At 40.1% G+C, this 72,089-nt stretch overlaps 1 protein-coding gene across 1 annotated transcript; it reads right to left on the bottom strand.

Moving 5' to 3' along the window:
• Positions 1 to 13,951: 13,951 nt before the first annotated feature.
• Positions 13,952 to 55,894, bottom strand: LOC109425147 (protein sister of odd and bowel). The gene is made up of 2 exons (XM_029868945.2): positions 53,172 to 55,894; positions 13,952 to 15,975 (listed from the first exon to the last, which is right to left on the bottom strand). Exons 1-2 carry the CDS (start codon positions 54,128 to 54,130, stop codon positions 15,576 to 15,578), a joined length of 1,359 nt encoding a protein of 452 aa, XP_029724805.2. The 5' UTR covers positions 54,131 to 55,894; the 3' UTR covers positions 13,952 to 15,575.
• Positions 55,895 to 72,089: the final 16,195 nt, after the last annotated feature.

A 72,089-nucleotide genomic window follows, 5' to 3' on the forward strand; every position in this document is an offset into this window, starting at 1 on the left:
AATTCCAAAATTTTCGTTTGAATAAGGAATGTACAATTTGTATAAGGTTTGACATTGGTGTAGTAGTTCGATAATTTACGCAGCACCTGATTCCATTAATGGAAACAAGTCAACCGATTTCAGATTAGCCAACCAAGTAGAATGTGACTCGAAGTTCGATAATTTTCCGAAACAAGGCGCAAACGGATGGTCATCGAAGAAATGAATAAAAACAGGAACTGATACGGTCATTCATTTAATTCACTTACGCATGTATTAGCATCGCCATGACTCGCGACAGCCAGCAGCAACAGCCACCACCACGAAGAGTCAACGACGATGCTGAGGGCACCCAGTTCAATGTGTGTTTATTGAGTTTTCTTGTAAGTGCATCTTCCTTCGTTGGGAAAGGGGGGGGTGAGTGTGTTTTATAGGACGAATTTAATCCGGCTCAGTCCGGGATCGCACGGGAAACAGAGCAGAAAGGGTAAGGGTCTAATGAGGAGTGACTGGTTTTATTGAGTTGTTTATTGCCTACCACCTTGGGATGGTTCCATGTGAGCGCATCTTCAGTGATGGCGATAATGACGACGTTGAGAAGCTGAGATTCACCCGCGGGGGTTAGAGTACCAACGTACCAATGTCCTGTGATTCACGGTTTGACGTACATATCGTAGTTCAGTTCGCCATGCGTTGAATGGGAACTACTCAGCTGCTTGGATTAGCAGCTGACATGATCAGCAATCGCTGATGTCGTTAATTATGCCCAACGCGACTCAGATGACATTTCAGCAGGATGAGATAAAGATTAGTGGAAATGCAGGTAACTGTTTTTTTCGGAATGGTTCGGCCTATAGTGATCACTTGAGTAACTAACCATGCAACTTTGAATCTCTCCACGAGAAGAGAATAACTTATCTTCGCGAATATCTGCCATGCTTCTCTCAACTACATAACCTGCCATTAAACAAACAAGTGCAAACTGATATCGTTCCTCGAAGACACAGGCTGAAATGCGAGTTTCGCTTCACTGTACTAGAACCAGATTAAGTGAGAAATAGCTACACCAGCGAATGGAATCAGGTCATCCGAAATGAGATGGGATTTGTCACTCGTGCTTGCTTTTTGCCTTGATAAGGGAGCTAACTGAGCGGCTCAGTTCTGGGGACAGGATTTTTTTTGCATCTCTACTTACCAGATCTGTCGCAACTCCGTAAACCGCAAAAGCCGTTAAACGAAAGGTCGGTTCTCAACTAAATGAATCAACAAAGTCCGAGATAATTTACAGCTTTAAATTAAGGTTTTCTCATGAGAGCTTTATTGCATTTTTATTAAAAGAAAAAAAAAAATCAACCAAAAACACAGTTGTTTTCAAGTATGTTGTACATGTTTTACACTAATGCTTACTGTTGTGCTTTTTTGTCATCTCACTACTTCACATTCCTTCAGTTCCCACCTACTTCTTGATCTAATCTACTTTATACAGGTGCTGTGATGGACTCGCCTTAACATTTTAGCGTCGGACATCTGGCTAAAATTCAAACTGGTTTAACCTTAACTTTAACTACCTTTCTATTCAATATTCGTTTCGATGAAACCTTCTAAATGCTCTAATAATACCTTTCTAAGAGTTCCAGTACTGACATCGCTCCCCACCTTCAAGGAATAGGAACAATGATAACGTTATTAGTCGTACATTTTATATGTTTATTTGCTGTATGGCTACTTATCGTCTACACATGGATGGAAGAATGATGGGATTCTTTTATCACTATTATCATACATTTTATGTTCAGTGTACTACTAATAACTGCATTTTTATAACATTTGGATTTTTATCATTATCAGCTAGTTCATTTGTGGTATGTTTCAATTTCAACCAAATCAATCCCATAAAATATCGGTGCTGGTTGAGGAAACGCAAAGTACTCTCAGTCTCTAGTAGCAACAACCATCACACTCTAACATTCCTTTCCCTTCCCAACTGACTGTAAGGACTTGGCCGGTTTCGGTACTATTCCGAAAAAAAATGTATGAGCTGCTAAAATTACATTTTGAGAATAAGTGAAGTTTCCCAGCCCCTTAATCAGTTAGATCTCAAAGGCGGGCTTGGTGGTCTAGTGGCTACCGCTTCTGATTCGTTTGCAGAAAGTCCTGGGTTCAATCCCTGGCCTGTCCCTTTCCTCCTACATTGTATCTTTCTATCTGCTTTCACTCTCTCTCTCTCTTCTCTACACATACAACTTATGTATGTTTCTCGCGTTTAGTATACAGGCGTATCTACAATGATCGATTTATCTTCATTGGTTTTCTCAATGATTGATTCCGGGAAATATGATCGGTGTTCAGATAATCTCTTGAGGTTTTTCGATGCAGGACGACTAGGACTAGCATCTAGAACAATAAAAATAACTGAAAAAGATTTGCCGGCTCAGTTATTGACCAAAGAGAAAATCAATGAAGAGAAATCGATCATTGTAAATACGCCCGTGTGATACTAAGCGCGAGATTTATATGTTTATAGCCATCGCTAAAACAAGAAACAAACAGAAAAAAGTCGTTTCTCTTCCTTTCAACTTCCACAGCGCACACACACACACTTCCCAACTGTCTTATCAAGTTCTATCTTGATACTTGATCGGCGCTGGTATTGATTAAAAATGTATGAGCTGCTTAAATTACTCTTTGGTCCCAGCGTCCCAGCCCTTATTCATTTGGATCTCAGTGCAATTAGTACCAGCTCAGATCAATCACGGAGGAGCAACCATTGACATGTATAAGTCAGATTTGATCGTTTTTGATCGTTTATTCAGTCAGATTTCAGCGCAATTCATACCATCGCAGATCACTCACAGAGGAGCAACCACAGAGAAACAGACGTAACACTTAGAACATTGTCACGAAAACGTTGACTCTGTATAATGAAAGCAGTTACTGCTACACCCGTAGACTAGGTATAGGATCTCAGCTGAAGAACAGTTTGGATGACCTAGGATATCCAGAAAAAAATATTCTGCATCATCTACCCTTTTTATACGGTTCAGCACAAAAGTCGGCCACTTATGAAAGAGGTTACGTTAAATAAATTGAGTTTGATTGTATTCAAACAGTTGGAATACTTAAGATTAGGGATTAGGTTGGGTTTAGTGCTGTCATGGTAGAATTAAAGCAGGTTTCCAAATTTCAGGTGCTTCTTATACTGGTAAGCCCTCATGAAAATTACTTCAATATTACGCCAAATTGAAATTTATTCGGGGGAAACCACTCCCCGATTTTTTGTCTGTTGATAAATGTGAAAAGAGATGGATTTGTGCAAAAGGAGTGTTCATGGTATGGGCTCAGAGTCAGTTTGGTTTTCTGTCCCGCAGTCCTGTTTTCTGTGGCTTAGTTGGTTGTAGTGCCGATCTATCGAATACGAAGTCATGGGTTCGAATCCCACCAGAATGCAACATTTTTCACAAATTCATCTCTTAATTTTTTAATTACTAACGTGTTGTTGCCATCATTTTCCAGTATAAATCTCTTCAATATTTGTATAAATGATTCTTCTAAGAGGTATCTCCAGGAGTTCTCCAAAGGATTTCTTAGGGATCCAGGAATGTCAGAAATTTCTTGAGGGATTTCTTCACCAATTGCGCCAGTACCTTTGTCTGCAATTTCTTCAGGGGTTTAGGCAGAGATTTTTAAGAGGCTCTTTCAGCAATTCTTTCACGAATTTCTTCAGCAATCCCGCAACAAATTTCACGAACATTTTTTCATGGAATTACTTTCACAGTTCTTTCATGAGTTTTCTTTATTCGATCGTAGAGTTCTGCGGAGTCCAAAGTAAGCACGATTTCCTGCCACAATGCGCCTCTGAATATCTCTGCTGGTGTCGTTGTCGGCGGTCACCAGTGAGCCCAAGTACACGAATTGTTCAACTGCCCCGATTTCATCACCGTCGATATAAATTCGGAGTGGCGGGCGCGGTGATTCCTCCCTGGAGCCCTTGGCCATCATGTACTTTGTCTTCGACACATTAATGACTAATCCGATTCGTCTGGCTTCCCTCTTTAGTCGGATGTACGTTTCCGCCATCGTCTCAAATTTGCGAGCGATCATCAGTGAAACCAAGCAGCTAAACGGACTTCGTGAAAATTGTTCCACTCGTTTGAAGGAAGTCATTGCCTAAATTCCCGAAAGAATCCCTAAAATTCAAAAACAAGTCTCTTGAGATATTTTTGAAAGAATCCATGAAAGGATTTCAAAACAATTCTTGGAGAAATCTTTAATAAAGTTCTCGGAAAATATTCTAAAAGTATTCCTGTAGCAACCTTTGGACGTATTTTTGAAGGAATTCCTGTTGTTATACTCGGAGAAATGCCTGGATAAGCCTTCTGTAAAAATCTATAGAAAGTTAGATATTTTTAAATAAATTCCGTTAGATTTCCTTTCAGAAATAAAATTTTTCCAAAAATTTATGAAGAATTCATGAAGTGTTGTTCTTAAAGGCAAAGTTAGAGATATTGCTGAGGAATTGTATACAGGAACAACTTGAGAGAATACTGACAAAAATTCAGTATGAACCCTTGCAGGAATCTCTGGAAAAAATCTTGCCTGAACCACTGGAAGAGATAATCTAATCTCTAATCTAATCTAATCTCACACTAACGCAGCCATTACTTGAATGCATCCTGGAAAATGAAGACTTTTCAAGTCTATCATTTTTCTTGTCTAACGGCCAGGCCAACTGCGCAGCATGTACCGCAGAGAGGATTTCAAGGAATAGAAAGATTTCAACATAGTCAAAATTTGAAAACATTCTACACCTTGAAATCGAGGGGAAAGAAGGATGCGTGGACCTCCCGTACCAAACGCTTCCAGATAACGATATAGATAATTAAACATGTTCGCATGTATGGTGATGTATACGGTGATTTGTTAAAAAAATATTGATTAGTGCGCCAGGAATGGTGGTAAGGTTCTTCACTGAAAAGAGAATAAAGGATTAAGTAATATATACTGAATAAGGCATAAGTGATACGCTCGTTACAGTTACTATTTTTTTAAAACATGGTATTATTATACAATAAAATTACCTGAATTCTCCTGAAACATAAAGGTTTATTAGCAGTTAAAAACAAAACATAAATAAAAAAAAATAACCATTACAAAAATACATCAAATTTTAATCTGGTATGCTACACCTTTAGGCAAAGAAATAGCAAGATTAAAATTTGATGGAATGTGGTAGATCTTACACCGTAACGCACCATTCTAAGGTGATCTACCCACGTTACGGGAACCTGAACCACTGGAAGAGATAATCCAAAAATCTCTGGCGGAATTCCTACATGTTATTATTTCCTGGTGGAATTAAAAAAAAGGATCCCATTAAAAGATTTTCTGAAGGAACCATTGAAGAAATTTCTGGTGGAATTCAGGAAATTGGATTTTTAGAATCTATATCCATGGGTGATGTCCGTTCAGAACTATCTTACGAATTCCTGAAAAAAAAATCTATGAAGGAATTTCTGAGGAAACCCATGGAAACTTTTCTAGAAGAGTATTGAAGAATCTCTGAAAGAAATAATCGATTAATTTCTGAAGGAACCCATGGAAGATGATCTAAAAGAACTTTCAAAAGAAGTTCCCAGAATACTTTTTAAAAAGGATTGTTGAAGGATTTCCTAAAAGAATTACTGGAGAAATATCGGAAGCAATCCGAAAGAGGTTTTACAAATAAGTTCTAAATTTATTTTTTACGGTAATCTCAAGAGAATGTGGGGAAAGCTTCCATGGAAACTAAGAATTTTCTTGAAAAAAACCTTGGAAGAATTCCTTAAAAATTTTCCGAAGGCATCTTCGAAAGAATTTGTTTCCAAGGAAAATTTTCTAAAGAAATCGCGGATGGATTTTTTGTAGAAATACCTGGAGGATGTTTTACAGGAATTAGTATTGAGGTGAATGCAACTCTCAAAGAATTTCCGAAGCAATTTGTATATGATTTCTTCAGCAATTCATGCAAAATTTCCGGGAGTTATAATTTTCAATATTAAAAATGAGACTTCATATTTACAATAGGATTTTTTCTTAAATTTGTAAGGGCGAAAAAAAATTAAAATTGCATATACAATTTCCTGCATTTGCATTGCAACAGAGCATAAGAAATATTTCCAATAGCACACCAGAGCTTTTTTGCAGCAAGTAGAGTGAAAATAATTAGAAAGCTATGCATTTTTTTTTCCTTCGCCTTTTCGAACTCAGGGCATGATTCTACGCCAAAAATGATCATCAGCTTACCGAATTCAAAAATGCTGTAAACTAGTGTTACTTAGTGTATTTATATTTCCCCTTACAACTTTTTTGAATGAAACTCATACTTGCACAGCCTCATGCAACTATGTGCTGTGTAGTGATGAGTTCAATATCTGTTTGATTACCTTTGAATAACGGTCATCGGATCCAAAAGCGTAATCAGTCTGAAACGTCTAGAAACCATTTTGAAACACTTCGAAATGCCAGCCCTCCCCCCTTCCAAAGACCCTCTGAAACCTCCTTAACCACCCTGCAACGCTATGAAACGCATTGAAATGAATGAAATGATTTATACGCTTTGAAGCGCTATGAAAGGCAACTGCAAACGCTAGAAGTCCCATAGTACTTTGTAGCTCCCTAAAACCACTCAAAACACCTTCCGAGTCGACCTAAACGCATTGAAACGCTTATGATATCCCCTCAAAGCCCCCATGGAACTATCCTGAAAGTCCTTAAGATAATTAAACTTCCCAGAAAACTCCTATAAAACTTCTGAAACGCATTGAAGCGTTTCTGAAACCCCCTAAGAACCCATGGATCTGAATCGATAGCCTGCGCAGCCCTCTGACGCCTCTTAAAACCTTCTGAAACGTCTTAAACGCATTGAATGCTTTAAAACGGCCTGAAAGGCCGTGAAGTGCTTTCGAAAACACCTATAAACCCTAAAGAATCACCCTGAGATCCTGACACCTTGAAACGCTTTTGAAACCTCCCCCCCCCCTAAAACTCCTAAGGAACAGATCCCGTGCAGCCCCCTAAAACGCCTCTGAAACTTCCCGAAACCACCCTAAAATGCCTTGAAACACTTTGATACACCTTGAAACGTTTCTTAAAACCCCAAAACCAGAATAGAACTGACGTGAGTGCCCTTGTAGCTCCCTTAAATCTTTCTAAAACGCCCTAAAATGGCTTGAAACGTCTTTAACCCTCAAGAGGATACCTTAAATGAAGGTCCGTTTTGGGACCCTAGGGTCCATTGGACCCCAACATATATTCTCGCGTATCTCGTGATCCTTACTTTTTGAAAGGGTGATGTTTTCAGCAAAGATGTTAGGAAAGTCAAGGCCTATCTAGTGATGAACAATTTAGTTCGGGAAGTTTCCGCTAGGTGGGGCTAGTGAGCATTGAAAAATGCCCCCAATCTACAGGACATAACGTACCTAAACAAGCGGACAAGGACAAGACGTACCGAAACAATAGGGTAAATCGCACTGCTGTAGACGAGTAGACATATATGTCCAGCGGGTCAAAAGAGGTTATTCAAATATTACGTAACGCAAAGGAGTGGGAGGTGGTCTAGCGCTGTGTTACGTTTCATTCAAAATTTTCCATACAAAAGTTGTTACACGGAGAAGGGAGGAGCCCTTAAGTTGTCAAATTTTGCGTTTCGTAATATTTGAATAAACCCAATAGGAATCAGAGACAAACAGATGTAAAACTATTAAAATTTAAATCTCATATATCTCAGGATCCTGATTACTTATATAGTTGATGTCTTCGGCAAAGTTGTTTGGTTGGTCAAGAACTTATAGATTATGGACTGTTTGATGCGATATTCCACCACTAGGCAGTGCTAGATAGCATGCAAATTTTTTATCTCAGGATCCTGATTTCTTAGAAAAATGGTGTCTTAGTTGTTGGGTAGGTCAAAAATGTTCAGTTGATGAGCCATTTGATACGAACTCTCCTATTGGGAGACGCTGGTGCGGGATGCTTATTATTTATAGAGATGGTGTCTACAGCTGTTATTTGGCAGGACATGGACCTACCGAATATAGACACTATAGAATCTACAGACTTGAGGAGAAATAGTTGAATTACGCAATTTTAGAGTGTTTTATAGTGAATTTAGTATGTACTAATAGAAAATGACGTCACACAACCCACAGTCGTTATCGTTCCGTAAATCTCGTTTGGCTAAACGAATTGACAGATCGCTTGGTTAGGGGCCATCCATAAATGGCGGAGCATTTTTTTTACGATTTTTGACACCCCCCTTCTCCCCCTATTTTCCCATACCTAATACATGGCTCGTAGCATAATCAGAGACTCTCCCCACCACCCTAAAATGCCACTTCATCTATGGACGGCCCCTTACAGTTGTCTGACCTTGGAAAGCATATGGAATCTATAGTGTCTATATTACAGATTATGGGATATATACAATTATACTTTGATCACAATCTACACCATTTTCCATTGCTTTCTGAAAATACAGGATGACTTAATTATGAGGCTTGCATAGAACGTTCCATACAAGCACAGAGTTCAGACATCCAAGCTCAGTTTAAAAACTGTGTAAGGAATTAAACGTTCATTTGAAATGGCAACACAAGTGGCAACATCGTGGTGGCGCTGCTATCCCAATGTTCCCACGCTGTTGTCGGTGGTGAATATAATACTTATGTAGATATGCGTACTCACCACTAATTGTAGCAACTTGCCGCATAGGTGACACTAGTGTTGTCAACGCTAAAAAAATTGAATCCTTGCACAGCTTTCGAGACAATTTTCTATAGGCTTGGATGTCTGTTCTCTGTGATTGTTACGGTAGTAAAGAGGCGTTTTCGCCGAATTCTCGGTAGCAGGACGCAAACTCCGGGATGTGGGTGCGAGCAAGCTTTAAGCTATAAGTTTTATTGAAATTAGATTGGCATTTTTACATATGATTGTTTTACTTACAATTTTCGGTCTGAAGCATGTTTTAGGAGCTTTTTTTGCCTCGTTGTTCTCGTAACTTGTGTATGTCTGTTTTACAATAAATGTTAATTTTAAGGTTAGATAAGGTACACTAAATTCTAGTCAAAACTTACTGTGATAACTTGTGATAACTATTAGTTTAAGTTCGTTTGTAATTCATTGTGTTTGTTAACATTTTAACGGAAATATAGATATAAGAAAACTAGATAAATCAGATCATGGTTACTATTTAAGACTGAAACACTTCACTTCATATTACTTCTGCTTTTCTCCCGGTGTGACATTTCAGATCGAATTGACATTACTATTGTCAGTTGCATACGAACACAAAGTGGGCAGTGCTGGCAGCAACATTCTCCCCCCCGTATAACTGGCCACCGGTTCCAGTTCTACTATTGCTCATCACTGCTGACTGCACGACGTCGTATTGTGTTTGGATATCCACGAGGCGCTTCCATAGTGAATTCCTTGGTTCGCAGGTCTTTCGCTCCCAGACTTCGAAGTCGGGGTGGATAATTGTAATGAAGACATCGCTGTACTCGGTAGTTTCTCGGTGTGTTGATTCTCGTGCCTTTATCCAAACTTTCATTTGTCCCAACACAATGTTGAAGCGTTTTTCGGGTGCTTCTATTAACGAAGACGTCGAAATGGTCTTCAACTCATCGAGACCAGTAGAAAGTTTGAAAGAGCCCCCGCAATAGGAATCGGCCAAAGATATGCTATTTATTGAAAAGCTGGAAACCGCTGCTAATTCTGGCAATTTTTTCGAAGTACTTCCCCAAGCGTCCACTTCTCGCCAGAGTAATCTGATGCAATCGGTTCTCGATCCGGAGGTTCGGCTGCGACTCGCTGCTGCAACAGTCGCCCGATGACTGCTGTCAGGCAAAATACTTCTACCCCATGACTTATTGCACGATGTGGAGATCCACTTGGTGCTGGCAGTATAGATTCTTTGCACCAAAACTGTCCTTTTGTCAGCTATCGGTGTTTTACTACCGTGCCAGGTACAATTCCGTATGAATCCAACATCTACGTGACACATGTTATTACACAACGACTTTGCTCTTGACCAGATCCTTTTGAAAGCCAAAACACTCGTAGCCCACTGCGGCGTTGCGGCATCGATCGTTTTGTAATTTTGCGCATTTCGGTGGTGTATCCATCTCTTCTGACCACCACAGTTATTTGGTTCGTTGCACCTTCTATCAAATCTTTCCTTCTGTTTAATCACTACCCTCGGATATGAAAACATTCCACTACAATCATTAACAATCTTCACTGCGATTGGAAATAGGCTACAGTTTGCATCGCCAATCTCACTCCAGTCCTCATTCATTTGAGCAGCATGAGTCGGTACGCGGTATCGATAGGATGGACCAGTACCCATTCGGGATCTTGACTGAGATCGTCGACATCGACGGTCTTGAGCATAACGATCACACAGCAAAGCAAAACTTTTCTGTCGGATTGAACACAACGGCGATTTGTACCCAATCAATTCATCAATGATAAGGCAATTGCTCGAACAACTGACACTACTACCGCGATTGTTTCTTCTTGTGTTCAAGTGACTATGATAAACCACAGAATTCCCTTCTTCACTGCGAGACGCGATCGCCACCGGTTTGGACTCATTCAGCATCTGATGTTTGCAGTTATAGTGATGACGAAGTTGCAGCTCGTGTATCAGAGGATCACTTGATATGAAGGCGAGAATTAGTTTTATTTTGCCGTATCCATCCTTATGCAGAATAGGATTGTTTTCACAGTGTGCCACTACACTCGCAATATTATTAGAGTCCACTACAAGCATTTGGTCACATTGATATGCAACTGTTTCGAGTACTGTTGCCGGCATCGACGAAAACTGTCGGCTATCCAACGCTGAAGGTGGAGGAGCAGGGTCCGGAACGTTTGGAGCGACGAAATTTGGAGGAACGCTCGATGGTATGTTGTCTATGCATTTGACCCCTACTACATCCAAGTGAGTGCCAATAGTATCGTGAGTTTGTAATGAGTTCTGGAGAGGTGAAGACTCACGGAGTGAGCTTAATTTGTGAGACTGACACTTTTTAGCAACATCGTTCGGCTCTACGATCGGTTGCTCATCAATTGTTGATCTTCGATGAGGTGATGAAGATGCGAGGAAAGAAAAATTGTTTTTGATTACTTTTGTGCTATCTTTGACAATCGAATTTTGTCCGTTCGGAAGAACTTTTGGAAACGCGCGGATTCGCTGCTGAATCCCATCTGAGGAATTTATTTGTGTCGATTGTACCGACACATTCACGTTATGATTGTTTGTGACTTGCTTATCATAATCATTTCTGTGGACTTCAATATCGAAGCCGTCGTAATTTGGCTGTACTACGACCGTTCCACTAATGACGTCCCGTCTACGTTTAATTAATTTTCGTCGCAGGGATATTTGCTCTTCAAGCAATGCATATTTCCTCTGCAAGGCGATCTTCTCCCGCGCTATTGCCCTTGCTTCTGCCTCCCTTTCTCGCCGCTGGATTGCGCGTTCTTCTTCGAGGTATTTGAGCCGGAGGGCAATGCGGTTAGCGATATTGTTGGATGCTGTAATAATCACTGGTGTGCAACTGCTGCTGTTAAACTGCATGTCATCGTTCGAGTCGAGGTGCGAATAGATGCCGCAGTCTCTCGCTCGCGATAGGTTATGTAAACCCGAAAAATCGTCCTTCGGTTTACCGTTCATCGGGTCGAAAATTCTTAAAGAATGTTACGGTAGTAAAGAGGCGTTTTCGCCGAATTCTCGGTAGCAGGACGCAAACTCCGGGATGTGGGTGCGAGCAAGCTTTAAGCTATAAGTTTTATTGAAATTAGATTGGCATTTTTACATATGATTGTTTTACTTACAATTTTCGGTCTGAAGCATGTTTTAGGAGCTTTTTTTGCCTCGTTGTTCTCGTAACTTGTGTATGTCTGTTTTACAATAAATGTTAATTTTAAGGTTAGATAAGGTACACTAAATTCTAGTCAAAACTTACTGTGATAACTTGTGATAACTATTAGTTTAAGTTCGTTTGTAATTCATTGTGTTTGTTAACATTTTAACGGAAATATAGATATAAGAAAACTAGATAAATCAGATCATGGTTACTATTTAAGACTGAAACACTTCACTTCATATTACTTCTGCTTTTCTCCCGGTGTGACATTTCAGATCGAATTGACATTACTATTGTCAGTTGCATACGAACACAAAGTGGGCAGTGCTGGCAGCAACAGTGATACAAAATATATTTTCATGAAAAATCTAATAAAATGGAATGTAAATTTCAACGTTTCCTTCCCGTAACCGGGAGGAACTCCTGGAGATAAATTCCTGGAGGAATCCCGTGAGGAGTTCCTGGAGAAATCCTGGAAGAAATTCCTAGAGAAATCTCGAGAACAACTCCTAGAGGAATCCCGGGAGAAATTTCTGGAGAATCCCGGAAGAAATTCCTGAAAGAATCCCGAGAGGAATTCCTGGAGGAATGCCAGAAAGAATTCTTGGAGGAATCCCGGGAGAAATTCGTTGAGAAATACCGGTAAGAATTCTTGGAGAAATCCCAGGAGGAATTCCTGAAGCAGCCCTCGGAGGAATTCCTGAAGAAATCCCAGGAGGAATTTCAAGTGGATTTCCTAGAAAAACTCATGCAGGAAACCCGGGAGCAATTCGGAGACAAATACCTGAAGAAATTCTAGGAGGAATTCGTGGAGGAATCTCGGAAAGCATTTGTGGAAGAATCCTTTTACGAATTCCTAGTTGAATCCCTGGTGGAATTCCTGAAGTAGTTTTGGGAATCATTTCCGGAGGGCTTTAAAGTGGATTTCCCAGATGAAATCGTAGAGGAACCTCGGGAGGAATTACGGAAAGAATCCCTGTATTAATTTCTGGAAGAATCCTGGTAGGAGTTCCTTCAGAAATTTTGGGAGGAATTCCTGGAGGTATCCGGGTGAGTCAATTCTGAAGTAAACTATCCACCAAATTGGAAGTATTGGTATTGTGAACAGAATGTAATTATATTGTGTTATTTTCAAGATATTTACTTCAAAAGAAGCGTACTTATTTGAGGACGCTTGCCACTCGGTAATCTAGGATGCTGGACATATACGAACTAATTAGCGCCATTTTGCAGAAAAACTTTAAAATAATTTTCATTACCAAATAATCCTTGATGTATTGAACCAATATTGAACACTTTTGCCGAAGACACAAACTTTCTATACATTCCGAATCTCAAGATATTCAAGCTAAATTTAACTTTCAATCCATAATTTGAATAAACAATAGCGCCACCTACTGGGCTAATTCCAATTCAATTTGTTCGTCACAAGATTGCCCTTGGTCTATTGAACAATTTTGTCGAAGACAGCATTATTCTAGGAAGTGACGATCACAAGATACAATCATTCGTGTCGTGGGGTCCAATGGACCCCAGGGGACCAAAATCGCCCGGTTCAACTTTGACATAAAAAATAATCTATAGTACGCCATGAAATATTTGTTATTTTTGCACAAATAACTCATCGTGGTGTAGTTTGAAGGTACTGTGAAAACGGGACCGATGTGTCAATCCAAACTTTTTTGCGACCACTTCAAAGTGGCTCTGGGGTCCAATGGACCCCAGGTATCCATTAGGATTAGAGGGTTAATTGCCCTGAAACGCTTCTAAGACTGCTCCTAAAACTCACTGAAATGCTTTTAAACGCCAGTGAAACCCCCTTCCTCTGAAACCCTGGAACGCCATGGAATGCTTTGAAATGTCTTAAAATGCCTCTGAAATCAATGTTTTGTTTTTTTTGTACATTACTCGCTTCGCAAAGCTGTTGCCCAACTTTTGCATCAACGCATAACCATTTTTCCTTACCTATCTTTTGTAAAGGGCATGTGAAAAGGAAAATCAAATTTATTTCTTCAAAAAATTGGTAACTCGAAAAAGGTGTAGAATTAGCATTATTTAAAATACAAAAAAAAAATAACTCGAAAACAGTTACTTGAATTAAAATGATGTCTTCGAAGATGTTCCAGGATATTTGAAGGACTTTTAGAAGAAAATAACTCTGAGAGTTATATGCGGATCCATATAAGATGAAATATAATTTTATTTTATGAAAATATTACCCTTTTTTCTTTTTTTTTCTGTAGAAATCTGACTCACAGCATCAAAATTTACCAAGTAGCCTAGGATGCGCTGATATATTTTGCCCTTTACAGGCATTCGCCAGACTTACTGGTATGTCATGAACATACAGAAAAACTTGTAGTTAGAAGGCACAGAATGTTATTAATTGACAAATTGCGAGATGAATGTGTGAAAAAAATCGCGTTCTGATGGGATTCAAACCCACGACCCCGTATTCGCTAGACCGGTGCTTTAACCAACTAAGCCACAGAAAAGGCAATAATTCTGTGGAATAGAAAGCCAAACTGAACCCACGGCAAAAGGAATGTTCATGGTGTGCGCTCGGGTTCAGTTTGGCTTTCTATTCCGCAGAATCATTACCTGTTTTGTGGCTTAGTTTTCATTTATTTATTTTATATTAACTTTGCTGTTATTTAAAAATATTTCAATGTATGAATTGCAAACTTGACATAGAATCTATGTTTGGTATCCACAAAATAATGGAAAATGTTTCTTTCCGCTTCTTTTAAAAATCAATGAAAAATAAAAGATTGAGAAAAAATAGGTTAAAAGTGTTTGACAACCAGGGCTATTTAGCAAATTTTGAAGCTGGAAGTCAGTCTACTGAAAAATAATAAAAAACAAAGGGTAAGATTTTTGGAAAATTGAAATTATATGACACCTAACATAGATCCGCGAAGAATATTACTCTCAGTGTATTTTTTTTCTAAAAATCCTTTAAATATTCTCAAACATCTACGAAGACATCATTTCAATCGAGCAAACCGTTTTCGAGTCATAATTTTTTGAAGAAGAAAATTAGGATTTTTTGCACACGGCCTTTTTTTAAATTAGGAGATGAATAATTTGAGAAATATTTTCAGATTGATGCTCATACGTGAGCAAAATTTAATTTATTTGAACAAGAACACGTCTACGCGATTCGTGCTTTGAGCTGAAATTGCTCTATACCGCATTTTTATTCCTTCGCGTTCCCAAACTCAGGACATGATTCTGCACTAATAATGATCATAAGCTTACCAATTTCAAAAATGCTGAAAACTAGTGTAACTATTGTTTCTTACAAGTGATCCGAAATTTGCTCTTTATGAATGTTACAGAAATGCAGTTAAAGCAGTAAAGATCTGGTACTAAACTTATTTTGATATACGAACGAAATCATGAGTCTCACAGTATCGCTGAAGATAGAGTTACACAACTGGCTTTCTACATAATTGTAAGCATTTACAAAATAGTCGAAGCATATTTGTTTTAACCTCAAACGATCCATCACAAATTTGCAGAAAACTGATAACAGAAGATTTCGTTAAATGCAGTGCAGTACACAAGCGACGAACCTCGCCGCGCGCCTAATAAAACCTATCTCACTAATTGTCAACATATCCTTACAAGCTAATAACCTACATTAAATAGGACAAAAAACAAAACTACCAATCAAAACTCACTTCAATCCACCCCTGCCAGCGCCATCAGATCGATCGTGTTCGTCTCCGAATCCGAGTTGGCGCCCAGCCCTCCGGATCCACCGGCAATCATATCCAGCGGCACACCGTCGGCACCCCCTAGTCCGGTCGCGCCCAGATTGTGCGTCAGGCTGTGCCTCCTCAGGTCGCAGTTCCGCCGGAAAACCTTTCCACAAGCGGCACAGTGGTACGGTTTGATGTCGGTGTGCGTTAGCAGATGGGTCTTAAGATTCGATCGCTGGTTGAAACTTCGGCTGCACACCGGGCACTTGTGCGGTGATTCCTCCATGTGCAGGATCTTGTGGACGGCCAGCGTTCGCGACTGGCAGAATCCCTTGCCGCATTCCAGACATTTGAAGGGTTTCTCCTTGGAGTGGATGTATCTGCGATCAGTTGTTTTGCGCGCGGGTTGTACCGAGAGCGAGATAGAGAGGGAAGAAACAAAAGAAACGAAAACAAAAATGAAGATATTAAATGCCGAATGCGTCGTGTGGACGGAACATCATCGAACACGATTATGTTTTTTTTTTGCGAGAGCGATGGAAAAAAGATGCATGCAAAAGCGATTCCGGAATGGTGAAATAGTTTTTGGGAGCATTGAATGAGTGATATGCGTTAAAACAAACGAGAAAATGTGCCATGAATCATAAGAACGAAACTGTATTTTTTAACGAAAACGACCAGATTGATAGTGTAATTTTCTGAAATTTTTGTTACATGCTACATACTACATATTCAATTCAGACAAACGTCATGCTCTGAGATTTTTTTATAAATTCCTCTAGGGGCATCTTCTGAAAATTTTCCAGGTATTTATTCAGGAACTTCTCCAAAACTTCTGAATTTTCTCCAGAGATTTTCAAAGATTTTTTGCCATAGATCCTCAGGTATTTCTGCAGGTATTATTCCAGAGTTTTTTTTAAAGAAATTTCCATATCCTTCAGGAATTCCGCGAGAGATTTTTTCGATAATTTCTTCTGACATTATTCAAAGTATTTCAGGAGGGATTTCTTCTATGAATTCTTTCAGTATTTTTTTTGCATCTGGTACAAAAAAGAAATTCTTCCAGGAATATATTTAGAAAACTCCCCTGAGATTTCCTTAGAAATTTCTCATGGGATTGCTCCCAGGGTTGCTCCTGGGGTTTCTTCAGGTATTTTTCCAAGACTTCCTCGAGAGATTCCCTCAAGAAATCATCCAGGGATTCCTCCAGAATTTCCTGCAGTGATTCATTCTGGAAATTTTTCTGGAATTATTTTAGGAACAACTCCTGAGATTGTTTGAAAAATTCTTCCAGGTATTCTTTCAGGAAAACTTCCTGAAATTCCTACTGGACTTCCTCCTGGAATTAATTCAGGAATTCCTCCAGCAATTCATCCAGAAATTTTTACAAGATTTGTTAAGGAATTTCCTTAGGAATACCTCTTGAGATTACATCCGGGATTCATCTGGGCGTTCTTTCAAATTTCCATCAGGAACTGCTACAGGGATTCATCTAGGAGTTCCCACAGGAACTCTTCTTAAGATTCTTCTAGGATTTTTTTCCGAGAACGCGTTCTGCGATTTCTTCAGAACTTCCACCTGGGATTTCTTCAGAAAATCCTCTTGGGATACCTTCTGGGATTCCTCCAAGGACTCCTCCAGGAATTTCTGCAGGGATTCCCCTAAAAAATCCTAAAAATCTTCTGGAGAATCTTGCAGGGATTCTTCCAGGAATTCCTCTAAAGATTCCTCCAGCAACTCCGCTAGGAATTCTTCTAAATAATCTTCCAGGAATTCCTTTAGATATTCCTCCAGGAATTCCTCCATGTCTCTTCCGCGGGTTCCTCCAGGAATTTTTCCAAGGGTTTCTCTAGGAATTGCTCCAGGGATTCCTCCCACGATTCCTCTAGGAATTTCTCTGAATATTCCTCCAGGATTTCTTAGAGGCATGTCTCCAGGAATTCTTCCAGATATTTCTTCAGAGATTCATCTAGGAATTACTCAAGGGAAGCCTCTAGGGTTTTTTCTAAGGCTTTCTCCTTCGATACCTACAGATTCTTCTAGGAATTGTTCCAGGGGTTCCTCCAGAGATTCCTTCAGAAATTGCGTCTACACGAATTCCTTCGAAAATTTCTCCAGATATTCTTTTAGGTATTCCTTTAGGCATTCCTCTAGGCATTCCTTCAGGAATTTCTCCATGCAATATTCAACGATTTCGATTAGAAATGCTTCCAGGGAGTCCTCCAGGAATCCTCCAAGTACTCCTCCAAGTATTCCTCCAAGTATTCCTCCAAGCATTTGTCCAGGAAATCCTCTAGGAATCCCTTCGGGCTTTTTTCAAAAATTCCTTCTGCGATGTTTCCAGGAACTACAGGAACTACAGGAACTCCTTCAGGGATTGCTCCAGAAATTTATCCAAGAATTTCTCCTCCAGGGATTCCTCGAAGAATTTCTCCAGAGTTTCCTCTAGTGATCCCTCCAAGGATTCCTCTTTGAGTTCCTCCAGGAAATCATCCTACCATTCGTGACATTTCTTCAGGGATTTTTCCAGCAATCCCTCCAGGTATTCTCCCAGGAATTCCTCTAGAAACATTTTCAGGAATAACTTCAGAGTTCCCACAGGAGTTTGCCCGGGAATTCATCCTGGAATTTATCGAAGAATTCCTTCAATGATTCCTTCAGGATTTCCTCCATAGATTCCTCCTGGAATTGCTCAGGGATTCCAGCCGGATTTTTTCAGACACTTCTTCCAAGCATTCCACCAGAAATTCCTCTAGAAATTCAGGAATTCCGTCAAAGATTCTTCTACAAATTAAGTCAGGGATTCCCCCAGGACTTTCTGCAGGAATTTATCCAATCTTCTAGAGAATCTTCCAGGAATTGCTCCAGAGGTTCCTTCAGGAATTTCTGCAGTAAATCCTTCAGCAATGCCTTAAAGAATTTATCCAGGATTTCTTCCAGAGATTCCTCGAAGAATTGCACTAGGAAATCCTTCAGGAATTCCTAAAGGGATTTCTTCAGAAATTTATCCAAGGATTCCTCCAGAAATTCAGTCCGAGATTCCTCTTGCAATTCTTCCGAAAATTCAATCCGAGATTCCTCCAGGAATTCTTCCAGAGATTGCTCCAGGAACTATTCTGGTATTTATCCAAAGATTCCTCCAGGAATTTCTTCCTTTCTTCCAGGAGTTCTGCTAAGTAGGGATTCCTCCAGGAATCCTTTTGAAGATTCCTTCAGGGATTCCACCAGGATTTTTTTCTAGGAGTTCCTTACAGGGATTCCCGCAGAACTCTCACCAAGGATTTTTCCCAGAATTCCTCCGGAAACTCAATCAAAGATTGCTCCACTAATTCTTTCAGGGATTGTTCCAAAAATCAATTTAGGTATTTTTCCAGAAATTCCTGCAGGAATTCCTTCAGGAAAAATCATGAAATCCTCGAGGGATCCTTCCCCGAATTCCTTCACGATTTCCTCCAGAATTTTTTTCCAGTTATTCGTTCAAGAGCTCCTCCAGGGATTCCTCCGGAAATTCATCTTGAAATTTCTCCTTCAGTGATTTTCCAAAGAATTCTTCCCGGAATTTCTCTAGCGATCTCTCCAAGGATTCCTCTAGATATTCCTTTTGGAGTTCCTCCAGGAAATCCTCAGGCATTCCTCCAGAAATTCCTTCAGTTAATTTCTAAAGGTATTCCTTCAATAATGCCGCCAAAGATTTTTCCAGGTATTGGTTCCTCCAGGAACTACTTCAAGTATTTGACAAAATATTTCTGAAGGGATTACTCCAGGCATCTTTCAGGCATTACTTCAGGGATTCCTACAAGATTTGCTTCAGCGATTCCTCCAGCATTTCCCTCAGAAATGCCTCCAGAGATTTTTCCAGGAACTCCTCAAGGGAGTTTGTAAGGAATTCCTCCAAAGAATTTCCTCTAGGGATTTTTTAAGAAATTTCTCTAGAGATCTTTCCAAAAATGTATTCAGAGATTCGTTCAGAAACTTTAAACGTCCTTCCATCATTATCCAAGAATTTCCTAAAAATTTTTTGAACAAATTCAAGGATGTCTAGAAAAATTGTTGCAGCGATGTGTATTGGAATTTTTTAAGATTATTACAGAGGAATGCATACAGGAGCCAATAAGTTCTCCAAGAAGCCATGCAAAGAGTCATCATTTCTTCAGGAATCCTGCGAAAGAATTCCTTTAGAAAGTCGTTCTTTGATTCTTTCAGGAATATATCTTGAAATTATTTTTTTTATCCAAGAAGTAATCCAGGAACTCCTTCAAAGATTCATTTAGGGTTTTAAAGGGATGTCTTGATGGTGTTTCTTTAGAAAGTCTTTATGGGTGAACGCGCTACAACGGACCAGATGTTCGCCATCCGCCAGGTGTTGCAGAAATGCCGCGAATATAACGTGCCCACACATCACTTGTTCATCGATTTCAAATCGGCGTATGATACAATCGATCGAGAACAGCTATGGCAGATAATGCACGAATACGGATTCCCGGATAAACTGATACGATTGATCAAGGCGACGATGGATCGAGTGATGTGCGTTGTTCGAGTATCAGGGACACTCTCGAGTCCCTTCAAATCTCGCAGAGGGTTACGGCAAGGTGATGGTCATTCGTGCTTGCTGTTCAACATTGCGTGAGAAGGTGTAATAAGGAGAGCGGGGATAAACACGAGTGGAACGATTGTCACGAAGTCCGTTCAGCTGCTTGGTTTCGCTGATGATATTGATATTATAGCTCGTAAATTTGAGACGATGGCGGAAACGTACATCCGACTAAAGAGTGAAGCCAGGCGAATCGGATTAGTCATTAATGTGTCAAAGACAAAGTACATGATGGCAAAGGGCTCCAGGGAGGAATCACCGCGCCCGCCACCCCGAATTCATATCGACGGTGATGAAATCAAGGCGGTTGAAGAATTCGTGTACTTGGGCTCACTGGTGACGGCCGACAACGACACCAGCAGAGAAATTCAGAGGCGCATTGTGGCAGGAAATCGTTCTTACTTTGGACTCCGCAGAACTCTACGATCGAATAAAGTTCGCCGTAACACGAAGTTAACCATCTACAAAACGCTGATTAGACCGGTCGTCCTCTATGGGCACGAAACATGGACCCTACGTGCAGAGGACCAATGCGCCCTTGGAGTTTTCGAACGGAAGGTGTTGCGTACCATCTACGGCGGAGTGCAGATGGAAGACGGGACTTGGAGAAGGCGAATGAACCACAAGCTGCATCAGCTGCTGAGAAAACCAACCGTCGTCCATACCGCGAAAATCGGGAGGCTACGGTGGACGGATCACGTCATCAGAATGTCGGATAGCAACCCGACTAAAATGGTTTCTCTAGAGTCATCCGACCGGTACAAGAAGACGTGGTGCTCAGCGAGCTAGGTGGATGGACCAAGTGGAGGACGATCTGCAGGCCCTACGCAGAGTGCGGAACTGGAGACAAACAGCCATGGACCGAGTGGAATGGAGACGGCTACTATGTACAGCAGAGGCCACCCCGGCCTTAGCCTGATCGGTAAGGTAAGTTAGAAAGTCTTTCAGGGATTCTACCAAAAAAAACGACGAATAAAGCATCGAACGAAGCCGCACTTGTTTTTACTGGCTTTGCTCACTTCCAAAAAGAGGCAGCTTTTATAAATCGAGAGCATTTGTTTACAAATTTTCAAGATTGGTGCTCTTGAAAACGTGAGTAGGGGACCAAGTCGGCCATTGTGGCAGCCATGTCTGTATTCTCTGAAGTTTCTCCTTAAGGGTTTCCTTAAACGATTGTTTAAGGTCTCATCCTAGGATTGCTTCCAGTATTTCATCGGGAATCTCCTTCTGAAATATGTGTAGGGATTTCTTTATAAATTTCTCTAGGAATTTCCCCAAGGAGGAAACATAACAAATTTCAAGGGGTTTGCTTGAGAATCTCTCTAGTAATTTCTTTTGGAGTTTACCATAAGAAATTTTTAAATTAACTTTTCCAGGGATTTTTCCGATATTTCTCAAGAAATTTCATCCGAGGAAGACTCTCCCGGAATTCTTACGGGAATTCCAAATCGAAAAAGAAAGTTTTTTTTATGTTATATCAATTTAATTTTTTAAATCTTTATCAGTGTAAGAATTCATTCGAGATTTTTTGGGTAGGTTCGTCATTGTTTAATCTCCTGTAGTTGAGGGATGTTTATATTACTCTCCTCTATTTTTTTTATCATGGCACTTTGTTCGTTCTTACGGGAGTAGAAAATAAGCTACCATTGTGGATAAAGTAAAGCGGGTGGGGATTTTGAAAGAAGAACCGGAGAAATCTTTTAATGCATCCATCCATTCGTCCGCCCGTGTTCGTTCATCCATCGGTCGTTCGTCCGTCCAGTTCGTCACAGCAACTCACGTGTTCCTTAGCACATTGTGGAAGTTTAACTTTTCACTGTTACGGGCTTTGTCTTGTATTTCATCTTTATCGAAGATTAAGCACTAACAGATGTCCGATGAATAAAAACATAAAATTTTTATATTGATTTCATCAATTGTCTAGTCATCGCATCGTCACCGTTCGACACCTGGATGACTATGGCGTTATTTTTTTTTTGCATTTTGCCAGTATTTTTTATTGGTGTCGTTTATATGAGAGGGGATCTCCGATTAGCTCTGTGGATAAGGATCAGCAATCCGCAGACGGCGGGTTCGATTCCCGTTCCGGTTTGGAAAATTTTCTCGACTCCCTGGGCATTGTGCATCGTTGCATTTGTCTCACAATTTATATAAAGTCATGCAATGGCAGGCAGACCTTCATTTAATAACTGTGGAAGTGTTCGAAGAACACTAAGTTGAAGATAGACAAGAGGTCAAGTTCCAGCAGGAACGAATATCCAAAAAGAAGAATTTTTTACGAGAAATCTTACCCTGGCCCTGCAAGACTGTCAATAACAAGAGCTGGTACTGTTCTACCCAAGTAACACGCATGCCACAGAAGAGTCACGGCGTCCAGGGATGCCATTTATACAGATTCATCTGTATTATACAGATTTTTGAGCATCCGTACAGATTTCGTTTTATATGAAATACAGATTTTTGAGCTAGAGGGGCTATTTTATTTTTGTATGAGATACGGATTTTTCATAACAATTTCATATGGAATACAGATTTTTGAAAATAGTGATACAGATTTTTCAAAAAATCATCTGGCATCCGTGACGGCGGCGCAGGTTTTCGTTACAACCAGGGATGCCAGATGATTTTTCCAAAAATCTGTATCAGAAATTTAGAAAATCTGTATTTGTCTGTATTTTGAAACTGTGACTGAAAGCCAAAAAAACACCAAGTTTCCGTAAATCCTGTCAGACCCCGTTAGAAATCTGTGGGTTCAACATGTAAACAACATGTTTGTTTCCCGAATTCTGCACGAACATTTCTATTTGCAGTAAGTTTTCACTAAACGGTGTAAATAGAAGAATGTTATGGTTTTGAATAGTAAAATAATAATTCTGATCTCTCACGTGGCCGGATTTCAGTGAAAATTTCTCCAGGGATTCTTCCAAGAATTTTCATTGGGACTTTCCTGGGAGTTTCTCAAAAAATACCCTGAAACTGGTTCACGGGTTTCCACAGAAATTCTTTTCGAAAATCCTCATGGGATTCTTTAAAGGATTAAAGAAAAAATTCCTTCAGGGATTGTTACATAAGCTATGCTTGTATTTCTTAATATATGTATTTTTTAAATATTTTTGGAGAATTTCCTCCAAATTTTTTCAAGAGTTTTTCTATAGCATTTCTCCAAAAATTTATAAATGAATTTCACCAGGGTTTCTTCATGAATTTCTTCTCACGTATATTTAAAAGATACAATTCCAGGAGATATTTTTCTTTAATAAACATTTAGAGATTCTCTCAGAAATTTGAAAACTTTCAGTTTGTATGAAGAACTAGCATAAGTTAAAATACACAAAAATAGAGAGATTATGAAAAATATTCTTCAAGAACCATTCCAGAAATTTTTGCTTGAATTTCTACCTAAAGGATTACTCCATTTTTTCAAAAATTTTCTTGGGATTTTTTTGGAAATTCCTCTAGAAATTCTCGAAAGATTTTTCTGTAAAGTTCCTCCAGAAGTTTATCCAATAGTTCCTTGAAGTATTCCTCTAGGCATTGCTTTGGATTTGTTCAGACCTTTCTCCAGGGATTTTTTTCCTTTTTTTCTCCAAAAGATTTTCTCAACAAATAGTTCTGCAGCAATTGTTGAGAGAATCCTTTGGAACTACTAATAAGCTTTATTCTGAAGATTTTTTTTCTAGAAATGTTTCAAAGTATATTTGTAGAGGGTTCTCCAGTTCTTGTAGGTTTCTCAAAGATTCCTTGAAAAATCTCTTTTTTGATTTTTTTATTGGTTCTCTAAAATATTCTTCCAAGAAATCTCTTCATAAACTGCACGAGTTTTTTTTTACGAGGAATCCTTCAGAAGTACCTCCAGCAGTTTTTTCCAAGAATTCCTTCAGAAAATCCTCCAGGGAATCTTTAGAAACTCATTGAAGGATTTCCTGCAGGTGTTTCTGCAGGAATCACTGAACGAATTGCTCAAAAAATCTTGGAGATCCCTGGGAAGAGTTTTCGAACAAATTCCTTTAGGATTTGTGAATAATTTTCTTGAAGAATTCAAGAATTTTTTTTTTTCAGGTAAACTCCATGAAGGAAATTCTAAATTTTGAAATCTTGATGAAATCTTTGGAGATAAATATATCCTCACATACGAATTTCTAAAGAAATATAAGCAGAATATTCTGAAAGAAATCTGACTCTTAAGTAAAAAAAGTTAATTTCTTTTAACTTAATCGGGTTAAGTACTGTGCCTTTGAATTCCACTAAGAATTTGCATCCTTTGACAGATACGTATTACGACCTCAACTGTATGGTCGTCTTCGGTATCTCGTACTTGACTGGACTTCAGTCAAGTCCAGTCGAGTCAAGTGCGAGACACTGAAGACGACCTTATACAGTTGAGGTCGAAATACGTATCTGTCAAGGGATGCAAATTCTTAGCGGAGTTGGAAGGAGCAGTACTTAACCCGAATTTCTTTTTTTACATCATAGAAGAAGTACCTGGAGAAACATTTCGGGAAATCCTTGGTGGAACGCATTACACAACATTTGCAAAGATCACAGAAATAAATTCTTCAAGTATTTCCTAAAGAATTTTCGTAGAAATTCTTTGGAAATATTCCTGAATGAATTTCTCAAAGAATCCGTGGAGATATCAATGGAGGTATCCGTCGACAAAAAATTTTCGATAACTTTTTAAATAAATCTCCAGAAGAGTGTGTAAAGTTTTTCTTGCTAGAAGGAACCCATGAAAATCTATTTAAAAGAATTCCTGGAGAAATTAATCAAAGAATATCTTAATAATGCCCTCTAGAAATTTCTCAAGAAATCCCAGCAAGAATTTCTTAAAAAAAAACCCTTCCCATTACCGGTGTCCCATACACTAGACGCCTCTCCGCCTTTTACCGAAATTAGAAAAAAAACCCTCCCATGCCGCTTTCTCTGTGCTTCAACAAGCTAAGATGGGCAAAATTGCTAGGGCGTGATATTCACATCCAAAGGACCTGAGTTCAATTCGCGTTCGCAATTCTTTTCTTTTCATTTGCAAGGTAACGTTGAGAATATTCAAATATTTTCATCACATATGAAGTGTTAATTTTGCTACATTCGATGCATCATATTTTTGCAGGTTGTATTCGTACTCTGTAGTTTCCAAAAGCTCTATCGATTTTTTTTATCTTCAACGCAATTTTATAGTTGTTTGAAAAGGTGTGTACTGGCTATTTCTTCACAGGTTCGATTCGATATTATTATTTGAAAAAAAAACTGTCATTATTTTCAATTTTCAACGAAAACATTATTCGTAAGTTTTCTCATTATTTTCATTCAACATATAAGAATGAAAGCATAAAGAAAACTAGGTCTTTTGCTTAGCAAAGTTTCCAACTTTTATTTCATTTTTCATGTACTGAAGCTTAAATTTTCCTTACATCTTCATATTTCACTGGAAGTTCGCGACTCTTGTAAATTGTCAAATAAACAACAATACACATAAAAAAGAATCAGCAAAGATATAATTTATTCGATTTTTCATTATACTAACATAATCTTTGAAAACCACACAGTACGAACAAAATCTGTAATTTTATGACGAACTGAATGTAACAAATTGACCTCCATTGTGTTCGATAGAAATTTATGTGTGACCTTAAAATTACACTGCTGATTGCTGAGAGAAAAGTGTTAATTAAGCACCGACTTTTCAGAGAAACTTAAAAAAATCTTTATACGAGAATCGAACTCAGATCCACCGAGTGAGAGTTCACGCCTAACCGCTCTAGGCTGTCTCACCAAGCTGAAGAGAGGGCAATTAAAGATAAACATGCTCCACCATAAAGGAACCAACTGTTGTACCGCTTCGGCCACAGAGAGCGAGAGAGCAGTCTCCGTAGCGAGGCAGACGACTGAGCGTAGCTGTCCTCGTTTACGTTACTGCATGTAAATTTCAAGCGAATATGTCTCAAAAAATGTAAAGAGTACGCATGATTGGCTGATTACTGAGCGGACAGTATCATCTCTCGGTAAATGGCTGTAATTTTGTAGCTTCTGCTATAATTTTCAGTCGATGCTGAACTTACGTGTTGTTTAAGTTTAAAAAAAACTTCATTTTGGTCGAAGGTTAAAAAGTTTTATTTTACAAGATTAAGATTTCAACGTGATAAAAACATAAAAAAACGCCCTTAACGAATGCTTATTACATATCTAGGACATTTTATGTTTCGTTATATTTGTTATATTAAATTCAATTCTAAAGAAAAATTACCTATAATGAAATGATTGAAAATTGAGGTCAAATGTGAAAAATATACATAATTTAATGGGTTTGTACTCTCAATAATTTTTATTACTTTATTTTCCATCTTGCATGAATGTATGAGGAAAAAAAATATGTGGAGGAAAAATCTGTATCAAGATCATGAAATCTGTATTTTTTTCTGTACTCTGTATCCTGTCTGTATCAACCTCTAAAAATCTGTATAATACAGAGAAATCTGTATATCTGGCATCTCTGGTTACAACTGTGACTTACTTCTACCAAGTAAGTGTTTATTTGTTAGGAGCACGCCACAGTGACTTCTGCGAAACAAAAACCTGCGCCGCCGTGACTCTTCTGTGACAAGTGTGTTACTTGGGCAGTGAGGAAGCTACTCCAAGAAGAAAATTAAGGAAAAAAATGAAGTCGTGTTTTCAGTCTTGAAATGCAAACGATTTTGTTCTGTCTTACGTTTCGGCCCTTGAATATAGTCTTTTCAAGGGAAAAGTAAGTCTATTATTTTGGTCTAAATTGTCTGTTACATTATTGAGTCTTCGTAATCACCAGTTCCCCTAAGCGCTCTTTTCAGAATCTACTATCCCTACCTCGCTACCTCATCATGGCACCCACGGGGCTGCGAGAAACGTTAGGGTGTATCGAGTAACCAACTCTGGTGGAAACTTTGGTCATATGCTGATAGGGAAGGGGGTGTGGGTTTGCTTCAAAAAGCCTAAGAGTCTGTTCTCTAGGTTAGGAGCGATAAACAGCTCAGCAGTGTCTATTTTCCATTCAAAGAGCTTCTGATCAACGTCCGTTAGCCAGGAGAGGACTCTAAGCTCAAATTTGCACCTTATCCTCCGGAAAGTTGGAATGTTGCGGTGTCAGGCCCTGCGAGCCAGCCGTAAATACACATGGCAACGGAAAGTCAGCATCTTTGTGATACGAACCGAGGTCAGTGGTAACGACTTCTGTAAATAAAAATGACTTATGGATGGAATCTCGAAACGTGGATCTGACATTCTTTAAACTCCATTAGGAGTTCTTTGGCGTACTCACGGATCTACTAGAGAATCTTCAGTTAGGCAACGTAACGCAGTTGGAGTCAACCAGAGCTACGGCAACACACGCGAGCTGGAAACAGTCTTCATCGTGATGAGCGTTATGTTGACGCTGAGGTTGCGTGATCGATCGACGAAGGAATATGCAGGTTGAGGGTCAAGGACCGATGATTAATTAATGAGCACAGCTCCCGCTCCAGAAGCATGAAAAGAACGCATTCTAAGTGCTACTTGTCCGTAATACGATCGCTGCTCAAGCAAGGACGTCAAGAACATCATTGGAGATCTAAACGCTCAGGAAGATCAAGGGAAGGGATTCAGACTGACGGTTACAAAGTTTAGCGTCCACCAGCTGATGAACGACAACATCTTACGACTTATAATGCCAATGCTGCAGCATGGAACCCGGCAGAATTTGTAGTGCTACAAATAGTATCAAAAACAGCAGACCCACCTGTCGCAGGAAAATAAACGACGCTTGGAATAAGCAGAGTGCGAGGAACTGAAACTTCTGTGCCATTGTCAACAAACATCGAAGTTTTACCAGAAGCTCAACACATCCAGCAACGGCTTCGAGGCGCGAGCCAAAATCTGCACCTATGAAGATAGGAGTTTCCTAAGAACTCGGATGAGTCCTGAAGAACGGACGTGAGATGCTTGAAAGGCGGAAGCAGCACAACACTGAGCACCTCATTGGCATGAAGAATGTAGACTCGGGTGAAGAAGGTAACGAAGGAAACGACTATCTCAGTATAGCAGAGGACGGAAATGAAGCAACTTCTGGGATGTTTAGGAAATCACTCGCCAGCTCAAAAACCAACGAAGCAGTTGGTAAGGCTGGCATCACAGCTCAATTCATCAAGATGAGTCCTGCACCGGTTTAACAAAAAACATCCAAAACTAACAGATCTACAGCGAAACTGACCATTTTACTCCCACTTCCCTACCCATATAGCCAAAAGATACCCACTCACCACACTGACAAAGCTGCTGAGATCAACGATGAAATCGGTCTGTTTTTGCCTCGTGTTGACGCGGTGCATCAACACGGCCTTTACCCTGGCTGAACAACTGAAAAGAACGCGGAACGGAAACATGTTTTTGATTTTTATTATATTCATATAGGCAGGTAAGGTACAAGTCGACGACGGCGGAGACTGAAAACCAGAACTGACGTGCGCTTGTTCTCGCGTGCCTTTTGCGGGACAACCTCGGCGGGAGGCGAACAACAACCATGGGAGATCTTCCTGCGCGTGCACATTACCGACAAGTCACGCAGGTCCCGATGAAGATGGAAAAAGGTCGAAAATGTTTTAAGGTTGTTGCTAGTTTGTTTCAAAGCAATAATATCTTTAAACATTACGCTTCGATTTCAACTAATTCCTAGACAGAAAAAAATATTCATGTTAAATTCAGCGAGAAATCATGCACATAAAGGGAATGCTACAGATAGTGCATATTTACATGAGATATCATTTAAAATTACGTTACAATCGTGTAAATTTCCGCTAAAAGTCACGTAATCGGTTGGAGTCCATGATGGTTTACGCGATGGTTGGTGGAAATTTACACGATGGTAATGTAATTTTACATTATATCTCATGTAAAAGTGCAACATCTCTTCTCTACCATTCCCTTTATGTACATGATTTCTCGCTGAATTTTATTTACATATTTTTTTTTTCTGTGTAACATTTGTGACCAAGAGGCGTTTGACAAAATACACGTGTAGGGTGGGGCGGGGCAAGATGGGTCGCGGGGCAAGATGGGTCAGTGCCATTTTCGAGCGCATTACTCATGTTTTGATTTTGTTAATAATTTTGTTAGATGACTAGCATGAATATACAAAAGTTTAGGGCATTGATTGAAAAATTATTGACTCTCATTGGAAATAAAAAAATAAAATGGTTTTTACCCATTTTTCTTATGCGATACATTCCATATAATCTCCATATAAACGGCCGCGGGGCAAGATGGGTCACCTTCAATTTTGAACGTATTTTTGGAGCATTCAAAAGTTATTTATTTTTTATTACAAGACTATCTCATAACTGACTTCAATCAAGCGGAATGAACGCTTAAAATTATAACATAAAATTATGATATTTTTTTAGTGAAAACATCGATTTTCAAGTCGCCTGAGGACCACTCGAATCGTAAAGTTTTTTATATTCCAAATAAATTGATAAAATGTTTACTAGTAGCCCTTGTTTACTCAGTATGGATATGGAGCATATATGAATGCGGAACAAATCTTATATTTTGACGTTTTTCGTTGAGAAAATGTGAATTACCTAAAAGGTGACCCATCTTGCCCCGCCCTTTTTTCACGGCGCAAAATCGATCACTTTTTAAAACTGCTTGTTTAACATCATATTTTGTATTCAATGATCTTTTTATCGACTTTTAGCATAGCTAACTAGTGTATTGAAGAGTAGCGGACGAATACAAACCAATACGATTTGTGTTTACAAAGTTATGGTGATGCATCCTTAGGTGACCCATCTTGCCCCGCCCCACCCTACATTGGCATAAATAGAACTCGTAAAAAGTGCAATTTCAAAAACGATCGATATGGACACCTTAAAAATTTAATATGTTTGTAAACAATTCCTGTGTTTCAAAGATAATGTCAATGATGACCATGGATGATGTGTCTGTGTTAAGCTCAGTTAGTGTGATTTCTCCGATTCTTACTTTCTGCAAAAACAAGAGAAGATGCGTTCGATCAGTTAAGCCATGAATTTGCGAAAGTTAAGCCAAGTAGATTAGCAAAAGCGAATTAAAATCACAATTGTGTCTACGTACCTTAACTTCAATCAATCGAATCGGAGCCAAGACATCGAATCCACCCGGGACACAATCACACTGAACTGAATTTAACACAGACATACACATACACCAAACACGACACCATTATTTGACAGAGGTGCCAAAACACGCTTTTATGACGACCGTCCCGAAAAAAAAAATCAATAATCCACCGAAAACAAACGCGTCAAAGTCCCACGATTCGCCCTCGCACGCTCCCTTATCTGCGGTATCAAAGGGGAACAACCCGCCGAACCAACCGTCGTCGTCGTCGCGTTGCGCCGGGGTCCCACGCGCACGCTTATCCAGCGGTTTATTTATCGTTTCGCGCCGAGCCCAAATCCAGCGATTAATCACGGTGAATCATTAGCAAACGGAGTGGAGTGGTCCGGTGTGTGTCGGTCGGTTCGGTACACCCATATGGTAATGGGAAAGAGGAAGCTACTCCGGCCGGACTGGACCTGGGCCCAGGCCAGCCAGCATTCGGTCAGCAACACTACTGGGTGCTATCTTCCAATTTGTTTGTATCCTCGGGGTTTTCAGGCAGGGTGCACTATGGGACACGGCGTGAGGATTCGTGGGAAAAAAATCGTGAGAAATCGTAGATTACTTGGACTTAAGTTTGTTATTCTTTGGAGAATTTCTTGGCTTTTCAGTCCGATTGTGAGATCAAAAAAACCTCATGTTCTCTTACTTCGACGTTTCGATCAATATCGGATCTTTATCAAGGAATCGAGTTTTTAGTCTTTTTTTCGTCATGTAGATTTTTCAATCTTTTAACCGTCATTCGATATTCTAGTTTCCCGTCCGTTTTCATCCGGAAAACCGTAACTTAAATCACTAGTGATCGGGGTTCAGACCTCTTTCGCTACTAGCGCTACTAGCTACTAGCGATGACTAAGAGATGACTAAATACGACGAGTCTCGTCGCTGAACGCATCCTGCGCACCTTGACGGGAGAAATGACTATGGTCCTGTAGAGCCCTAACGGCGAAGGCAATTATCCACCGTTAAATCTTGGAGTAGATTACCAGTGCCGAGGAGCTCACAGGATCCCTCAAACTGCAGAGCGAGACCCGAGCAGCGGAGAATAGCAAATTGATAACAACAAAATCACATAGCTTGTTTTTATATCATAGTTTGTTATTGTTAACTTATCAAAATATATCTTTTAAATAACATGTTTTGCTGGGCCATCTTATTTTGTTATGTTCAAGTTATTGGGATGTATCCACAAGATAACATTTCAATAATATATTTTGTTGTAGAACAAGTTTAGTTATTATTCTACTATAGAGAATGTACAAATATGTGATAAACAATAACACAACAATAACAAGTGCACAAATTTCCTGTTATTAGGTTGTGATTGAACGTCTTTCAGGAACATTTTTTTGTTATGATATTTGTTATTTTGCCGCTTATGACAGACAAGTTTATAACATAATATGTTATGCTAATAACATAAAAAATATTGATTCCAGTATTCAGTTATTAGGCCAAAATAACATAATTTAATATGCTGTTGATATTTTCTTCTGCTCGGGGATCAATGTATCAAGTGCATCAATCCATCTGCAAAAAAGACCCGGCAAGCACCCAGATCACCGCGGGTAAACTCCCTCACCAGTGTGAACTTGCCACCGTTGGCACTTTTCTCGGGAGGTTACCGGGCTACGGGTGTATCAGGTATCAGAAGGCCGGCTCCTGAGGCACGTTATCCTCCATTTGGGAAATTTGTGCCATCGCCAAAATAATAGCCTATTTCATCATCTACCTGAGGGAAAAGGAAAGATAAGGATGGGGATAAGGGCAGGTAGGGAAATAGGAAAAAATACCCTGGAAGAGGGTACTAACGCATAAGCGTACCACAAAGGGTTCAAACAGCGCCCTGAAAAGGGCACTGTAATAACGCTTAAGAGCCAGTTCGCGAGAGCCGCAGCCCCTTCTTGTATCGATGTGCTCCGATTGAGCTGAAATTTTCAGGGTATGGTTTTCCATATAAAAGATGATATCTGGCCGATTTTCAGATTTTTGCGTTAGGGGGAAGTGGAGTAAAATAGCCCTCAAAGATTTCATGTCTAAAAATAGGTAAAGTCACTAAAGTCGCAATAACTTCCGCAAAAGTTAATGGATTCAGCTGAAATTTTGCATGGACACTCTACTTCTATGGCACTTCCATTTAAGCCAAGCGTTGGATATTCTTTGATATTTAATTTGAAGAAATAGGTTATTTTCATATTTTTTTTGACGATTTTCAGGGCGCCTGTTTTCGTACCAACAGAACTAGGATGAAAAACTGAGTACTACGTTTTGAAGGATTACCCAAGAGCATTCATTTGATATGTGACCCAGAGGCGCCAACTAAAAACTTTCGAAAAAAAAAAATTTCTCGGGGTATGCATTTTACCCCATATTTTTAGCTGTCTAAAGAAGTGTTGTCGCAAATTATGACAACGTTATTTAACTTTCGAGGGTTTTTCTTCAATATTAATTCAACAGAAAAATAATGACTAAGAAATGCAACTATTAGATTTTTTCATTTGGGGAAAGGAGGGTAAAACGGACTAACTCAACCTCCTTTCGAAATAACGTTGCTACGATGTTCTCTGATCGGACTCGAATTTTCAGAGTTCTTTATTCTACTCAAGAATAGATGCTTTATCACATATTATTTTTTTATTCTTGAGAGGATAACGGGGTAAAACAATTCTCAGAAAAATAATACTGAAAATAATCAAAATTTCAAAACCTACAAGCTTGACGAAATTTCATGAAATTAGAAAAAAAAATCTTAATTTTTATTGCTTATTCAAATGAGCAAGTCTGACAACATTTTGACGTCGAGAAATGTCACAGATTAGCACGTGGTGAGTGATTTACCGGATTTTTTCTCGATTTTTCATTTGACATGCATCTCCGGTTCAATTTTCTATTTTTTCTCGTGAAAGTTGCTGCAGTGCACAATGGTCCACGAAAAAGATTTACGAGGAAAGATGCATTTAGCGCCTTCAAATGATTTTTTGGACAAATTGGTCTATTACAAAGTTGTTCCCAAAAATCAGGCCCTCTTTTCAATGTAGAGTAAAGTGGGGCAAAAGTTCGAGTGGGGCAAAAGTTTTTTTTTTAAGTTTTCGATCTAAATTCAAATTATTACTTTCGGGTGTCAAGGTTGTTCGAAGCCTTTTTGAAAAAGAGTCTTTCACTTCAATAATTATGAAAATTAATCAATATTTCGAATAGTTATGACAAAATGTTGGTTTTTGATCAAAAAATTGTAATATGCGATGATCCTTCCAACGCATGGAATGGAATTGTAATGAAAACGAATTCAATATTTTATTTTGGGGCGTAACTAGGTATATTTTGAAGAAGCTTTAGTATGTTTAACTTTTTGCAAAAAAGATTTGGAAGTCATATTTTACACATAGTGGGGCAAAAGTTCGAAGTCATGTGGCAACTTTAGGTAGAAACCTAAAATTCGGCAAAATGTACATATTATCTCTAAAAATGATGGAATTAGTGAGAAAATTCGATCAAAGTTGAAAACAAATGTTGTTTTATCTGAATTTGACGGAAAACTACTAATTTTTGGTGTAGTAAATTTAACCCTGATTTGGGTAAAATCCAGATAGATCTTTAAAGTGTATTCCAGTTCCAACATCAAATATTAATTGGTTTTAGGTATTCCTATTACCAAAGTATCAAAAAAGTGTGCTACGGTTAGCGAAATTCCACAAACACAAGATTCGAACTTTTGCCCCAGTGGTGGGGCAAGAGTTCGAATAAGACATGCACATAAAAAAAGTGTTGTAACTCAAAATTGAAAAGACATTTGGCGTAACTTTGTTCAGCAAAATTTTAGCTGATGGATGGTAGAATCACCACACGGTATTCATTTATTTTTATCTGCTTCGATTTTTTGAGAAAAATTGAATTTTCAACTAAGGTCGAACTTTTGCCCCACCTTACTCTACATAAAAAATAGGGTGGTCCATATTTTCAAAGAAATTGGGAACCAAACTTTTTTATTTGCTAGAATAACTGTATACATTCTTCGAGAAAGTTGTAGATCTATCAAGAAACACTTGTAGAGCATTTGAAGACGCGTCGTTTCATGCGCTGAAATGGTCTTTATCTCTTTTGGCTCAATAGTTACAGGTGTTTTTCCTAAAAAATCATATTTTTTTTTTGAAAAGGTGATATGATCGATTGATGTGTGAAAAATACTGAAAGGTGCCTATTTTTTCTAGAAAATCATCAATATATTTTGCATGGAATGACGAAGCAACATTCCCAGCGCGTGCGTTATTTTTCTGTTCTTAAATTTTTTCTTAGACAACTTTGACGTGAAATTTGAAACAAAAAAGATAAAGATAAAGGGGGACGCTAGAACAAATCGTTTAATTGCTTTATCTTTTTTGTTTAAAACTTCTCATCTAACTCGCGTAAGAACCACTTTTACAGCTTCCAAAAAAGCGCATTTTCGTTCGCTGAGTATGTTGCTACGTCATTCCGTTCAAAAGTTATTGATAATTATCTAGAAAAAATAGGTACTTTTCAAGTATTTTTCACTTGAGTTACAAAAAAACACCCCTCTATTTTTTGATATGTTTTTAACAACGTTTCTTGTTTTGAATGCGGGTAAAAGATAATTTTTATGATTGCTTCAACTCGTCATAACACCTTTTCAAAAAACTATGCTCTACAAGTGTTTCTTGGGTGACTTTGATGAAACATCGAAACTGAAACAGTTAACGCCAGAAAACTGATTTTTTTTAACCACCCTAAGCTTATTCAGAAAAATATCTCTAGATCGGTAAATTTTAAAGCTACATAAAAAGTGTCTTCAGGAAATTTGCTCAAAGTTGATAGATCTACAACTTTCCCGAAGAATGTATACAGTTATTCTTGCAAATAAAAAAGTTTGGTTCCCAATTTCTTTGAAAATATGGACCTCCCTAATTTTTATGTACATTGAAAAGAGGGCCTGATTTTTGGGAACAACTTTGTAGAAGACCATATTTTTTCCAAAAAATCATTTGAAGGCACTGAATGTATCTTTCCTCGTAAATCTTTTTCGTGGTCCATTGTGCACTGCTGCAACTTTCACGAGAAAAAAAAGAGAGAAAATTGAACCGGAGATGCATGTCAAAAGAAAAATCGAGAAAAAATCCGGTAAATCACACACGTGCTAATCTGTGACATTTCTTGACGTCAAAATGTTGTCAGACTTGCTCATTTGAATAAGCAATAAAAATTAAGATTTTTTTTCTAATTTCATGAAATTTCGCAAGCTTGTAGGTTTTGAAATTTTGATTATTTTCAGCATTTTTTTTCTGAGAATTGTTTTACCCCGTTATCCTCTCAAGAATAAAAAAATAATATGTGATAAAGCATCTATTCTTGAGTAGAATAAAGAACTCTGAAAATTCGAGTCCGATCAGAGAACATCGTAGCAACGTTATTTCGAAAGGAGGTTGAGTTAGTCCGTTTTACCCTCCTTTCCCCAAATGAAAAAATCCAATAATTGCATTTCTTAGTCATTATTTTTCTGTTGAATTAATATTGAAGAAAAACCCTCGAAAGCTAAATAACGTTGTCATAATTTGCGACAACACTTCTTTAGACAGCTAAAAATATGGGGTAAAATGCATACCCCGAGAAAAAAAAATTTTTTTCGAAAGTTTTAAAGTTGGCGCCTCTGGGTCACATATCAAATGAATGCTCTTGGGTAATCCTTCAAAACGTAGTACTCAGTTTTTCATCCTAGTTCTGTTGGTACGAAAACAGGCACCCTGAAAATCGACAAAAAAATTATGAAAATAACCTATTTCTTTAAATTAAATATCAAAGAATATCCAACGCTTGGCTTAAATGGAAGTGCCATAGGAGTAGAGTGTCCATGCAAAATTTCAGCTGAATCCGTTAACTTTTGCGGAAGTTATTGCGTTTTTAGTGATTTTACCTATTTTTAGACATGAAATCTTTGAGGGCTATTTTACCCCACTTCCCCCTAACGGAAAAATCTGAAAATCGGCCAGATATCATCTTTTATATGAAAAACCATACCCTGAAAATTTCAGCTCAATCGGAGCACATGGATTCCACTTCCTTTGGAAAGGGGGTCGCGGTTCTCGCGAACTGGCTCTTAACGCGAAAGAGAGCCTATAGCTTTTTACCACAGCGGGTTAAGGTGAAACGGGACGCCGTGTTATTTTTCCTATCTTGCCTCTCTTTCTAACAATTTGCCTCGCGATTTTGAAGATGGTAATCTCGAGTTCTATCGCACTGAAGATGCTGAAAAACAATCAGCATATGCACTCCAAGTGAGCATACACAGTGATAGGTTTTTGTTGCAAAATATGAAGTAGAATCTGAGATTACCATCTTAGTAGCAACAGAGCAATGGCGGATATTTCCCCGATCGTCCCGTCCGCCCTTAAGAACAACAGAATATCCTGAAGATTCAGATTTCTGAAGTCAGTTTCACACACTTAATAAGTGTTTTCCGAATACTCGAAAACGCAGTTGCGCAAAAACTGGACAGTTACATATCAAATGATACGAAGTTCCATAATCGGATTCACAGCTATCACATACAAATGAATCAGCTTGCTGAATATTCGCAATGTGATAGCTGAGTCGGCAGCGGCCAATCAATGCTTTGACCAGCATGCTGCAATACAGCTTTGACAGATTTGTTAGATACTTCGCCACCCCAAGAGATGGCTCAGTACAATACAATTATGTTTGACGACATGACTCTAAACTATTCCAGTATTGTCTGTGTTGAGTGGCAGCCCAGGTGTGAATCTGAAGCTTTACCCAACACTTCGATATCGGAATAGCTGGCTCAGGGCCAATGAGGTCATGTGATGCTCCAGTGCGAGCTAACTCATCAGCCAATTCATTTCCAGCGATGGAAGGATGACCAGGTACCCATTCAAGGTGAACAGCGTTTGCTAAATGCAGCTCCTCGACAAGCGATAACTATCTTCGACCTGGAGTTGGCCGAAGCAAGTGCTTTAATAGCAGCCTGGCTATCTGAACAGAAGTATATTACTTTGCCCATTACGTGCTGCTGAAGTGCTGATTGCACTCCGCACATAAGAGCAAAGATTTCGGCCTGAAAAACGGTGCAGTGTCTATCAAGTGAATAAGACTGATGCAGCCTTATAAGCTATAGTTTACGAGAATATACACCATCACCTGTTCGACCTTCGAGAAGAGAGCCATCAGTGTAACATACGATGCCGTCTGAAATACTTCTCTCCAGATAACCAGATATCCACTCTTCCCGGGAAGGGAATTTCGTGGAAAATGTCCTCTATGGACAATAACAAGCAATTGTGAGATCACTTGGAGCAAGTACAATTTTGTCCCAATTCACCAAAAGTGGAAACAACGAAGTTTGTGTTGATGTGCGGTTCACAGGAGTCTCCTCTAGTAGACCGAGTACCGGTAGACGGTAAGTGCAAGAAAGTGCTTCTTGTTAGAGATGAATGTGTAGTGGAGCACCGCCAAAGAGATCTTCGAGCGCTGCCGTGGGAGTTGAAGAGAACGATCCAGACTACGCCATTAGGCACATCCTTTGGAGATGGCCTAACTTTGATTGGACCGTTCTCATTTCACCCTTTTGCCACCACACAAGACATCCATAGGTCAATATTGGCCGAACCACAGTTGTGTAAATCCATTTGATATACTTGAGTTTTAGACCCCAAGTTGTACTAAATGTTCGCCGGCATTGCCCGAAGGCCATACAAGCTTTCTTGATTCTGAACTCAATGTGAGGTGTCTAGGAAAGCTTGGAATCAAGAATGACTCCAACGTATTTTACCTGTTCAGTCACATCGATTTCAGAATCAAAGAGACGCAAAGGTCGAACGCCATCACGGTTTCGCCTTTCCGTAAAAAGAAGAATAGATGTTTTACTCGGATTAACCGAAAGGCCATATTGGCGACACCAACCCTCAACTACCTTAAGAGCACTTTGCATCAGGTCGAAAAGGGTGCTGATGCACATACCGACTAACAATGTTAGGTAGTCGTCGGCAAAACCATAAGTAGGAAAACCGCTATTATTGTGTTGCCTCAATAGCGTATCTGCTACGAGATTCCATAAAAGTGGTGATAAGACTCCCCCTTGAGGGCATCCACAAGCACTCAATTTTCTAATCGCCGCTTGACGCAATGTCGAGAAGAGATGTCAGTTTTTGAGTATTTGATGAATCCAATTGGAAATCATTGGAGATATACCATGACACCGTGCGGCTTCCAATATGGCATCGAAAGGCACGTTGTCAAAGGCACCCTCGATATTCAAGAAAACACCCAAGCAGGATTGCTTTTGAAAGTGCAAATGATAGCCCTGATGTTGGAGGCGACTTTCCAATGTAACAGATTCCTGGAACAGATCACCAACGCCGAAGAGGTCTTAAGCAGCCGTGTAAGATAGATGCACCAAGTGCATCCATCCGCTTGCGAAACGGACCAGCCAATAGATGGTAGATCAGTTCTAACCTGAACTTGGTTTGCTACTGCTGGCGCGGTTGAGTCCCGTCCCGTGGCCATCGTTAGAGGCTTCAACGCCTAGAATGGAACATCGCTGGACTCTGCTTAAGTTTACGGCTAGATTGAACGTGGATTTCACAAACGTAAGCGATAAAATACGGACAGTAAGAACGGTGCAGAGTTCAACATCGATGTGACCTTTTTGAAGTCCCGGTCAAAACCCGCTGCACGATCTGGTACAAGCCCGAATACAGAGCAATACGGAAATAACCAAGGGACATCGATAGACAATTTGGTCCAGAGGATGTGTAGGGATGTTAGCTGGAACGCCGTTTCAACGGCTACCACCCATATCGTCTGGGAGCTACAGCGGAGGTGGCGCGTGGACTCGAAGAGTGGCTAGTTCAGATGCGGTACCAGAGGTGGTCCAAGGGTTCGGAGTCGGCTTCGTAGGTCATACCGGTGCCCTGCGGTCGAGATCGACCCTTACAGCGATTAAGTGGCCGCGGAGAGGAAGTCCCGGTAGCGGTGCTGTCGTGGCGTCGGTCTACTGAGTTGGATCCGAGCCCGCGGTTGGAAAGCGGTCCCCGGCAAGGGTCGGGGCAGGTGGAGACCCTGCTGTCAGCAACCTTCTGATACAGCTGATAGGGCCTGGAGGGTAGTGATACCCTTCCTTACGGGCAGGTCAGATCGGGTTGCACGTGGACATCAGTCCGTGCCAAGCAGTTGTGGTGATGACCACTCGGGAAACTGGCTAAGCGCCAGCATGTTATCATGATGAACTCTCCAAAGCGAGTCATCGATGTTCTTGCTGCAGGCTACGCAGCTAACCTTGAGGGTGCGATGTGCACTAGTCCCTCTCTAAAGCAATGCTTACTTGATGGTTCCGGAGAGACGAAGGGTTTGGCGACCATAGGAATGTGTTTTAGTGGGTACGAGGAGAGAGTAGTCCTGGCTTTTACTTTTGTTGTGGAAGACGGCCTTAACCCCACACTACCCTAACCTTCCTAATAGGGTGTCTGTTGAGCAGATTTACCCCCCCTAAAAAAAGACTCGATTCCCTGACTGAGGATAGTGTATCATTGTACTTGCCTCACAATATACACATTCGTGCAGTGGCAGGCAAAGAAAGCCCTACAATTAATAACTGTGGAAGTGCTCTAAGAACACTGAGTTCAAGAGAGGCAGGCCAAGTTCCAATGCAAGCATCGAACCATAAAGAAGCAGAAGAAGAAGTCAAAGAATTTCTGGGAGAAATCGTCACTTCATAGATCGTAGCTAGATGTAATATAGACGTATTAGCCTATTTGAGCTTAGGCTTACGCTTAAGCTTTGCTTATACTTAGGAAAGCTTTTGCATCCCCTTATAACATAGTTTCTCGTTCTCATGCGAAAAAAAATTCTATGGAGGCAGCCTCTTCAGCGCGGTATAGAGTTCATATAGCCGTAGAGCTAAACGCACGGGTATTCAGTAAGATCATGCTGCGGATGACGGATTCCACTCTTGGTCATGAATCCCATGCTCCAATCCCATAGTGCACCGGCCGGACCCCGGACAACCAACTGCTTCTCTTATCTTAGTCGATCATAAATTCTCTTCGCGGAGTGGCCCGAGAATCACTTCGCAGCGTCTATCACCCGGAATTTACATAATCCGCATCGCACAACTCCCCGTCGTCGGTCGTCAAACTATCGTAACCGGCTTTGTTTTAAGACACCACGCTTCGATGAGCTACCGCCCAACCCAACTCCCTCACGCAAATTTTCGGCCGATTACTAAAATGAGTCATAAATTTTCGCGCACGACGCAACGCAACTCTCGAACTGCGATTCAACTCCAAACGGCAACCGCCGCGCCGGGTGACAGATTAAAAGGCCAAGTTGTTCAGGGTATTTCGCGTTGTTCTACTTTTGGTTTACACTCTCTGCTAAGTTGCAAGAAAATAAAATCTTTATTAGTACAAATGAGAATGGTAGATTAACAAAGTATAAATCACAATCATAATTTCGAACCTAAACATCACCACACCAGCCGGTACTGTTTCGGGTCAGCACCGACCAGAGGTCTACACACATCTTCTGCGATCCACATTTTCCGCTCGTCTTATTCTTCCTCTCGAGCCATCAGTTAATGCATGAAATCGGTCATCTCTCAACACGTTAAAAGCGTTATAAAAAGGAGGCTAACTATTTAAGGGCGGACGGGACGGTCGGGTAAATATCCGCCATTGCTCTGTTGCTACTAAGATGGTAATCTCAGATTCTACTTCATATTTTGCAACAAAAACCTATCATTGTGTATGCTCACTTGCACTGCACATGCTGATTGTTTTTCATAATCTTCAGTGCAATAGAACTTGAGATTACCATCTTCAAAATCGCGAGGCAAATTGTTAGAAAGAGAGGCAAGATAGGAAAAATAACACGGCGTCCCGTTTCACCTTAAGAAAACTCGATCTCGCCGCGGGTCGCTCTCTGTTGCGGTCGTTGTTGTCGTCGTCGTCATCGTCATCGCTGGGTTGAGTTGCGTTGTGTAGCGCATTAATAATAGCGATCGTAAAAGTCACCGGTGATAAAGTGCGTAAATAAAAGGTGTGTCTCTCTCGAGCGCTCACTCTGTGTGTATATATGGCGACGAATGCATTTCGGGAAACACTTGGATCACGCGGACCTGGATGAATATGTGTGCGCGAGAGCGGTGTTGTTGCGTGTGATATGGGGTTTTGGGGTTTGGGATTTTGCGGGAAAGGGCGGAGGTGTGGTTGAAGGAGAGAGTAAAGAGAAACTGTTACAGACTAGGGAAAGATTTGAACGAGTTCCATGTGAAACCAGCAATAAGTTTTGACATCAAGATTCGACCATTAAAACAAATATTTTTCGCTGAAGAATGCTATTTGCAAAATGTGATTTGAACAGTGTAGCTTAATACCTAGTCTACAGAAATGATTGTGAACTTTTTCACATTGAATACCAACAATGAATGAACAAATAGGAAGGAGACATATTACAGAGCTGACAATATACTTATTAGGGGTTTAGTTGGAGGATGTACATTTATTACGTCAGACAATTACAACACCACCTAAAAACCAACACCCAAACAATCTCCATACTCTTTGAAGGATCATTGGTTAACCCAATAATCAAGTAAGACTTCACCTCCCCCTCACTTCCTACTTCCATAAATTCGTATGTAATTAACAAATGTTTCCTCAGGAGATCTTCAAAAAAATTACAGCGAGTATAAATTTAACTGGTCTGAAGTCCCAGGTAACATTTTTATTACCAAATAATTCTTGTAAAGGATCTGAGAACGGTCATGAAACCTAATAAAGTCAATTTTAGTTTTGTGATGGTTTTAAGGATCTCTTCTAGTCTATTTGATATTTGAGATTAGTTTATGAAAGATTAATTTTCGGATGTTATTTATGAAAATGAACCTATATAATCCATTCTTCGCTTTGGTGGCAGACGTCAGTTTTGTTATTATTGCTGTGAGCATTCAAAATGCAAATAGGGTCTGGGTCCATTTGGGCAGGAGCACCATAGTCAACCATAGTCAAAACCACCGCCAACCTAGGATTCAAAAGCTCCCACTGACATCGGGTTACTTATTAGATAAGCTTACCCAAGCAGCACACATGGTTACAAAACAGTCACGACAGCGCAAGTAACGGTTGCGCAGTAAGTCACAGTGACTTCTGTGCAACCCTTACATACGCTGCCGTGACTGTTTTGTAACCATGTGTGTTGCTTTGGTAGGGGCCGTCCATATAGCACGTGGACAGAAAAATCGTGGTTTTTGACCCCCTATCCCCTTCCCCGTGGACAAGCGTGGACTTAACATTGACTCCTACACCCTCCCCCAATGTCAACGTGGACATTACTAAATATTTTTTTCTTTTTTGATTTTGAAATTTTTTTTGAATATATTTTTTTTTCGTGAACCATGTTTTAAATATAGTTTATGACTTATTGAATTGCAAATATTCTGTAGTTTTCGTAATAGGTACAAATTATAATTTATTGGTTTTTTTTTACAAAATAATTGCAAAGGGAAACCCCCTTTAAGTGACTTCTTTTAAAGTCTTTTAAAAGAAGTATGTACAACAATATTTTTAATTGAACGGTATGTTTTTCACTCCATGATTATCATAATTTGTTGAGAAATTTTCTCCAAAAGGTCTTCTAATTGTACAATCCTCCAGGAATTCCGCCGGAGATCCTTTCATAGTAAATTTTTTAGGGTATTCCTCTAAGAGTTTCACTTATAATTCCTCGAGAAATACCACGGCAAATTCGTCTAGAAATGCCTCTGGGTAGTCCTTCAGAAGTTCAATGTAAATTTCTGAAAAAGATCCTTCGAGAATTCCTCAAGAAGTTCCACTAGTGATTTCTCTTGAAACCCCACTAGAATATCCTCTTAGGATTCCGCTGGGGGTTCAACGGGGGATTCTTTCGAAAGTTCTTCCGGGAGTTGCGTCGGAAACTTTCCCATAAGTTTCTCTGGGAATTTATCCAGATGTTTGATAGGGAATTCCTCTAAGAGTTTCACCGGGAATTCCTTTAGGAGATACTATTGGGTTCACTAGGTATTCTTCTAGGAGTGCCACCCTAGGATTTCACCGGGAAGTTCTCTAGGAGTTTCACTGAAAACTCCTCTAAGATTTACTATAGGAGTTTCAGTGGAATTCTTGCGGAAACTCCATTGGGAATTCTATCGGAAGTTTTCCTGAGGATTCTTCCAAGAAATGCCACGGTATTTCTACATTCTTTTCCGGGAGTTCTGAATTTTTTTTCTGTTAAATCTTCCTGAAGTTTCCCAGGGAATTCTATTGGAGTTTCTCCCGGATTTTTCGGAAAGTACCTTCGTAAATCATTCTAATTTTTTTTGGATTTTTCTGGAAGATCCTCCTCAAAATCTTCAAAAGTTTCTTCGAAAATTCCCGAGGGAACTCTTGTGGATGTTTCTTCAGGAAATATTTCGAATATTTTCCGGGACATTTATTCAGGAACTTTTTTGGAAGTTCTTGGGAGAACTCTACCGATTTGCTTCGACCTTGTCGTAGAGTCAGATATCAATCCTAAATATTTGTGCTTTGGTAACAGACGGAAAGAAGGCAGTTCTCATTCTAGGACTGTAACACCTACGAATTTGTGCGACTCGCTTGATGCTTATACTAGCTAATGCTTGTGATAAGTTCCCATGAGTATTCTACCGAAATCCACTGAAATTATCTCTTGGAATTTCATCTCGTAACTCCTCCCGACTTTTTTTTTAATTCCTCAGGATTTTTTTTTCAAAAACTGCTCCGGGAGATGCTTTGGAAATTAAAATTTATGTTCAGATGACACAGCAGAATGTATTCCAAGGTCGACAAAACGATGATTTTATACATTTGTTAAGATTGCTTAATTTGAATCGCATGAAATTTAAGCTATTGAGCAGTGATTAAGGTTTATCCCATTAACAACCACGAGCCTCCTTCAACTTCCACCGTTTCAGTTGTCAATATGTAGTAAGGCTCCATCTTACAGGCTTTTATAACAAGCCAAGGCGAAAAATGTCAGCTGGCGTTTTGTCTCATACAATTTTCGACTGCCTGAACGATGATACATACTAAACGATAATTATTCATTTGTTTCGGTGAATACTGATACCATATCAAAAATTAGTCAAAGAAGTGTGTCACACCCATCAAAGTGCAAGAAATACATGGAATCAGTCAAATTTTATGGTGTGTCCACGTTTGCTTGAGTCTTAGACGGTCCGACATACATCGCATCGTGTTCGGTATTTAGAGCATTTACTATAACCTTTGAGTAGTTAGTTATCTTCAGAGGTCACTGAATGAATACTAAATCAATTAAAACGTAGCTACTGTTGGTGTTATTATGTTCAGTCCCCTGTAAATCCTGACACCTAATAGAAATCGAGAAGTTGGAATATTAACAATTAAATAAATGAGTAAAACTGACGTATTCCACAAACATTACTTTTTAAATTAGTTATTTCCATCAGAGATTGGAAACCTATCCAGGGTTACTTCCAGGGTTTCTCCTTTAATATCTAGTCGGATTTTTTCTTGGTTTCTTCCAGAGTTCCTCACGGGCTTCTACTTGGAATCCTTCAGGTATTTCTCTCATAACTTTTCCAAAATTGATTTGGAAGGTTTGAAAAAGATGATATAACTTTAAGATAACACTAGTTTACAGCATTTTTGAACTCGGTAAGCTGATGATTGTTTTTGGTGTAGAATCATGTCCTGAGTTTGAAAACGCGAAGGAAAAAAATAACAGTAGAGCGGAAATTTTTTCGACTTTCCATACAAGGTTGATGATTTGAAATCGATTTTTGTTCTATTTTTAAGCAAAGTCGTTCACTTCACACATCTCATTCTCCGTAATCAATGCTCCGTTTGAGCTGAATTTTTTACTGTAACTCGCCTACATATGATATGTCAAATAAACGTTGAGAAAGAATTTTTAAATTATTTTTCTTTTATTGAAAAAAATACATTTCTTCATATATTTTTTGGAAATTTTGCTAAAATTTAAGGAGATCGTCCCCAAAACTCGCCAATATCTTGAATTTCATCAATCTGACGCAAGACCTGCATTCAGATGATTGAATGGTATTGTATTTAGCTTTTAATTTATGGAAAAAGATTTAAAATTGGTTGAACAAAACGCAAGATATTTGAATTTTATTAAATTCCATATTTTAAAAAGTTGTAAAACTCGATATTGAGCTAATATTCAAAAACTGTTCTACTTTAAATTTTTTGAAGCACGGTTTCGAAATCAGCGCTAAATTATACTTCAAAAATTTTGGTCGTTGACAGAAGTTGACGACTTTCGTTTTATTTTGTAAACTTGTGTAATTATTAATATAATGATATGATCAATTACTTCCTTGGATTTGCTTCCTCACGAAATTTTCCTAATATTTGATCCTTGGATTACCCTCCAAAGTTTTCCAGGGATGTCCCAATGTTATTTTGGGAATTTCTGTAGGATTTCCCGTGATCCATTGTCGCAGTAGCTTACAGGATTCTATCATGATTGCTTCCTTCCGACATTTCAACTGAAAATTTTCACTAAACATTCCGAGGGAACTTACATTCAAAATCCAGAGTCTCTGTCAGAAATTTCAGGAGAAACCTCGAACAAAGCCTCACGAGGAGCTCTAAGAGAAATCTTAAGAAGAACGGATTCCGAGGGGGCAGAGAATATTTGAATACATTTAGGTCGAGAAAATATCAGCCAGAAGAGAGTGATAAGTGATATACGATATATAAGAGATCTCAAGGGAAACACCGAAAGCAATCTATGCAGTATTATTGATAGAAACCTTCGCAACAACTTTAACGAACATTGAGTGAGAACTCCTGGGAAACATTCAGGGAGAAACTAGTGTGAATATCCCAGGAGAAACACTAATACAAAATCTCGAATAACACTCACATAGGTAACTATAGGAGTGATTTCACGAAGAACCTCTGGATTCAAACCGGAAAGGAACGCCATCAGAACCTGAATGAAAGGCTACTTGAGAAACCCTAAAAAGAACTCCGGGATAAATTCAGAGAGGAACTCTGGAAGATTTTCAAGCAGGACTTCTGAAAAAAAAACCTTAGGGGCATCTGGGGTAATACGCACTGCCGAGGCAAAACGCACCCCCGTTGTTTTTCAGGGATTATCGGTTTTAAAGCTTTGAAACATTATCAGTCTTATAGAACGTCTTAATAAATGAGCATCTGGAAAATTTTACATATCTGCGTTACGTAATTAGTGAGAAAAATGAATAAAATTGAAAAGCACGATTCTGATGTAATTTTCCCGATCGTTTGTCGAATGATTTGATGGTGAAAACCGACCAAACATCTAATGCTGTTGTGTTTATTCAGTTCATTGAGGGCAATGCTAAGCATAGGAAAAATAACTTAAACAGTAATCTACGTAAATTATATATTTTAAACTATTTTATTTTTTGCTATTGATTGGGGCAATATGCACTCCATTGGTTGGGGCAAAACGCACCTATAGAAAACAAGCTGTAATAATATCTATGAGTGCTCTGTAAGTAATCGCAAACTAAATTGAGCTATTGTTTGTCTTAAAACCTTATAAAAAATGCACTTTGTCTAAGAAGTAAAAAGATTTTTAAACTCGACGGTGCATCTTGCCTCAATGTTGTGGTGCGTCTTGCTCCTTTGTTTGAGTGCATCCTGCCCCATTGTTGTAGTGCATTTTACCCCGAGCAAGGGTGCATACTGCCCCGCATAAACATACGAAACCGTAATGTTAGTCTTTACAAAAAACGTTATTTTCAAGAGCTGAACTGTATTATGGCTGAAATATTGTTTGGTTTCACTTAGAATGAAAGCATATGCAATGAATGCATGCATTAAACCAATAAATGATTGCCTTTTTATATGCATTTGGACGCATCTTCCTTAAGTGGTGCGTATTACCCCAGAATCCCCTATGACTCGTGAGAGGAACTACGGTGTTAAATTTGGCAAAAGACCTTAAATCCAAACTTAAAAAGACCTAAACTCCAGTAAGAACTCAAGAAGGAATACAAAGATGAATTCGTGTAGGTAATAATGACGAATCTGTAATAAACCATGAAAGGGATTCTAAAACGATTCTTCGGAGGAATTTCAGAAAAAAATCCCTGAACATGAGAAAGCATTTCTGGAATCTGAAATTCAACACTAGTACCCGATTATTGCTTTTCAGATAATCATCCAGAGGAATCTGCAAAAGCTCTGTGGCACCATAGGTTAGCGGTAACTGTCCTTGGCTCTACGCAGAAAAGGTTTGTTTTGATCAGTTCTGCACTACACGAATGCAGTAAAAGTACACGTTCGACAGAAAGTAAACTGACACGTCTAATGCTTGACATCCACACATCAACGTGAATCTCCTGTCACACACCCATTCAGGGTGAGGTGGAGTCAAGGATTGGATCATTCATTTGCAAAGAGGTACATTTACTTGATACTATCTCAGTACAGAAGCATTCTATCAAAAAACTATGTATGGATGAATTGAACCTTGTAGTTTTATCTGAATGTTCACCGAATAGCATTAGGGTCGCACACGCATACAAAATTCGTGAACGAGCTGTGAAGGCAACTCTCCACGCGGTGAATGTAAATTACATTCACACCGTGGAGAGTTGCGTTTGCTGCCTTCTGTTGACTTTATTATTAACGCTACGCTAGTACATTGTTCTACAAACTTTCAGGTAAAACAAAAATGAAAAAGTGCTCCATACATTACTTTTTGCTACGGTGTTTCTGAAGCGAGTTATTCGCAAGTGAATGTAAATGATTGCAAATGAATGATCCCATCCTTGGGTGGAGCAAGATGCCATATTTTAACCTGTAATCGTTTTCAATGATAAATAGCCTCATTTGTTGGGTATTCAAAGTGGTACCAGCAACTAAACTGCAACTAAAGTATCAATAGCAGAAATATTCATGAAACCGATGCATTTTCATCGATTTTTAGCGAATTGTTCATAAAATGGAAGTGATGCAAAGAGGTCATCCGCCACTTACTGACGACTTTCAAACATGACGTTCATCATTTTTCAAGGCATTTCAAACCCCATTTTCCTCCTCTATCACGCTTTTTCGTATAACTCAAGTCACGGAGTGTCACACTTTTACAGATCCCCCTTTTAAGCGATGATTATCATGTTTGTATAACCCCTAACATGGATAGCGTAGGCATCAAAAACCATGCGCCTCCATGGCTGATAATAAAATCACTAAAAAACCTTAATTGCAAGCAAGAAAACTCGGAAGTAGCCAATTTTCATAGGTAAATCAAATCAGAGTTTCTGTGGGTTTGCCAGCTTTGGTTTCTAGAAGGACGTTTTATGCAAATTTATCTTGAAATCAATAATTTATGGTGATGATCAAATCTCATTCAGGAATGATTTTGTGAGTTGAGCCATTTTACCCCATCAGTGGATTTTAAGCCAGGTTTCCCTACCGCTACGTCTGCACAAGTTCATGCTGGTATGTCGCAGTATTGTTGGGGAAAGCTGTTTATCGCTTGGTCAAAATAAGAGACATTACACCGTCTTCAACAAGAGTACCATATGTACATTTGTTTGTATCATAAATTCTACTGTGAAAGGGTTACAAAATTATGTTACAAGCAATTCTGGCCTAACATTTTCAAATTGCATATCTGCTTGGCGAAAACACGTTTCTGTTTCTGTAGTGTCTATCTGCATATATCCACTCACTTTAACACCCTTAGCAGAAAGAGTATTCTTCAAGCAACCAGGTGGCGTGGATGCATGGATATTAATGAACCCTATAGAGAAACATGTTTGTTCACAAAAAGCAGATAGGCTTTTTCAAATGTTTCGCCAAAATAATGTTTCTATACATGCACATTGCCCATCTATGGCGCATTTCCAGCTCAACGCGACCTTGTGCTTATTATAAGCTTCTATTTTAAGTTATTTGTTTTGCAATATTCTTCACCTAACTTTTGAAAAGCCCGTTTGATATTGGTTGTCCAATAGCCTTCTTCAAAAAAATATCTATAACTCGAAAATGGGTTTGTTGCATTGAAATGATGTATTCGATGCTTGAGGATATTTGAAGGACTTTCAGAAAAAAAATATACTGAGAGTAATTTTCATCGTGGATCTATGTTGGATGTCATTTAATGTCAATTTTCCAAATCCTTGCTCTTCTATTTTTTTTATAATTTTTCTGTAAAAATCTGATTTGTAGCCCCTAAATTTGCCAAGAAGCCCAGGATGGTCAAATGCTTCTAACTATTTTTTCTCGAATTTTCTTCTTCTATTTTTAAAACGGGCTAAAGAAATAAAAAAATGTGATTTTCCTTATCAAAAATATACTCTTCGTACAAGTTTCAATTAAAAAAAAAACTATGCATGATCAAATTCCTACATTCAATCATGCGTAAGTTATAACAAATTCAAAAACTAAGAGAAAAAATAATAATATTACCTTTTTTTTAAACTATAAAGCAGTAAAAAATATCTTGAATAAAAATTCACAAGATCCCACACATTTTTTCTAGCAAAAAAAGGAAAAAAAATTGCTCAGTTTTTTCATTGAAACTTGTACGTAGAACTAAGATTTATATTTATATTTTATATTATTTAAAAGAAAGAACTTAGGTTTTTATATGCCCTCTTCAAAAGTAAGGTGAGGAAAACCGGTTAAGTAATGATGCATAAGTTAATGATTCATGAAATTTAGCAAATTAAGAAATTATCATTCAAATTTAAACATATTGAGTGAAAAATCATCATTTTTCGTAGTTTAGGCTGGACATGGTTTATGGCTAGACATTTGAATAGGTCCTATCTGCAAAAAAAGGCAAAAGTAAATGTTTCGACAACTTTTCCAGTACAGATCGAAAAAAGTTCGTTTCAATCATCGTCGCTAGGAGAGCAAGGAGAAATTAATTATCCAAATTAATATAGCGTGATATTAAAATGATACGGGACACCGTCTCTTTCATTATCATGGTAAATCTTGCAAATCTAAACTTCAATCGGACTGATGCGGTCAATTGTTCATTGCATGTAAGCAAACGAGCGATCAATTTTCCAAAATATTTCATACAGTACAGCAGCCTGAGATTAACATCAAGTTTGAGGGCAATGATTGATTATTCTGATGACGTTCCGTAAAGCCTTAAAGAAAAAGAATGATAACAAAGATATAATATCGCTTCCGGATTGGACCGATTGAGATTTTCGGTCAGACTGTTCATATAATAAATTATTGTAGTAATTCTATTATTATAATTTAATCTAGCTGTCCCGGCAAACTTTGTCTTGCCAAGTTGTGGTGGTTTGACAATTGTTAAGGTCATTTCAGCATGGCACTCTAGATTGGTTTCATTTAGATCGTGTTGATTTCCTTCCCAGCTCATGAAAACTCAGTTAGGGTAAACAGGTATAATATGCCCCCAGCCCTAAGCAGAAATGGCAATATATCTAAAACTTGCGCCTTATTCCATCTATTGTCCACTGCAAATCGTTGTTCCTAAAGTTAGTGAAGTGTAGCATGCAAACTTTGCCTTTGGAGGAGCGGCTATGGAAGCTTTGAAACGTTTTTCGAAAACGTTCCAAAATTTGCCTTATCAAAACAAACGGAGCAATACGCCCCATCAAAAGAAAAACCTCCAGCCCCGTGATAAAACTGTCCCAGGGAATAATTCCATTACATGCTTATCCTAGGAGGGTCTTTCAAAAAGTGTTTAACTATATAAAAGTTGCAAAATAACACAAGCGAACAGAGCTAGCTTCGTTTACAATGATGTCAGTTTACAAGAGGTAAAATATTACGCCAAAAGCCTCGATTTCAGACTTTTTGATATTGTTGTTGCTTTTCTGTACCAATTAACTAACGGATCAGCTTGATGGCAATTATTCTTCAATATTCAAGATTTCTAATCGATCACGCATGCGAAAAGCGCTTGAATCGCTAGAAAATGAAGGGGGCGTTTTGCCCCGGTGGGGCGCATTATACCCTTTTACCCTACTTTATCAATTTTCTCACTTTTCAAGTTGATTTTCGTAGCTTTTTGTACATATAAACACAGCCACCACGAATACGAACCGAACCGTTCAAGACTCATGCTTATCGGTTCATCCGTTCTTGAGTTTTGTTGCCTCAAAGGAACTTCAAACTCATTTTTATATATATAGAAGATAGATAAGAATAAGAAGAGAAGAAGATAAGTTTTGTTCTTATTCTGTTATAAATATTCACATAGACGAATCCTTACAACTGTTAGCCCGTCCATAAATTTCCTAGACTGAAAGAGAAGTAAGGGAGTGTATAACCAAGGTATACGGTCCATGCAAACTACATAAGGGGGGTCCTGGCCCCCACCGCCCCTCCTCTACACCTTAGATCCGGCCCAGAAGATTGTATAAATGAGGGGGATTATCTGCGAGGGGAGAAGGAAAGAAGGGCTCTGTAATGACCAACAAGTAGTCTACGACGCCCGTGTACATTGTCGATGTTCTATATACTACACAGATCGAAAAAAGAATGTGAAATTGTGTGACATATGATGCACATCATTGGTGCGTGGAATATCACAGCAGTTTACGTGACATATCATGTAAATGTCATAAAATATCATGTAAACTTACATTATATGTCATATAATTCAGCATGTCTCTGAGTGTTTGCATGACATATAACGGAAATTTACATGATGTATCATGTAAACCATCATAACAGTAAGTTTACATGACTGAAATGAAGTTTACAACTGTTATAAACTTGTTATGCGATTGATGTCGGGTAAGTAGGGAGACTGGGTAGGCTTCATCCCTTATTCTTAATTTGCCTATAAGTTCATGGAAAACACAAAACTAGATTCCAATTTTTTGCACAGAATGGAAGGTAAACATCTTTTGCAAGTTTATACAAAGTAGAAAGACTTTCAAGTATTGTAAAAGTTTTCAAAAGTGTTTTTTTTATGAAAGCATGTCTGATGATATTTTACAAAAATCCCCTTTTGAGCACATAGTTCATGTAAAGGGGAAATCGCTTCAAAGGTTTCATATTCATTTTGATTTCAAGTTTTCTTATATTTTTCATGAATATAATGCATTTGAAATTGTTAGATTTGCTAACTATTTAAGAATGTGTTGTGTTTTGAAAATGGGGAGACACAATCTCCCTTTTCATGGTGTGTACTAATGTACACAGATCGAAAAAAGAGTGTAAAATTCTGTGAAATATGATGCACATGTTTGGAGCGTGGGATATCACAGAAGTAGAAGTTCACATGACATATCATGTAAAAGTCATAAAATATCATGTAAACTTCCATTATGTGTCATGTGATTCAGCATGACTCTGAGTATTTACATTACATATAACACAAATTTACATGATATATCATGTAAACCATCATAATACTAAGTTTACATGACTACAATTAAGTTTACATGGCGTGTAAATATCATTATTTTTACTGTAAAATTTTAACACGATTATCTTTAACTCATTTCGAGTAGTTTAAGACATGTGAAATTGCTGCTGTGTTGCCTGAATGAAAATAAATAAAATCGTTCATCTTCTTCATGTACACTTTAGGTATAAAGTCAACACGTGAGTTTACAGAAACATTATAATATTTTGGCGTTCATGCATCCTAATAATAAATTCATACACTTTTACCAAACAACATTCTTCAGCATAAAAAAAAAAACAGCCATCTTCATCCTATGTGCTGCTTTCGCATGGAACGAAAACTCTTCCCGATTGACACACCAATAAGAAAAAAATAAACCTCAACCGGACCGGGATTGGTTCAGCTTACCTATGATCGCGGAGATGATCCTGCCGACGGAAAGCCTTGCCGCAAATGTCGCACGAGTAGGGCCGTTCGTCCGTATGCGTTCGCTCGTGGATCAACAAGTTGTACGATTTCGTGAACTGACGTTTACAAAACTGGCAAATAAACTGCTTCTTCGGTCGCTGACTGGCCGCAGCCGCTGCCGCAATGGCGACGGCCGACGATTGCTGCCCCTGCTGCTGAGTGGTAATGGTAGCGGAGGGAGTGGATGCGCACTTTTTGGAGGTTGCCGCTGCCACGGCGGCTGCCGAACTTGCCACGTAGCTGGCGGCGGCGGCTGCTGCAGCGACGGCCGCGGCTGAACTTGAGGAAGATGCCGTCGCTGCCAGAGTTTTGAACTTATCGGCGCTCATTTGCTGGTGGAAGGCAGCGTTGAGGACTAGACTGGGGTAGCCGCTGTCCAGAGAGTTACCGTCGGATGTCGAGTCATGCATTGGCTCGTCGAAATTGAGATCTTCGTCCTGGTCTAGGACGGGGAGTTCATCAGAAAGTTCATTGTTCTGTAGCAGCTGTTGCACCGTCGCCGGTTGAGTGTCCATTAGCATATCGTCCGCACTTGTTACGGTGGTGGAGGTGCACGTCGATACCGAGGAGGTCAGAGGCATCGAGGGTAACGGGGTACGGTTGGATAGCCGGAGCACATCCGACTTTCCGGTAATTCTTTGTAGCGTGAGATATGATTCGAGTGCCTGAAGGTTGAAAGCAGCTGCAACGGGAGAATTGGCCGGCATGAGGGCAGCCTGTTGCAAACTGGTTAACATGTTGTTCTGCAGCGAAAGCACCACAGCCGCGGCAGCTGCAAAATCACCCGGTTGTGAACTTCGTGCCACATTACTGGTCGCTGTGGCCCCACCGGCACCAACAGCGGCTGACTCATTCGATTGCTCCATCACGTTCGCTTGGCCGACGGTTTCCAATAACATTTATCAACCACCACTACCTCGGCACGCTTGAGTATTTATCAAGCTCGGATTAACCACCAGAAATTGATGTAAATTAATCACTCGGCTGCTCTCCTGCCAAGTTATGATCTCATCGCTAGCGCCGCCGTGTAACACAATCCTATTAACACTCACTCAATTCACACCGCACAGGCGGTTCGTCAATCTTCGGGCAAGATTCGTGCTCCGATGCGCCAGGATTTCCGACGCACTTCAAGGTCTATTTGTTCTCTCGTGTAACCGCTAATTGTTTACATTAACCACGCGCATGCCCTGCTTCTCACACATGTATGACGACAAGAGGCGGCAACTACAAACAGAATCAACAACGATTGTGGACGACCTTATCATCCGCGTTGATAAGCTCTCGAGCCCAGAACCAACCTATCCAAACAGATGTGTCACTCCTTCTCGGTCACTTTGGTGGATTGTCTTCCGATTCACTTCCACTGTTCTGCACACAACCCTCCAGCAAACACCTACACACCCTCACCTTGTCCAGGATAACGTTCAATTGTTTAGGATTCTAATTGGATTGACACTGGCCGGAACCGGAAACTGGGTAATTCGCGCGCGCACCCTCTCACCAAGGAAGACACTTGTGACTTTCTGGCACCGGAGACCGTGACTGCTGGTCTCAACTCCGCGTCACCGTCGTCGTCTTTCATGTAGTTCTGCTGTCTACCGTATTGCGCTGCATACTGATACACGGACTTTTTCTCTTCTATGATATAGACACTTGGATGGGCTTTTTACTCGCGCGCGCGACCTGCCTGCTGCCCGTGTTAAGTTAGCCAGCTCGGCGAACCTGGGCTTTGGGAGGAAACCGGGAACCAACACACAACCGCTCAAGAGTCATTCGGTCGGTCGCTTGTTGGCCGCGGCTCACTCTCTCGAGCGTCTTCGAAATCGAACGGACTCTCCGAAGTCAGCAAGTCAGCACGGAAAAGATACAACCGAAAAACTTGTATTCTGTGCTTTTTTCTCCTGCGTTAAGAGAGGGAGAGATCGAGAGGATTAGCACCGGAGTTGAGACTTTGCGGGTCCGTCCAACAGAAACAACCGCAGCGCTGAGGGAGAGCAGAACGCGAAAAAGAGAACACCTCCGCCTTTACCTGGTCGGACGGACGGTTGATGGAGGTGCTATGGTCGCAGGCGCTGGCTGGAAACCTGTTGGGACTCTACTATGTATGGGTGTGCGCGCAGCATTTATGCTCTTATGCTTTGTGACCCTTTCCTTTCCAGTTTCGACAAACGGCGAGGACCGACCGTGATCACCGGTGCCATGGGAGAGCTGTTGGGCTGTTGGGTGTTTTTTTTTTTCTTTCGTATTCTTCCGTGCTGGGTATGTCCAGCGTAGGCATTTTTGGAATCGACGGAGACTCGTGCGCAAGAGGCATCCACAACCACCCGGGGCTGTTGCGAGGGTGTATATGCGCGATCGCTCGGTTTCGGCCGTTGTTGTCTTGGGACTCGGGAACAGGTATGGCTCGGTTCAGTTTCATGTCTTCTTCCGCCTCGTTTGAAGCGAGGTTTTCTTCTTACATTCGTGCGAGCGTGAGATTGAGCTCACTGCTGTGGTGGGATTTTTTTTCGTATTGCTTGCGTTCGATCGGCTTGGATGAAAATGATACTGCAATTATTTGACTGATAAATTAAGAGGATGCTTATGGAAAATTAGGATTGTTGAGTCAAGATAGCGCTGGAAGAGCAGCCAATTGTCGGATAATTAACAGCTATTCATTGATGATTTCCTGAAAGGCTTTAAATCGCAAGTCGATTATCATGGCAATAAATGGGGTGATGGTTCAAGACCTTTTATTAATACATCTTTATTATCACACTGTTGAGCTAATGATATGACTCATTTACTGATGAGTTGATTCTGATTAGCATAGTTATTCGACGGTACCAAGTAATACCGCGGTTGTACATTTAATTGATAACTATTTGAAGATCCTTAATTTTGTGTAGTTAAATTTGTGTGACGGCGAACTTTGTACGACGATACAGTTCTGCGGAGTAAAGTAAGCTCGGTTTCCTGCCACAATGCGTCTCTGAATTTCTCTTCTGGAGTCGTTGTCGGCAGTTACCCTAGAGCAGTGGTGCTCATCCTGCGGCCCGCGGGCCGCATGCGACCCTCCAAGCCTTAAGATGCGGCCCGCGGAGTACTTTAAGACGAATGGAAATTTTTGAACGATTATTTGAAATAACTCGTTAAATTTATTATTTAAGAAATCAAAAAAAAAAATGCTGGTCAATTTTCACAGCGTTGAACACAAATTAAATGATAAATAAACAAAAAGAACAATCCGTTCTGGTAAGATTCAAAATCGCAACTCCGAAATATTTCGGCATTTCAGCTAAGTCACGAAGCCAGTTTATAGTTATTTATAAATGGTACGAATTAAATAAAAAAAATGTTAAAAATGTAATCTTGAATCATTTAAAAATTAGTTGCAGTTTTTAAGTGCAGCCAATGCAACGCTGAGCAAATATTTCACATTTCGCCTTTTCGAAGAACATAAAAACACAAAGCACGAAGTTTTTGACAAAATTCTCAACAAATCTCAACTTGGTTGCCAATATTGTTTAATTTGCACTGTTTGTTTAAATTTCTATTATAAGACTCACACATTTTTCGAAACAAAACTTACGAATCCAATTTGAATTGTCCAATCGAAACTCCTGAACGAACTTAAAGAAACAAATCTGAGGCGAGATTCATAAAGCGTCTCCTGTGCCCTTTTGGAGAAACTTTTGGATACATTTTTGGAGAAACTCCAGAAAACATTATTGCAGAAAAATTTTAAGCAACTCTAAGCGAAATACATGGATAAACTCAAATCATCCTGGAGAAAATAAACCTGAAGAAACTCAATGAGAAAGTTGTGGAGATATTGCATGGACATTATAGGAGCATCTCCTAGAAAAATGTTCTGGTGCCACCATAACAGAAATTTCTTAAACAACTTTGGAATAAATTCCTCGAGCAACAAAAAGAGAATTTTCAGGAGTAACTACAAACAAGATTCCAGGACCAACTGCATCAAGACACAAAAGATGCAAACGCCTGAGGAAAATCTGAACAATACATTTGAAGCAACTTATGCTGCAACTTTAAAAGATAATGTTGAAGAAACTTCCGGAAACAATTGTTAAAAATCTAATTTTTGAAGAAATTTAATGATGAAGTATTTTATCAACTTTAGAAGAGACTTATGGAAAGAATTTACTAAAAACTTCAAGAAACTCCTGGAAAATTTTCGGAAAAATCCAGAAGCTATTCTAGGAGAAATTTTTGGAAACGATTCATGAGGAATTCCTAAAGTAACTTCAGTTCAGTTCCAAAGGCAAATCTAAGAGGAGTTCTTGGAGGTGTTCCAAGAGAATTCTAGAAAAACTGAAAGAAACTTCAAGAAATTTAGCGAAAACCTTCTGGAGCAACTTCACAAGAAATGTCAAGAGAAAATCCAGCAAACCTTTTTGAAGCGATTCAAAAGAAATTCTTGTAAAAGCTGCTTGATAAGTTCTTGAAGTGGCTTCGAGGCAATTCTAGGGGCAACTTCTAAATTATTTGTTTGAATTTTAATTTGAAGCTCAAACGTTTTCCTCAATCAAACTTATAAATCTAAATTGAACTCCACGAAGGGCAATAGATTATAAAGTTTGACCCTTACACAAGTTCTGAACAGTTCAGATTTTTTATAAATATGTTTTAAAATTGTTCTTTTTGTTGTTTTTGTGCATCGATGTTTTATGCGGCCCGCAGGTCGATCCCGAATTGCAAATTTGGCCCGCGTTATCCTCCAGCTTGAGCACCACTGCCCTAGAGCCCTTTGCCAGCATGTACTTTGTCTTCGACACATTAATGACACTCTTATGTCGGATGTACTTTTCCGCCATGGTCTCAAATTTACTAGCTATTTTATCTATACTAGGGTATGTGTGCCATCAGTAATCTCACGCTCCCATATTCATCCTATTCGAAAACAAGCGATTACGATACCGATTCATTCCGTTCTTTTTGTTTTCATGGGTGCTCACTTCTAACAAAAAATAGAAAAATAAGAAACAAAATAAACAACGCTTCATTCCTCTGTTTTTCGTAGGATGAAAATGGGAACCACATGCTTAATAAGGGAACCAGTACCCTATTTATCAGCAGAACCAATCAGCTGAACGGACGTGAAAATCGTTCCACTCGTGTTTATCCCCACACTCTTTAAAACATCCTCTAAAGCAATGTTGAACAGCAAGCACGAAAGATCATCACCTTGCCGCAACCCTTAGCGAGATTCGAAGGAACTCGAGAGTGTCACTAATACTCGAACTATGCACATCACTCGATCCATCGTCGCCTTGATTAATCGTTTGTATGTATTCGGGCATAATCTGCCATAGTTGGTCTCGATCGATTTAAAATTGATTAACAAGTGATGTGTGGGCACGTTGTATTCGCGGCATTTCTGCAATACCTGGCGGATGGCAACAACTGATCCTTTGTCGTGCGTTCACCCATGAATCCAGCCTGATATTGCCCCACGAACTCTCTTGCAATCGGTGATAGACGGCGGAATAAAATATAAGAGAGAGTATCTTGTAGGCAGCGCTCAGTAGTGTAAACACGCGATAGTTCCCGCAATCCAATTTGACGACATTTTTGTAGATGGGACACACGATACTTTTCATCCATTGCTCCGGTAATACTTCCTCCTCCCAAATCTGGGTAATGACCCAGCGTAGTGCTCTCGCCAGTGCTTCTCCACCGTATTTTAGTAACTCGCTTGATAGTTAATTTTCTCCAACGGCTTTGTTGTTTTTCAACCGGCTAACCTCCTCCTCAATTTCGTGGAGGTTAAGGGCTGGGCATTTTTCGTCCTGCGCACCATCGGTACTTGCAACGTCGCCACAAAGATGCTCATCGTAATGCTGCCACCACCTCTCGGCCACCTCACGCTCGCTCATGAGAAGATTCCCGTGATTGTCTCGCCACATGTCGACTTGTGGCACAAAGCCTCTGCGCGGGCGGTTCAGCTTCTCGTAGAACTTCCGTGCGTCCTTAGCGCGGTAAAGCTCTTCCATCGCTTCGCGATCTCGTTCGTCCTGCTGGCGCTTCTTCATCTGGAAGACTGAGTTCTGCCTATTCCGCGCATGTCTTTAACGTGCCTCATTCGCTCTCGTACGGTGTTGCAGCATTCTTGTCCATGCTACATTCGTCTCTTCTTTCAACTGTTTACATTCGCCATCGTACCAGTCGTTTCTGTAATTCGGATTTGCAAAGCCTAGTGCTGTAGTCGAGGTACTACATATGGCGGATTGGATGTCCCTCCAGCTATCTCTTCCGTGGGTAGGGCCACTGCTAACTGCTGCACGAAGTATTGAGCCACTTCTACGTTACGCAGCTGCTCGATGGAGGTGGAAGCTCAGGTAAAATATTATCTCCTTCCCTGGGCGCCGATTAAAAACACCACCCCCGGCGAAGACTGGCGCTTGAGCCTAGCTATTTAGCACTGCAGTTGGAGAAAATGCCAATGCAGAACCCGTAGCTTCCGGGAAGGTAAGCTTCCGGAAAGGTTAGTGGGTTGGTGTCAGGCCCTGCGAGCCAGCCGTAGAAAAGACTAGCACCGGAAAATCAACAAGAGAAAAATGCGTACCGATACCAATGGCGACGACCACAGCGACGAAAAGGGACTTGCGATTGGAAGCTCGGTACGTGGAACTGCAGATCTCTCAACTTCATCGGGAGCACCCGCATACTCGCCGATATACTGAAGGACCGCGGGTTCGGAATCGTACACACCAAAAATCGATTCAAGGTTTCAGCAAAACTTTGCTGAATTTTGCCGAGCTGAAGGTTTCAGCAAAAATTTTGCTGAAATTCAGCAAAATTTGCTGATTTGTTCAGTAAACTCTGCTGATCACCAGTAACGTTTTGCTGAAATTCAGCAAACTTTGCTGAAAGTTCAGCAAAAAAATTTGCTGGATTCTTCAGCTCGGCAAAATTCAGCAAAATATTGCTGAAAGCGTTTAGTGTGTAGCGCTGCAGGAGGTGTGTTGGACAGGATCTATGGTGCGAACGTTTAGAGGTAATCATACCATCTACCAGAGTTGCGGCAACACACGTGAGCTGGGATCAGCTTTTATAGTGATGGGCGACATGCAGAGGCGCGTGATCGGTTGGTGGCCGATCGACGAAAGAATATGCAGGTTGAGGATCAAGGGCCGATTCTTCAACTTCAGCATAATAAACGTGCACAGCCCACACTCCGGAAGCACTGATGATGACAAGGACGCATTTTACGCGCAGCTAGAACGCGAGAACGATCGCTGCCCAAGCCACGACGTCAAAATCATCATAGAGGATCTAAACGCTCAGGTAGGCCAGGAGGAGGAATTCAGACCGATGATTGGAAAGTTCAGCGCCCACCAGCAGACGAATGAAAATGGCCTACGCCTCATCGATTTCGCCACCTCCAAGAACATGGCCATTCGTAGCACCTTCTTCCAGCACAGCCTCTGTATCGTTACACCTGGAGATCACCACAACAAACGGAATCGCAAATCGATCACGTTCTGATTGATGGACGGCACTTCTCCGACATTATCGACGTCAGGGCCTATCGTGGCGCTTATATCGACTCTGATCACTACCTGATGATGGTTAAACTGCGCTCAAAACTCTCTGTTATTAACAATGTACAGTACCGGCGGCCGCCCCGGTACGATCTAGAGATACTGAAGCAACCGGATGTCGCCACCGCATACGCGCAGAATCTCGAGGCAGCGTTGCCGGACGAGGGTGTGCTTGATGTGGCCCCTCTAGAGGACTGCTGGAGTACAGTCAAAGCAGCCATCAACAACGCAGCCAAGAGCACTATCGGGTACGTAGAACGGAGTCGACGAAACGATTGGTTCGACGAGGAGTGCAGAGCGGTTCTGGAGGAGAAGGATGCAGCGCGGGCGGTAATGCTGCAGCATGGAACCCGTCAGAATGTGGAGCGATACAGACAGAAGCGAAAGCAACAGACCCGTCTCTTCCGGGAGAAAAAGCGCCGCCTGGAAAAAGCGGAGTGCGAGGAAGTGGAACTGCTGTGCCGTTCACAAGAAACACGTAAGTTCTACCAGAAGCTCAACGCATCCCGCAAAGGCTACGTGCCGCAAGCCGAAATCTGAAGGGATAAGGGCGGGAGCCGGACAAACGTAAGGTGATCGAAAGGTGGAAGCAGCACTTCAACGAGAATCTGGATGGCGAAGAGAATGTCGGCACGGAGGATCAAGGCAGAGGAGGAAATGACTATGTTGGTGCAGCAGAGGACGGGAACGAACCAACTCTAACGCTGAGGGAAGTTAAGGATGCCATCCACCAGCTCAAAAACAACAAAGCGGCTGGTAAGGACGGTATCGCAGCAGAACTCATCAAGATGGGCCCGGTAAAGATGGCCACCTGTCCAAGCATGGGAAAACTCATTCGCTCACCCGAATACCGGTGATGCAAAATAGCCAAAAGAACGCCAACAACCCAATACTGAGTGAGATCACGGCGCACCATGAACGAACGCAACACGAACGGCTCGCCACCGACGCCACCGAAGCGAATCAGGAGAGAAACAAATAGAGTGTGAAATGAATCAGCTAGGATCGGTGTATACAAAAACAACGTTCGCTCTCTCAACTACCGAGTGGCATTCAGCTGATTGAATCAAAACGCGCTCACTGATTCAATTCCCAGTACTGAATGCTTCCACTGAATACACCTTGTCCTTTTTTTACGTCCATGCTTGGCTGAGCGACAAAAAATTCTACCGCTAAGAAAATGAGCAAACTCAACAGTTTTATATTTTTTAAAACATCTTCGTGATTAGGAGAAGTGTACAAAAATATAAAAATGTGTATTTTGATCACTATTTTGTCGGTAGAATTTTTTTTCTCTGAGCCAATTGTGGACGTAAATCAAGGTTTAGGTGTACTGAGTTAACGTTCCAAAACGAATACTCTCTCACCCGATTCAGTATGCAAACATTCGTTGAATATTGGTTCCTTCGTCTTCGGCACACAGGTTCAGTAGCGATTCATTTGGCCGTCGTTGCTTGCGTCGCCCGGTGCTCGGCGATTAAAAAGAATGGGCAATGAATGTGGAAAGATTTTGCTTGGCTGGGGGACAAGCACACTCGCATCAGATTGTGCGTGGTTGTGAGTGGGGGATGCGCAATAAATAAATGATTTTTTTCCCATCCTTGCACCTGTCTGCACCAGTTAGTAGTCAAGATCAAGATATCCGAGAAGAATTTACCGTCGATTAGAACGTGTTCGATTTGGTTTTCTGTTTTTTGGTCGATTGATCTCCAGGTGGCTTTGTGGATATCTTTGCGGGGAAGAAGGTGCTCCGGACTACCATACCACGGGAGGCTGCAAAGTTTACGCATCGCTGGCCGTTATCATTCGATACGGCGTGCAGGCTGTTTCGCCCAATTACAGGTCTGTACATTTCCTTCCTTCCTACCTGCGCGTTCATGTCGCCGACAACGATTTTCACGTCACGCGGCTGTTTGCTCTAACTGCGCGTAGAACGCTTCTTTCTCGTCATCAGGTCTCCCTTCGTGTGGGCAGTCGACGTTGATGTTGCTGTAGTTGAAGAAACGGCCCTTAACTCTCAACATGCACATCCTTGTGTTGATCGGCTGCCACCCGATCACACGTTGTCGCATCTTGCCCAACAGTATAAATTCTGTTCCCAGTTCATTGGTGGTGCCACAGCTTTGCTATAGAAGGTAGCCGCTCGATGCACGCTTTCCCACACTTTCTGTCCAGTCCAACAAAGTTCCTGTAACGCCACGATGTCGAAATTGCGGGGATGTAGTTCGTCGTAAATTATCCTGTCACATCCTGTGAAACCAAGTGACTTGCAATACCATGTTCCAAGTTTCCAATCGTAGATTTTTACGGGTGGATTAGTGGGCCCAACGCCAACACTCCTGTCTCGCCGGAGGGACAGGACATGACTACGTAGAATGTACCCAATAGTGTTCTCGACTGCGTTGACTGTGTTTCAGCAGTTCTCCAGAGGAGCCATATTGAGCTTTCGATCTCATAGTTTGCGCGTATGATGAGGTGACAGGTGCTCCAGTCGCCTTAGATCATACCGAGGTTGCCGCCATGTGTGGTATACATTTACGTGAAAAACAGACTTGTCCACATGCAAGTCAATCAGAACATACCATGAATTGACCCATATATCAATGCAACGTGGAGTTTATAACCCTCTCCGTGGTAAAGACGCATGATCATTGTTTTGTAACGCATAGTTATTTGAACAATTTAACCAATAGCTTCTTAAAATCCCCTTATTCTGCCCATCTGTTCAGCAACACATGTCTCACTTCCCAATTCAACAAACAAGAAGAACGAAGCCAACGTAACCTAAACATAAGTTTACGGAAGAGTTTCTTCATATATATCATAACATTTCTCCTCTACCCGATCCCACCGCACTTGCTGGCGTGTGATTTTTCTTCTTCCCATTACGCCTTGGACGCTTTGGCTCCGACCAAAGCTAAAGCTGTGAACTGGCGTGTGCGTTTCTTATCCATTTTTTCTGACTTTTTCACCAGCCTGGCAAAAATTAATAAAGCACATTAACATAAACATGCATGAAAAATGAAATTAGAAAGAGAACCAAGTCCTGGTACCTCTCCGCCTGCGGTCACCGCGTTGCTCTTGCACACGGTAAACGCGTTTCCCTTGGGTACGATACTGACCCAGAACTGGCAACCTGAGAGCAGCAGTACAAAAATATGAACGTCGCTCCTCGTATCGTCATCGGGTAAGAAGTGGGATGTGTGGGAAGGACCGAGGACCGGTGTAGATCAGTGAACGCTCGTGTTTTTGCACTTTACCAGCGGATCTCATCGCTGGGTGAGGGGAGATGTTGCTCTCAGGAATGCGCACTCGAGGTAGTGACGGGACCCACCGATAAGGCTTAAGGCGACTACTCATCGGACACCACAGCGCACCACCACCAGCGGGTTTAAGATAAGCTCATGAATTAATTCTTCCGCGCGCAGGTTCTGCACCACGCTTTACTGGATGGAATGGACCCTTGCGGGGTCGAAGAAGCGTGGGCTCTTAGGAGAAGTAAGATAATATTAATTTTTAACAAACATGATCAATTAACACCATCGTACAAGTTGTTACCCTGGGCAGGTTGCTGCCATCGAGAACCATCCAGAAGAACCAGCGAACAAGTGTTGATGGTTGTTTCGATAGCAATAATCTTCCGATTTGTATGATTTACCGATTGACGACGCCAGACAAGAACAAAATGCTCCCCGAGAAAGCTCCAATCAGGCAATTAACCACTCTCGTTGTTGACCGTCTGATGATCGTTTATCTCGAAGCCAAATGCATCAGATTAAATGAAGTTGGTACCGTAATCCGGGGTCAAATTGATCACTTTAAAACAACTTTTGCGCATAACATTGGTGGCAACTCAAATATTGCAAAAATAATTTCTGTAAAATCAGTACCTAGTGGATCTCCATGATACCATGTGACAAAATTTTGTTCAACTAATTTAAACTTTTAGTAAAATTACTTCAAAAATCAAAAAATTGAAGATGCCACTTTGGGGCGAAATTGATCAGTGTACAATTAGGCATCGGTTAAAAAGAAAAAAATCCTTATCCACTTAATTTTGCTCTTCTGAACCCGAATAACGCGTCAAAAATCTTACAACTAGTGAATTTTACCCTTAAAATGCAAAATTAAATTTTGAAATTTCCCCCTTAACGCCTAAAGGTAGGCAATTTTCTTTGAAATAAGTGATTTCTGTTACAATAAAGTACTTTTTCGTCAAAAAAGAACTTTTTTTTAAACTTATTCATATACAGAATAGCTTCATAACTTTCTAATGAAGGCTCCACAAAAATGTTAAAACAAAAAACTTACGAGAAGTCCTAGTGGCAATCGATTGTTTGCTGTCAATGATTTCACCTTAGTGAGAAATACACTGCCAATTCCTTAAAAAATGATGCAAAACTAACTTTTTTCTGAACAAATAAAAGTCTAAACTCATCTCTAGACATCTATGAACTAGATGAGGTAAGAAGTTTCAGATCATTGCGACGCTTAGAAGTTCCTGGTATGCAATTACAATGTAGTACCCAAATGATCAATTTCACCCCGCTGATCATTTTGACCCCGGTTTACGGTACTAAAAATTCAATCATCCGGACTGCATGCTCATTTGTTCGCACCATTGTTGATAGCGGCCATCCCACGTACTGAAGCACCCGCTTGAGTAAATAATAAAAGTTAATAGTGGAATAAAATCGCCAAGCAAAACGGGCTTCGAAGTGAATCGATGCCGTCTTTCCTACTGCATGTGTGGGCATCGTATGAGTCTGGGCTGGAGAGGCTTCTCGTTTTATGATCGATCACGACGACACTATTGACTCGGCACTCGGATTTAAAAATAGTCGATAATTGGACACTCGAGTGGACAGGAGCTCGTGATGATCATGACCTTGAGACTTCTATCCAGGGGATGAGTGGAACTATTGATTCCGCAATACCAGCAGTTAATAAGAAGTGCATAAACATTGGTGTTTAATGCTTCCTGAATTGTCGAATGAAGTGGAATTTACAGAGCGGTCATTATTTCAATGAATTTCTTTAATCTTATTGACAATTTAGACCAAACTTACAGGAACTACCCTAGCCATTTTGTAAGTTGAAAACAACGCTCTGGCGAAAAAGCAGACTTTATCTACGAAACGGAGTGTCTGTTCTGGAAATACGATGTGAAGCGCGGTACGTGAAGATTAACGAACAGGGAGCACCCACACACTCGATGAGCTGTGAACAGAAGGATCACGGAATCGGCATCGTAATGCTCCAGGATGTGTGCAAAGATCTACACGCGAAAAAATCCGTTCTGATAAACGTGAACAAACAACGCAAATATGAGAACAGGCAAATATACACCGTGAACTGGAACTAGTTCCAGCTGTCAGTATGGGCGTTCTATAAACCGTGACATCTAGTTCACGGTGTACATTTTTGCCTTTCTCGTACACCAAGGTGTACCGAAAGGCTATATGTTCACTCCAAAAATGAAATTCTGATAGAGCCCCCGAAGGGGCAAGTTTCATATACCAATCGACTCAGCTCGACGAGTTGAGATGATGTCTGTGTGTGTATGCGTGTGTGTGTGTGTGTGTGTGTGTACAAAAAAAGGTCACCTCACTTTTAGACAGTAAATATCAACCGATTTTAACGATCAACGGCTTATTCGACGCAGAATCTGGTCCCATTGTTTCAAAATGGTTTCAAAACTAAAGCTAAAAATCTCGAAAGTAATGTTTTGCCTTTCTCGTACACTTAGTGTACTAAAAAACTATATGTCCACACAAAAACCGATTTTTCGAAAAAAGGCTCGGAGGATCAAGAGGCATATACCAATCAACTCAGTTCAACGAATTAAGATTATGTCTGTATGTGTGTATGTATGTATGTATGTATGTATGTATGTATGTATGTGCGCAAAATAAGTTCACTCACTTTTAAGGCACGTCCCATTGGCTGATTTTTCAGATTAAAGCTTGAATCTAACTGGAACTGTTTGCTATTAATAATGGTCCAGATCGGCCAAGGCGTTCCGAAGTTATGGCCATTTCAGTGATCCGGACCAGCACCGGTAGAACTGGCCGTATATAAAACTGAACTAGCCCCATCATGCGATACATTATGGTTGGCGAGTTTTGTGTGGAAATCAACACTGGAGACCAGAAGCTCCACTAAAACTTAAGATGGTGGCTCCGAATCCAAAATCGCGGCTCTTTAATGGAGTTTTAGGGCCTGAAACAATGCATTTTTGGTATATTTGGTATGGGGATGATTTCTGGATTCCTAAAATGGCGACTTGAATATCCAAGATGTTGAACCAAAATCAAGATGGCGGCTGTTTGATGAAGTATATTTTTCGTAGGGAAGAAGTCTGGACGCCAAAACTGGCGACCAGAACATTCAAGATGGCAATCTCAAATTCTGAATGGCAGCTTCAAATTCAAGATAGCGTCTTTTTCTTAAGAGTTTGAGGCTCAAACATTAAAAGCCAGATAAACGATATGATTTCTGCTATCATGAAATGGATTTCTGTTAATTGTATGAAAGTGCGATATACATCAACATTTCGCTTGATTTTTATTGAAATGGGGCTTCAAAGGCACGAGAAATGCGCCATCACCGCTAGGTGGATTAATTAGGGTTTTTATTGTTGTTATCGTTGCTATGCATAGTTCCCGTTTGTTCCCGTTGCCGTGACTGAGAGTGCACGAATATCGGAATAGATTTTTTTTGCGTGTATAGTGCGTACGTTTAGAGGTATCAACAAGGGTATCAATCACATTCTACCAGAGCTGCAGCAAGATACGTGGGCTAATGTACCAAAGACAAAGTTCATGATGACAAAAGGCTCCAGGGAGGAATAAATGCGCCCGCCACCCCGAATCTCTTTCGAAGGTGATGAAATCGAGGCGAAATGAAGAATTCGTGCACTGGTGATAGCCGACAAAGACACCAGCAGAGGAATTCAGAGACGCTTTGTGGCAGGAAATCAAGCCTACTTTGGACTCCGCAAAACTATACGATTGTACAAAGTTCGCCTTCGCACGAAGTTAACCATCTACAAAACGCTGATTAGACCGGTAGTCCTCTATGGGCACGAAACACGAACTATATGTATACGAACTATGGATCGATCAAGTGGAGGACGATCTGTGGACCATTCGCAGAGTGCGTGACTGGAGACGCACAGCCATCGATCGAGTCGAATGAAGACGACTCCTACGTATAGCAGAGGACAATTAGGCCTGTAAAACCCCGGGTAAAAATCTGTGTCAGATAAAATTGATATGAAGATATCCAAACATTGTATGCTGATTAAATATTTCTGAAGTGAGTTATCATTAAGTGAATGTTCTCATCACTGGGTATAACTTACGCTTGAATAATCAGAGCTAGTAATTTGAGGTTTCCAAATTTTAGTGTCCTCTATACTGGTACGCCACCATCGAAATGACTGCAATATTGCTGTCCTGAGGTTCCTCCGACAATTATTTCATAATACATTTTTCGCTTGTACTTCTTTAGAATTTTCTTCACGATTATCTCAAGAGACCCCACCAAAAATTCATTCAGAGATTCTTTCAGGATTTATCACAATTTTTCTGGTATTTTCAGAAAATGTTTCCTAAATCATAGGTTTCCAAACTTCCAGGTGCGCGACCCCCTTTTGTCAGCAGACGTACTTTCCGCAACCCATAATAGAAATATTCACTGGTTTGGGGCAGTAGGGACTAGGGTTCCGATGCATGGTCAATATCGGTATCATTTCTTGGCTTTTTCGTTAAGGGATCCGATTTTGACTGATAAAGGAGTGGGTTCAAACCGGAACCTATCAATATGAATCCTTCCTTGCGATCAAGTTAAAAATGACTACTGTCACAAAACCGAATACATTATAACTTCTCAATGGTGATAAAGTAATACGACATGCACTATACAAAGGACACAGGGTATACCACAATAGATCAAATATTGGTCGCAGTGGTTATGTCCCGAACAGAGAAAAAAAGACCTTTAGAAACATCCTCCAGAAATATCTCCAGATCTTCTAAACATTTCTTCAGAAAATCATCCAGGAATTCATTGAGGGATTACTTCAAGAATATTTTTGTATGTAGTTTTAGCAGATATTTTTAAGAGATTTGTTCCGAAAATCTTCTACGGAGTTCTCCAAAAATCATTCCAAAAATTTATGAAGCATTTTTTCTTGTAATTACTTCCAGAGTTCCTCCAAAAATTTCTCATGTTTTTTTAACCTTCCGGCAGTCGCGCGGTTGGCCACCCTCATCAGCACCACGATAATGCTGAGTACAAGAAGCGAGATTTTTTCAACGTGTTGTACAAAATACAACAGTGCGATCGCTCGAGGGTTAATTAAGGGGTTTTCTTCAAGTATTATCGGCATTTATCCATGAATTCCTCCAGAAATATTCTTAGAAAGTGCTTCTGTTTTTTCTGCAGGAATATCTCCACAAAATTTTAAAGAGTTTCTTCTGGGAATCTCCACATGTATCACCAGAAGTTTTTAGGGTTTTTTAACACAACCCTCCAGGGATTTCTGTAGAAATTAGTTAAAATTCACCAATAAAGAAATCTGTAGAAATTCCATCAAGCGTTCTTTCAAGAACTCTCCCAGTATATTTCGTGTAATTTCTGGAAGAACTTCTGAAAATATACCTGGAGGAATATCTGAGACATTTTTTGCAGGTATCTGTAAAGGTATGCATACCACGATATATATTTGACAGAGCCGCTGGAGCAATTTTCAAACAAAAAAAAATATTTGTAGGAATTTCTGCAGAACCCCTGAAAGAATATCTCAAGGATCTCTTGGAGAAACCATTGGAAGAATTCCCAAAGAAACCTCTGAAGGATTGTTGTGGAAATTTTCAGTTGCATTTCTGAAAAACTTGAAGGAAGAACTTTTGAAGACATCCCTTAAAAAAAAACCTGATGAAATCTCTAAAAATTTTCCGGAGATATTTTTGAAGAAATCCCAGAAGCCAGTCTGAAGAACATCATGGATAAATACCTGCACAACTTCCTCGGGAAACTCTTGGTGGAGTTCATTAAAACGTTTATTGAGAATATTTTTTGGAAATAATTCTGGATAAATCCTTTAATTTAAGTCTTGAAGGATTTTCTGGAACAATATGTGGACGTATTTCTGAAGGGATTCCTGAAGAAAAACCTGGAAAACGCATGGATGAGCTTCTACGACAGATCCCCAGAAAAGTCTTATGAAAAACGCATAAAAACCATAGATATTATACAGAACGTGAGCTAAAGATTAACTGAAAAGTAGGGGTGGTGGGGGTAAAGTGGACAGGTGGGGTAAAATGGACAGGGTACAGTTTCATGGCTTTTATTGTTTTTCAAAATGTTTCAACGATTGAAGCTTATGCCTAAGCATGAATCATTATACTTTTGCTGATCTTGAACATTAAAATCAAATAAACCTCTTCAAAATGACAAAAACTTTAAAAATCACGTGAAAAATCAGCAATGATGTAAAATTTGCATATTATTGCTAAGGTTTTCTCGTAAGTTATTTTCAAATTATTACAAGTTTTACACCCTAAGCCAATAAAGTCCACGTAGAAGAATATATTTGACCGAAAAAAAATAAGTTTTGTAAAAAAAAGTTTTGGAAATAATTTCAGCATAATCAGGCCTTGGGGGTAAAATGGACAATCGGTTCAAATTTCACTAAAATTTCATAATTTATTTTTGCAAACTCCAGAATCATCAGCCGTCATACATATCGTGAGATAGTTGAAGTAAAAAGTTATAAAAAAATATTTTATATCAACAAAATATAATTTTCATCCAAAACAGTGCTTGTTTTTTACACTATTTTTACAATATTTTTTTAAGTATGTTTCAAAATTTGTATTAAAAATTTGAAAACAACAAAATAAAGGTATCGCATGAGATTTGATAGTTTGTGATTTAAAACCAGGGTTGTTAATAGTCATCGGAGCTGAAGCATAATCACTGACGACAACGGGTAATAAAAAGTTAGCGTCACTGAGTCAGCAGCTCTTGAATATTTTTCTTCAAACACCGTCAGTCAGTTAGCTGGTCACGACAAAAAAGTTTTGCCGTTTCTCTTTATTGGTATTTTCGTTGAGTGGCTTGCACCGAACAGGGCAGGCGATCGAATAATCAGCCTCACGGGAATGGCTGATCAGAAAAAAAAAATGCAAAAATGAAACACGCCTTCATTCGGGATCGAACCAAAAACCTTCAGATTGGCAGCAGTACAATCATACCATCAGAGCTAATTCAACATCCCCGAAATTCCGCGGCTAAATCGTCAATAAAAGCTTGACTGGTACGCCTTTCGTCTGCAATCAGATGCCATGTGACGAAAACGTGTTCGCTTTTCGTCGTTGCGAAAGGAGGCAAAAGAGAATGACGAAAACTATAGCTCCCTGTTTTATTTTCGGTTCATCCTCGTCGTGGTTTCTTTGTCGGTCACTGATGATGATGCAAGTGACGGAGTTTTATTTGCTGACGAACTTTTTTAATTTTTCGTCGTTTGTCGGTGACGAAACAGATGGTTACCAACCCTGGTTATATAACTTTTAAAAACTTGTTCATTTTACCCCATCGATTGTCCATTTTACCCCCACCGATTTTTTTCACGCTATTTTGATGCACGCTTTGGTGAAGAAAATAATCAAAGAAAACAATATTTTTTTAATGCTATCCCTTACAAGATTTCTAGGGTATATCATTACCTTCTATGTTACTCGGAAAAGCACATGGATTTTGCCGCATTTCCACTGGAAACGACCAAAACGCTTAGGTTGTCCACTTTACTCCCACCACCCCTACGTCATAAATTTGGAAATAACGGAAATTTACCGTGAGATTATATAGTCCGCTTAGGCCCGTGCACAGAGAAGGCGGCAAGGGAGGGGTTTTCAAAAATTTCACGTAGTGTATGAAACTCTGGTAATGGGATGAGTTTAACCCCCGCGAACTCTTACTCGAAAGGTCTGAGTTCAATTCTATTCATTCATTCATTCATTTCATTTATTTAGTATTACATCAAATTCAAGATAAAACTGAATCAACAATATTTCTCCATAATACACGGTTCGTGGCTGCCGCTCTCCATCCTCGGTCGCGCCCAATGCTCGCCAAGTCACGCTCCACCTGGTCCGCCCATCGTGCTCTCTGCGCTCCACGCCTTCTTGTGCCAACCGGATCAGTTGCAAACACCAGCTTTGCAGGGTTGTTGTCCGGCATTCTTGCAACATGCCCTGCCCACCGTATCCTTCCGGCTTTGGCCATCTTCTGGATG

Source organism: Aedes albopictus, chromosome 2, assembly GCF_035046485.1.
Source record: "Aedes albopictus strain Foshan chromosome 2, AalbF5, whole genome shotgun sequence".
Classification (NCBI taxonomy): domain Eukaryota; kingdom Metazoa; phylum Arthropoda; class Insecta; order Diptera; family Culicidae; genus Aedes; species Aedes albopictus.

What these genes read in the sequence shown, in the direction of transcription:
- LOC109425147 (XM_029868945.2), bottom strand. Translation starts at nt 54,130, where the DNA reads ATGTTATTGGAAACCGTCGGCCAAGCGAACGTGATGGAGCAATCGAAT. An exon ending in GATCATCTCCGCGATCATAG is followed by an intron (nt 15,976 to 53,171) that starts GTAAGCTGAACC and finishes AACTGATCGCAG; the next exon opens with ATACATCCACTCCAAGGAGA.